Below are 72,089 nucleotides of genomic sequence, written 5' to 3'. Positions count from 1 at the left end.
TAAACCCTAAGGAAGGGTACATTAAATATAGAACTGTTTGCAGGGAAGGACGACGATTACAATATCGTCTCTGCCCCTCGGGTTCGCACATGACATAGGAGTCGTGGCCCGAGTCGACTTCAGCGATTCTGCGCCCGTCTGGTACGGGAGGTAAGCTTTCGAAACACCCGCGAATCTCCTGTCAGCGGGTTTATTGTATGCCTTAAGGTGAATATATGCTGAGGATTTGAATATGGTTGTTTTAATTTCCTAGTAAAGGGCAAGGCCTGGCCAAATTAAGATAAGGACTCGGATTTCATCACCGTTTCCTTCTTGCCCGCCTTAGGAAAACGAAACCATACGCGAACCTAAGCTTAAAATTTTGACTAGAACGAGACCTATAGGGTAACGAGCTTAATAGGAAAGTCGTTCGAAAAATATTGGTTACTCTTTTGAGCATACTTTGAAGTTCATGATGGTTTCTGCGAGTTGAATGTTTGACTGCGCCGCCTTATAATACTGGTGAGACCTTGGGTATCAAAGCTCCTCGCAGCTTCCCTCGTCTCAATTCAACTTACTTAAACTCGGATTGATTCCAGAGAGGTTTGCTCAGATTGTAACGAATTATTTTTCGAAAGATTAGAAGGTTGTCTAGAAACAATCTAAGTGGAGCCATCATGCTTGTTGTTTGCTAGATTTTATAGGTTTGATTTGGTCGAGTCAGCCTTGTTTGTGATTGTGTAGAATTCCCTTGCAATTAAGAATGTCGAACTGGTATGATAGAAGCCAATACAATAATTATCGACCTGAATTTGAATATGGACATCATCCTTTTTATGACCATGTTGGGAATAGTGGTTGAGAACGCCATCCTTTGGAAGGATATGGGTCATACCCTGGTGATCCCAATTATTATCCACACATGTATCAGTCTTACGAGCAAGAAGATTATAGTACTAGTTCTTCGTCTCTAGAGGATACAATCAAACTATTGAAAAGTAGTCCTTTTTATGATCCCTTTGTTCCTATTCCTCCTTTAGAAGAGTCCCTCAGGAAGGTAGCTGATTCGACGCGTAAGTTAGCTGAGATGAATAGTATAATTATAGACGAAAGAACTACAATAATGAGTGAACCTTCTTTAGAAGACCACCTCAAGCGGATAGCTGAGACGAACGAAAGAATTGCTCGAAATTACTTGAATTGCCAATATAGTGTATCCAATAATACCCTTGAGAATGAAGATAGTTATTTACATAATCAAGATAACAAGGTTAGAATTGGTAGCACTACTTGTTTTGATGAGGTTCGATCTTTTTCACGTTATTATGATGAGTATAGTGTTGATGGAGAATCATACTTATGTAGGAATAGTGATCAGGAAATGGATACTCCAATTGAGCTTTACAATGATAATATTATTTCTATTTCAAATCCAAATCCAAATAATTTTAATAATATTCACCTATTCAAAAGGACGAGGATTTGACTAGAGATACCCTCGTTTTAGGCGATGTAGTATTTCCTGTTTACAAAGCCGATAATGATTTAGAGGAGCGAGTTTATTCTGAGAATAATGTTTTAGAGTCTAGCGATTTAGAAACAATAGTCTTAGACAAAGAATATGAACTCGTAGAGCTTTTAAATATGAGTGAGGATGCATCACCTGAGTGTAACCTAACAGAAGCAATTGACCATTTTCAGGATTCCGATGATCTAGAAATTAGGGAAATTGTAGTTAGTCTACCTAGAGACACCCAAAACTCTAAGTTTGGGGGTGATTATCATTCTCCCTGTGTTTTACCTTTAACTCTCAGAAAGTTCCCTCGTGTAGGGATTGACATTTGTGCCTCAACCATCGTACAAGATTATCTCCATACACGTTTTCCCGAACCTAATAATGTCCATAAAGAAGTTCAGTCATTAGAAACCCATCCTCTGGTTGATGTGGTTTGCCCAGGCTATGATACCCTTATTGATTTCCCACCAAATAGTTTTCTTCCAAATGTGGGAACGTTTATATTTCAAATGTGTCGAATATTTAGTTGTGAGACTAAACCTAAATGCTTTAGGAATTAGAATCAACTCATTTTCTTAAGAATGACTACTACCCTCAGTGTGGTCAATTTTGTAAGTCAAACCTGATTTACTTAAAGGATCCTCAATTATTTAGGTTATTATTATGTGCTTCTAAATTTTTATTTGAGTTTTTACAGACTCTAGGACCTAATAATTCGGATCTCATTTTTGAGGAGTTGTAGCCTAAAGAAATATATTTATACCCTTTTATAGAACCTGAACCTAAACCACAATTAGATGTAGTTGTCTTAATCAGGAAACTAGGTAAGGGCATGCTAGTCTTGTTCATTTTCTTGGTTTACTGCAGTTTCCTTTGGTCAGCTCTATTTGGTTTTGAAGACCCACAGTTATTCCGGCTACTGTTATACGGTTCGAGTTGACTAAACCTTTCCTAAGTCTGGCTGAAGACTTTAAACTTAGCACTTCTTGGGAGGTAACCCATGATCTTGCAACATGGTAATATCTTTCTTTAACTCTTTTTCTTCAAGTGGTAACAGTTTCTCCTTGTTCATGCTTTTAATTTTATCTTTAGAACATCGAGGATAATGTTAGATTTAAGTTTGGGGGTGGGGAAGAACTTTTTAGTTGCACTTTTGAAACTTCTAGCGTCACATGGTACCCGGTTAGCTAAGTTTACATATTGTTTCTCACCGAAAAGATAGAAATTGGAATACTAGGGATAACAACCTTTTGAGACATTAGAGAAAAAGACATTGAGATCCTTGAAATTCAGGAGAGAACTTGTTCCTTTTAGAGGGTAACCGTGATGGAAAGGAAAGTAGGTCAGGAAATGCCAGAAAGACAAAGCAACCTCACAATGTAGTCTTAGTTACTGGATTGCGACTCTCTCTCAGTAGAAACTTATCATCATCAACAAGCGGAGCGACATCAAAATATATGAAGAAAGTTGAAGACATTTTAGGTTTAGAAGCAACAATAGAAAAGAATAATTCAAAAATCAAAGTTGAAGTTACAAGAGCAAATGATATAAGTTGTTAGAATCCATGATACCAAGACATCACAAGTTGCAAAGATCCAAGTTTTGAAAGTCCTTCTCTCATGGCCATGTAAATTGTTTTCTTGTAATTTTTGTTTCCAAAAAAAAAAAAATGAAAAAAAAATGAAAAATGAAAAAAATCATCGTTACGTTTTGTTCAATAAGGCCAAAGGGAAGTAGAAATTTATAAGTCAAGCAAGAATTCAAAGAGAAGAGTTAATTGTCAAGGTTCTATGAGGTTCGATAGTTTATCATCAACAGTTGAAGACCGAAGAAGACGTTGTTTTTACTGAGCACTATGAGAGAGTCGAAGAAAGATACATTTGGTTGCTTTGTTAGTCCGCTTTCAATCTGGCACAAGATCTTTCTAGCACTGGTTTAACTCATTGCACGTAATTAGTTCAGCTTTGTAGCAGATGTCCCTCTCATCTTTATCTCTCTCCTAATCTTATCCAGCTATAAAGCAGCGGACGCATCTTACAATGTTTATCTAGCTGTGTAGCGGGTATCTCTTTATCTAGCAGTGTTGCGGATGTGTCTCCCCTTTTCTTCAGTCAGCTTTAGAGCTGACACCTTTAATTTCTCTGGCATTCTAGTTACTTGGAGATAGGTTGAGAATATGTATGTCCTCATAGCTCTTTGGATACTTGTGACCAATTAGAAGTCATGGTTTTGTGGGTACACCTATGGTAAACCCTCCCGAGATTAACTAGGTTTTACTTTTTGTTAGTTTTGCTCGAGGACTAGAAAATAATAAGTTTGGGGGTATTTGATAGACACATTTTTGTGTCTAAATTGTACTCAATGTCTCTATTGTTAGTGCTCGATTTTTGTACTAATTTTGATGCTTTGTGTGTTTGTAGGTCTTTTTGGAGAAATACACTTGTGTGGAAAAAGTTGCTCAAAAAGTGCTATTTGGACTCCCGGAGAAAAGTACTAAAGGCACCCTCAATTTGGATAAGGGGCACCTTAGTTGGGCACCTGCTATTCGCACCCCAGTTGGGTTAGGGGGACACCATCTTCAACATTTCAAAAATTCGTTTTGGCGGGAAAATTTTACTCTCAACTGTGTAACTTTCGATCGATTCTTGAAGGAGTTCTGGGTAGACTAAAGGGCTGAAACTTAATGGGTAGTTGTGATATGTCCTAACAAAGCTAGTATGGGTGTTTGTTTCGATCAAATTTGTCTGGATAACTTGGTTTAATCCAAACAGGGAGTTCGAGGAAAAACATGAGCTTACACGAGTTGTGGTGAATCTAAACGTGTACTGCACGTGTTTGGAAGCCTTAATCAACACTTTGGAACGTGAAGAAGATTTATAAGGAATTTAATCCAGCTGCAGATGCGTAAAAATCAAAATCATTGATAAAAAAAGAAAGAAAATATCTCGAGTAAAAGAAGATTATTTGGGATTAATGGAAGAGATTCAACGCGTGTTTTTTCTTTAAATAGATTCCCTGGGAGTCCTAGAGAGGGTGTCGAGAGTCTGGGGGGATGAGGAGAGCCAGAGAAGAAGAAATTCGAGTTTTCCCAAACTCGGTTTCTGCTGTTGCTGCTGCTGCACCAAGAACACGAAGAACATAAGACCCACGCAGAGCAGTCTTATTTTTCTACAGTTTCAGCGACTGTCGCCCAACAGTCTTATTTGTTACAGTGACAGTCTTATTTTTTACTGTCGCATGACAGACTTATTTGTCGAGGGTCGTAGTTCTCTGGTTTGTAACAAATATAATTATTACAAACCCGGTTTTGAATTATTTCTCCCTTTTCATCATTTGTAAACACCCTTTGAGCAATAATAATGATTTTTGAGCGTGTTTCCAACATGATGAGCGGCTAATTCTCCCACAACCAAGGCAATGAGGAAGCTATTTACGCATGAATAATTGGTAACTATTTTATTTTCTCTAATATTTAATTATAATTCACTCAGTCACTGCTTTTCCAGAGTTTTAAATTGTTTGCGTAATTTTCCTAATCAGTTGTGATTCAATTAGATAGGTTATGCTTTGTTTAGATAATCTATGCTTAAGGGATACAATTGATGTTTGAGAATTTTCTTGATTATTAGTGAGTTAAGATATAAAGGACTTAAAAGATAATTAGAGTTTCAGATTATTTACCATCATTAATTCATGTGTAATAATGGAATCAGTGTCTTGGTTGTTTTCTCATACCTCTCGCCCACTTTGTTAATATTTTTGTATATAATTTTATTAAATCTTTAAATTTAATCTTCACAAGTCCGAGAGTTTGAACCTCATTACTACAACACCATTCAAAAAAATATAATCACCTAACCAATCTCAGACTGCTCAAGGTACAGCTGCGTACGTCTCTGAATCCCAGCAGCACTCTACACACTTGATTCCCTTAGATGATCTCACCCACAACTAAGAGTTGCTACGACCCAAAGTATAAGACTTGATAAACAAATCTTCCTCACACAGAAAAATCTATTGTATAGATAAATCTGTATCCCACAGATAAACCTATGAGTTTTGTTCTGTCTTTTGGTAAATCAAGGTGAACAGGAACCAACTGATATACCGGACTTATATTCCCGAAGAACATCCTAGAAATATCAATCACCTCACAATAATCTTAATTGTATGGTAGAAAAACAAGATATTATGGAATCACAAACGATGAGACGAATATGTTTGTGACTACTTTTTATCTTACCTATCGGAGATTAAATCTCGAGCAAATCTTAGAGAAGATAGTACTCAATCACAACAGAAAACAACAAGATCAGAACACGCAACTACAGAGAAAATAGTTGGGTCTGGCTTCACAATCCCAATAAAGTCTTAAACTCGTTAACCAACAGGGTTTTGTGAAAAACCTAAGGTTAAATGAGAATTGATTCTAGTCGCAACTAGTATCACACTGAAAGTTTGGGGATTAGGTTTCCCAGTTGCTAGAGTTCTCCTTTATATAGTCTTCAAATCAGGGTTTGCAATCAATGTTACATTGGAAAAGCATTCAATATTCACCGTTAGATGAAAACCTGATTAGACTCAAGCTAATATCTTTCAACCGTTAGATCGAACTTAGATTGTTACACACAAATGAAAAGTGACTTTATTTAGATATGAGTAATTGTACCTAAACGTGTGCACCTTTGTTGGCTCAACAATAGTTAACCGAAGTTAGCCATATGAACACTTTCATATCAACCATATTCATCTTAACCATAACTAGTTAAAATGACTCAAATGAAACTAGTTCTAGAGTTGTTCAATTGTTTATATTCTCATAGAAGTATACAAGACACAATTGAAACAAAATCGATTTTGATTCACTCGAATCAAGTCATGAACATTATAGTTGTGGTTTGCAAAAGATTGCATTCCTTATTATATATAAATGTATTAGTTCATGAACAAACTGATTTTAGAACATTATCCACTTAGGTATGCGAACGGGTATGCGTACTTAAGTAGCCGGACTAAGTTTGGGTTTCGCCAGTACGCGAACTGGTAGGCAGACCTTCCAAACTCAGCAGAAAATACCGGACCCGAACCTTACGCCAGTACGCATATCGGTATGCGTACAAGGTTCATGGACTTCACTAAACAAACTAGTACACATACGGGTATGCATACCATGGTTCCCGGACTTGGATTACATATATGCAAGTACGCATACTATTCTTATATCCAATTGTTCTAAACTCTCATTTCAACCACGGAAACATTCTTGGAAGACCACAATAGCTGTCTCACACAAACTATTAGCTTTAAAGCAATTTTTAGGTGATCGAATGATCAATATGAAACATTTCGAGTCCACATCAAATGACTATCTCACACAATTCATGTAAGATGTTACCAGGCGATTTTCACATGATCGTCTTTTGAATTTCGTCAAGAATATAAGATGAACTTGGTTAAAGCGAAAGCTTACCAACACATATTTCAAGAAATATGTAAGCGAGTTAAACTCAGCTCGAAATATCAAATGAATAATTGAAGTCTATATAGCTATACGACTTTTGTCTCAGATAGGAGATAAAGTAGATAGAATTTTGAGTGATAGATGAGTTCAAGTCTCCACATACCTTTTGTTGATGAAGTTCCACAAGCTCCCCTTAGTATTTCTTAGTCTTCAATCGATGAACGTCGTGAAGTCTAACGCTCAATTACACTTTTTATCCTAATCCGAGACTTAGTTATAAGTAGACTAGAAATCAAGACTTATACTTTTGGCAACTAAACTTGAGAACAATCTTGAGATAGCAACGCTTGCGAGTTCGACCGAGCAGTGCTCTAACAATCTCCCCATTTGTTAATTTTAGTGACAAAACTACCAATACATATTGAATACAAAATAAATAAACTTTGTAGCTCTCAATCCAAATGCTTGATTTCCTTGGTTCTTCAACATTACTCGAAATATTCGTCACTTCCAAGTACTCCAGTGATTCTGAATGTGTTCAACTCAGCATGCATCATAGTTTTTGAAGATCTGTAGCTATAACAATGAGAAAACAGTTGCTCTCAATCATTTTTATACAATGTCATAGTATTATTACCCATCATCAAAGTTCAATTGTATCACAACTTTGAAAATAATACTATTGTGATATGTATCACTCCCCCTTAGTCAATACTTCATCTCACATGAAAACCACTCCCCCTTACATAATGATCGTAAACCATATGTATTTGTAGTGTGAACTACACATTAATTCTCCCCCTTTTTGTCAATAAAAATTGGCAAAGGTACGAAAACTAGTGGGATCCTAATGAAATTTCCATATAGATACTTCATGACCAAAAGAGAACAACATATCAACTTTGTTTAGATGCAATCATATAGCCGAAACTAAATGCATTCATCAAGGAGTTTATAAAGATACAAGATAACTCCTACAATATTCCACAGCCGCACTCCCCAAAAAGATTTGACAATTAAGCACAAGTTCAATTAAGAACTCTCCCCCATAAAATGTCATTCCCGAAAGAACAACAAGAGCGACCTTACTTTCACAAGAAAAAAGATTTCTTTGGACATTAACAAAATATATGAAACATGAATTTGTATCCAAAATACTCAATTAAATTAACCACAAGAGAACCCATGATTAATCGAAAATGCTCGACATAAGAAAACTTATGGAGCCGCACAATATTTACAAAGATGTGGATCAGGGAAAGACCAATACTTCGGAATATTCAAAGATTCAATCTATTTTTCATCAATATTTGCATAGAGACATGTAATAGACTTAATCTTTGTAAACAAAATTTCATCATATCTTCCATAATATTAGCATAATGACATAATAGGCTTAACTTTTGTTGTCAAAATTCATTCAATCTTTTATCAATATTTGCATAATGACTTATGAAAGACTTAACTTTTGATCACAAATATGGGACAATCATAGTTCACAGCCGCAAACACACATATCCCATAAAAGTTTCAATATATAAAACCATAAAGATTAATACTACAAAATCATCTTCCAAATAAACTTTAGAATTTAAATAAATAAATCTAAAAACATTGCAAGATGAAAAACGTTGGAAACAACTATGTGAACTCACAATAATTGTTATTCCAAACCCTAGTTATCCTTCTTAAAACACAAGAATAAATTCTTATAAGAAGTTTCCTAGAAAAAACAACAAGCCAAAATCAAAAGATTTCTAAGACAACAAAACCGATCATGAACATAAATCAAAGATCACTTCTGGAACTCCCACGAGTCTTGAGACCTTCGAGCTTGTGATTGACAGCATCCAGTGCTTCTTCAGAGAAGATATCCTCATTGAGAAGATCTTTAACATGTGTCTTCATGAGAACAAGGTCTGAATTAACCTTTTTCAACTCAGTTTTCAACACATCAAGACCCTTCATAGCATCAACGAGTTGCAGTTTTGCTTCCTCAAAGTATTTAAGAAAATCATGAACCACTTCAGCAGAAACCATATCCTTATTCTCAACATCCTGATGAGTATATGTATAGTAGTATGAGGCATTAGGATTTTGATCATCATCTTATACTAAGGTTCTTTTCTTCCTCCCTTTGGACTCGAAACCAATACCTTTATCAAGAAAACCTCTTGCAAAACCTCCAATGCGGGAAGGTGAAGATATTCTTGACAAAACGACAATAACCTAGAGTACGCGTACATGACTCAATAGGTTTGGTATTTAAATGGTTTCATAGGAAGGTGACTTTTAGGGTTTCTAAATATAGTTCGTGACAAGTAAATGGGTACCCGTACAAATACAATCCAAACCCAACGAAAAACAAAACCAAAAACGAAAATTACCTTAAGACTAAAAAAAATTGCTATGTGAAAAATTTTCTTTCACAAATTTTTGGCTCAATAAATTTTATAACTTCGCAGAGAAACAATTTAGAGCACAAGAGCAGCAGGCAACGTAGTTGCAACAAAACCCCCCCTTTTCTTTAAAAAAAAAACGAGATTCTTGAACCACAACCAATACTTAGGCAACGCTATTTGTGGACAATAATTTAGTTATGGTCGATAAAACAATAGCTCAACTAAACAGAAATCATTTTTGCCGAAAGTGAGTATGTCATGCAAGAATACACCATGACGGCAGAATATGAAAATGAGGAAAAGAACGAAAAAGATGGGTGGGTTTTGTGTCGGATTGCCAAACTCCAATGCAACTGAGATGTGGTGGAAATTGAAAAAGTTATGAAAAGGAACCAAAAAAGAATAAAAAATGAATAGATAATCTGAATTTTACTTTACATTCCATAAAAGTGTAAATTTTTCGTGTCGGTTAAAAATCCAAATAATTCGTCTTGCCTACAAGATATTTAAATAAAATGGAGTCAGTTTGCATCGGGTCTTCAAATCTCATCAACATTGGATTTTCAAATCTCAACAGCATCGGATCATCAAATCTCAATGGTCACTATGGTTAGTTTTCTCCAACACCTCTCAATTTTTATTTTTTTTAATTCCTGGTATCTGCATACAATTAATTCTCACTTTAGTTTCCCTAAAAATACTCATGTTAAAAAATTCATGGTTGTTACGGATAGTTGTGGCACGGCCCAAGGATACTCGTACAACGGTAGTGTGAGGTTATAAATGAATGGATATATTTGTTTGAATGGCGGTGCCCGTACCGAGGATATACAGATAGGTGGGGAACGGCCCAAGGATACTCGTGCAACAATAGTGTGAGTTTATAAATAAATGAACATACTTTTTTGAATGGCGGTGCCCGTACTGAGGATATACGGATAGGTGGGGCGCGACCCAAGAATACTTGTGCAAGTGAGGTTGGCGGTCCCGTGTCGAGGATACACGGATAGGCGGGCACGAACCGAGGATACTCGTGCATTCAAGAGAATTTGATAGATTGTGAGTTAGTTGATGAACATATATATATATATATATATATATATATATATATATATATATATATATATATATATATATATAATTAAATCCTTGAAGTTGCACCGTATACTCTTGTTTGTATATATCCTCTTTGATTGGTTGTCATGTTTCATATATTTTGAGAAAGGGAATGCATTCTATTGAACTGTCATCTCACCCCAATTGACATACCTTACAGATTTATGGAAGTTGGAAGTGGAAGATAGAAATGAGTAGCTTAGTGATTGCCTTATTTTCTGTATTGCTTGAAGTGTAAATTGAATTAAAAAAAATGTTTAGTTGAAATTGTTTTGAACGATGTTTAATGTATCCATATGCTTCAAATTCATGTATAAAAGTTTCAATTATGTTTGGTATAAAAGGAAATTAGCAAGACTAATTATATGCATAAGTCTCGTTCCGACCCGTAACGCCTTGAGTTCGGAACTCCATGTGGGTTTGACCCTGGTCCGGAACTCTGGGTGTTACACTTACGGTTGGGAAATGCTACAAACTCAACCGTATAACTGGAAGATATCACCAGTTCTGTCAGATTTACGGTTGAGAAATCATCTAAACCCAACTGCAGGTGAACCGGGTTAGCGAGAAGTGTCAGAGTTAGAGTTACGACGAGGAAATTAAGTCATTTAAAAATCCAAGGGTCCCTTACAGTTTGTAAAGCACCTCTAAACCCAAAGATAAATTCACATGAAGAAATACGAAAGGTTTGAAGACATCGTCTTGTAGAGGACGACGATACGAAGGCAACACAAAAAGAATGAGTATAATCGGACGTCGGATGAAGAAATCATGGCCAAAATGGTGAATGAAGACAAAGGAGGAGATTACGAAGGTTTCCTAACCGTAGGTAAAGTCAGGGGAACTTACGGTGGGGAAATCCAGCCATAGACAATCATGGAAGTTGCGAATTTGGGCTTATGAATCAAGGAAAACGCGATCCCGAAAGGATTCTAAACCCTAGACCTCGTGAGCACTATATAAGAAGACTCTCAATACATTAAGAAAACATCTTCCACAGCTTGGAAACTCATATCTATCTCTCGTACTACATATATTACATCAAAACCTATGGTTTAGCCCTTTAGGGGGAACCTATTCTTCTTGTAATTATGAGTATCTAAACCTTTATTGATTAAGGATGAATTCAATGTTCTAGACGTAATCTTTATTAGTTATATAAGTTTGTTTGAAGTTTTTATCATCATCGTTCGTCTTTACCATATCTATTGTTTATGAGTGATTCTTAGACTGATTTGGGATATATACTAGATTAGTCTATTGATTGTTCTATTACAGTAATTGTCGATTGACTCTCCACACAAGTAGAAATTGCGAGATCTTGCAGAAGGATTTTGTGGAGCAATTGCGAGTGAAGACAACATCAGCAAGTGGACCTTGAGCCGTCCACTGACGGATGGATACAATATATTTACTAGATATCAATATATCACTAAGTAATAAGCGCTTCGTAAATAAATATACCAATATAAAATGCTTATTACTTGTTGATATATTGTTCCTTGACACTTTGATCACAATATGATGATCAAGTCTATTATACTAGAGTTTCACATATATAACTTCGCATGTTATGTTTTCAATCAGAAACAATTTGACAACAAACGATACAGAAATGGAAACAAGTCAAGTCATGTATTACTAACCTCAAGTGGAGTTATGATTTTATCGTCGTTATCGATACGTCTTCGGATCTTCAGGTCTTCAGAGTATTACTTGTATGTCTTAACATTTTTAGACTTCCTAGTCTAACCTAACGAAGTTTACTCTAGTAATCTAATCAAGCGAATTATGAGTTTTGATACTAAAATATGACAACTAATCTTGACATACCAACACTTGGTGGGTTCAACCGAGTAATGCTCTAACAACTTGTAACAAAATTTGATATCAGGAGTAATACTTTTGACACTTTGGAAAGATAATGTTAATTCAAGGAGGAAAACATTGTAAGTTTGTAGTTGCAGGAAATCCTACACTACACCCCTCATATGATTTCATTATTACTCAACTCATTTTTAGATTTACACTCTTAATTTTATTGATCAATCTTTGAATGTTCTTACAAGAAAAGATAAAGGAATAAAGAATGACCTCTGATCTAGACTTTCTCTCTCCTATTTAATATAATCTCTCTCTATTCTTTACAACTTGAACGACTATTTATAGGGAAATATATAGTGGATGAAAGTTAATCTGTCCTTTATTTTCGGGCATGGTCTGCGACATTCTCGCAACCTTACAAATGTTAATTTCGCAAGCTCTCTAATTTTCGCAGGACTATCACATCTTTCTCGTGATCCTAGCTGACGTCGTTTATCGTATCATTTCTGAAATTGTTCTGTGACGTTGTTGTGTTGTGTTGTTGATAATTTCGCTGAGACATTATCGTTGCGAGATTCTGATCCTACATTTTGCCTCTTCTCATATCTTCTCTGCAAAGTAGAGAATGATGTGAGAAATGCCGCAGTTGTTCATCTCTTCATATTCTGCATTTATCACACGTATTCTTTCTTCCATTTGTTTCTTGACACGTCTTCTGTAACCGCTGCTTTTCAACCGCTCACGTCTTTTCGTCTTAATGGAGTTTATTTCTTCGAGTAAAAAAAATATCCTTTATATACTCTTCTTACTCTTCTTTCCACTTTCTTTTTACTTTCTCTTCTATTTTTATTCTCTCATCTCTGCAACTCTGTTATTCTTCTGCAAGTTCTGCTGCTGTAATTTTTCCCCCTTCAATCCTCTTACTTTGTATTCGTTCCTATACTCTATATTCAAATATGGCTCCAAGTGGTCATAGACATGAGAAGAATTTAAAAGATGTCCAAAAAGATCTTGCTGATAAAGGTTTCACACTCTCTACCATTCCTGGTGAAAATGCCAAATCAATTCTTTCTGCCAAAATTTTCTCTGATCAGTACTGTGATGATCAATCAATCATAATTTCGCTAGGCCAGATTCTCGCAAGTCTCCCTATTCCTCTTTATGACCCAGATCTTCCTTTATTCTATGGAATTCTCGCTCACTCGGGATTTTCGCGAGCTATCTTCCAACTGAGTGGGGACTGCATCTGTCTGATGCTAGAGTTTGCTAACCGTGGTGCTGGTAAAGGATCTCGGTACTCCAGAGAACTTAGGGATCCTAAATTCGTAGACCTAGAGATAATTGCTGATAAATACACAGTAGCGAGTTTCTTTGAGAACTATGAACTTATCTCCATGAAGAAAGAGAATACTCGCTGGGGTATTCGCTTAAAAAGGAAAGATAACATTGATGAAGCTAAAATTCTCATGCAAGATATTGACTGGCATTCTGGTAAAAACACAACTCCTCTCCAATCCAAAGATGATAAATGGTGTGTTTTTCCTTTAATGCTAAAAGGACCTTACATTGCTGGGTCAAATGTTCTTCCTGCGAATCTCGCTGCTTATTAACCTTGGGTTTTCTCTTGGCCCGAGAAGGAGAAAGAGGTATGTTTCTTCCCATTTAGCTCATTTATATTTCTTTATTTGTTTTTATTATTTTGTTCGCTAACTCTTGCGACATTCTGCAGATCCAAAAACTGAAAGATAGTTATAACAGGACTGGGAAAGCTAGTACTCTGTTAGCTCTTCGCTCATACACAGATGAGGTAAGAAATTTTCTCTTATGATTTTAAATTGTATATTGTTGCTTCCATTTCTTATTTCTATCTGTGTGTGAAGATTATTGCTGAAATAGAAGAACCTGCTGATGTTGCGAAGACTGGTGATAAAGGTAAAGGTGCTCTTCGCAGAGAAAAATCAACTGCTCCTCCTTCAAAGAAAAGGAAAGTCCGTTCTTCTTCCCTTCAAATATTCCTCCTCAAGAAAATTCCGAAAGTGACAAGGATGATGAGGACAATGATGATCTTGCCGCAAGTGAAGATTTTCCACCTGAATCTTCTATGGCTAAGCTCTCTGGCCTTTTTCTGATTCTCTGCAAGGAATGGGAGATAGCCAATTCGCTAACACCTGCAAGGCTCTCGCTAATTTGCGATGTCCCTTTGATGGATGGTGATAGTTCTCTTCGTGGAGTTTCTAGATCAGTGACTCCCGACTTCTTGCATTCCCTCAATAGTCTGGTATTTTTATCCTTTTATTTCTTCATTGTCATAACTCAAAATTTCTTTCTATATTTATTTTTATATTTTCTCGCAGGCTGGAAAAGCTTCTTTCGCGTTGCCTCGGATCTAGAGGAGAGCGAAAATCTTGAAAAGAAGAATCTTCAATTTCGCACAAAGAATGAAGAATTGGAAGCTGAAGTTAAAGGTCTTCGCGAGAAAAATAGACAATTAGAAATTGATTCTTCTTCGTATAAGAACAAAATCTCTAGTCTTCAGCAAGCTAATAATCAGCTTTACGGTATGTTACTTTTCTCTTTTCCCTTCATTCATTCATCCTGTTGTTTTATCTTATTTAAATGATCCTTTTTGCAGACATTTATGGTCTTTCTGATGAAGCTACCCTTCTTCGTTCATTTCCTAATGCCTTGGATAATGATACCCTTCTTGAGCGTCTTAACAATTCCTTAAATAGCTTCTCAAATGATAGAATTTCATCTCTTTCTCTAAATGAGCTTAGATCTAAATTTCGCCTCTTAGAAATTGACCATAGATCTAGTTTAGGCTTAGCCAACCGATTTAAGCGTCTCCTTCTTGATTCTAAAGAAAAACCAATGAGTTAAGAACCAAAATTAGCGGTCTCATAGATGATAAGGATCGCATCTCTGATCAAGGTGCTAAGGCTTTGGCGAAATTCCAAGAGACTCTTCTTGAAGTTCAACTTGAACGAGATGAAGCTAACCGCAAGAACATCGAACTCTGCGAAAGGGAAAATCAAATTCGTTCTCGTCTTCTTATAAGTAATGAGGATGAATTTGTTTGGGCTGCGAAAATCTTAGATGATGCTAGAAAAGATTTAGGTGTAAATGTTAGTCTCCAAGTTGAGCATACAGCCTTGATTAGAGATATGATTTCTGACAGAGAAGGTTACTAACTGCTCTTCTTTACTAATCTTTTGCTTCTTATGAATTTTCATCAAGTTAATAATTGATTGTCTTTTGCTCGCAGATTCTGAAATAGATATCGTGAAAAGATTGAGGAACTCGAAGCTGAAAAGGAGGAACTCGCAAAGAATCTTTCTTCTCGCAACGACAAGTATTCTAGATTAAAGAATCAAATCAAGATCACTGTTGCGAATTTTAAGAATGATGCATGCATTTTCGCAATCAAACTATCCAAATGGTTTGTGACGATCATAATATCCTCATTCTGATTATCCTTGTCTCTTGGAAGAGATCCCACAGAATACTCCCAGTCTGATTATTCTGATAGCGAAGCTGATGATGAAGAATCTGATGGTGATGAAGTTCTGGTGATGAAGATTCTGACGCAGACGAAGAAGGGAACAAGTCTGATGAAGATAATGAAGGATCAACTAAAGTAGTCTTTCTTTCTTTGATTCTCTGTAATACTTGTACATTTATTCCTTCTTTCTGTATATTTGTGTTTCTTTCATTTTGACCTGCATTCATTAAAACAATTCTTCCTTGCAATACAGTTAATCAATATAATCATTAATTTTTGAATCTTTGAGTAAATCTATCATATGGAGACAAATAACATTTTCTAATTTCATTCATTCCCATACTTGCCTCTGTTATTTGTATCCAAATGAGAGATTTTATAAATTTTTCTTATTTTATGCCTCAATTTCGCAGTTAATTATGTATAATTTCGCTATCTTATGCGAAGTGAATTTTGATTTTTTCAAAATCTCATTCCTGTGTGGTCTTATTTTGCCTTCCTAATTAAAGGTCTTATTATGCCACCTCTTGTCATTGCGACAAAATCGCAGGACGTCCTTGCACTTTCATGCAAAAACCCATTGATCTTGCCTTAACTTTTTCTTTTGTATTATGGCCTCTTCAGGAATGTTGCGACAATATGACAGGTCTAAATATTCTTGCGAAAATAAAGCCCCATGACATTGCCGTCTTGCGACGAAATCGCAGGACGTCTTCGCACTTTCATGCGAAAACCCATTGATCTCGTCTTATCTTTTTTTTGTATTATTGCCTCTTCAGGATTGTTGCACAAATATGACAAGCCTTAATACCCTTGCGAATAAAAAGCCTCATGACATTTGCGTCTTAAGACACTTATCAGCTCCCTAATGGAGGGTGCCGCCCTTATCTCCCCCTGGTTGCCCCTTCAAGGAGGCGTACTTCTACCATACAAGGTTAGCTCCTCCCATCCAGTCTTAACAACAACCAGTTGTTTTCGCAGCCTCTTATCCCTTTTACCTATAGGGCTTATGGTTACGAGACTGCACCCTAAGTGGGGTTTTCTTCAGGCCGAGTGCAGTATAAGCCAAGACTTGTCAAGAATGGCAAAGTACGCTTCAAACGTCCCTGGCACTCTTGACTCAACCGTGTACCTCGGCGCCTTGATCAGATCTGCACTCCTTGGGAGAGTCCTTATTACCTTAGTCGCCCAACCTAAGTCATATGCTTAAGCTGAGAATCCAAGGTGCCTCTCCCGGATGGGCTTTATTGACCCCAAATCTCCATGACTCAGGTTCCGGTGGCGGTGTAGCCTTTCCCTGAGCCATGCAACAGGTACCCCCTTATATGACGTACTTTAGGTCTTACATTTGCCTCTTGCGAAATTGTCGCGAACTAGGGTGTACGCCATAAAGGTTCGCCTCTTCTCTTTTGTCATTTTTCTCTGATTATTTTCTGTAAAATTCATTATCTCTGCGAGAGTCTCGCACAATCATATTGTATTTGGATTTCGCAATCTCAATTTTGTCATTCAATCAAATGTATTTTTGAGAATTTTACTTATTGCGAGAGTGTCGCAACAACTTAATCATTCATACATTTCTGTTTTTATTACCTTTGCCATCCTCTGCTTCTTTATTATTTTCTGCTACTGCTTCCTTGGTAGTGGTATGTTCATCATTTTTATTCTGAGCTAGCATTAGTTTCGCAACACTCTTCTTCTTTTCTTTCGATTGCATCCACCATCAACCTCTCACTCTCTGTGTATCTTTGATTTTGTGTCGCCATTTTCCTTCTTGTTTGCTCTTCCTTCGCAAGATTCTATCTCAGTTTCGTAACACCTCTTTCCTTCAACCCAATCTCCCTTTATGATTCCTACACCACTGGGGTGAGGGAATTTGATGCACTGGTGGAAAGTTGAAGCTACACCTAGAATCCCATGTAGCCAAGGTCGACCAATTAACGCATTGTAGGGTGATTCTACATCAACGACACAGAATAAGATTTCGGAAGATATTCCCTTCAATGGAATTCGCATAGTAACCTCCCCTTTAGGCTTGTTAGCAGTACCATTAAAACCATATATCTTATATGTTGATGGTATAAGATCATCATCTCTTCCTCCCATAGTTTTATAAGTATGATAAAATAAGATGTTCACAGAGCTTCCAGTATCGATTAGAATTCTATTATTGCCCATGAATCTTCAGCTTCATCATCCTCATCTTCTTTCGGTTTTGGATTAATTTCTAATTTTACTACCAATGGATTATCATGCACCTCTTCACCTTCGGGAATTTCTTCTGCGGTAAAAGAAATGATCTGTTTCTGCCATTCCTCTAGTGGCGAGATTTTCGCAATATTCATAATTTCTCTTCCATCATCTCTTGCGAACACTCTACTCAAAACATTGTCATGAAAATCTTCAATTGTCTTATATGAATGTACGATAGAGTGACAGAATAGATTTTTGCTTTTGCACCAACTTCTATGAAGAATGTTTCCTTCTTTTTCATCGTGTTCACTTTGTGATGCTCTGGTGGTGGTGGCAATGGTTGAGATTGTGGTGCCCTACCAAAAAGTGGTTTAGTTTTCCTTGATCTATCATTCTCAAAATAATTCTTTTTACATTTCTGCAATCATTTGTTGTATGTCCATGAAAATGATGATAAGAACAAAACTCATGGCTTCTGTGGTTTGGAGGTGGTTCCGTTCCCATGTTCCATGGTGTTGGTATATTCTCCATCAAAATTATAGCTTCCCATATTTTCTCCACACTTGCATTTAGAGGTGGCATCTTGATTTCTTCCCATACTACCTTGTGACCTCCTTGTCCTCTATTATAGTTTTGTCTTTGACCTCCATAAGTTTCTTGTGGTTGATCGAGTCTTTGAATCTTGTTATTTCCACCACGATTGTAGAAATTTCTTTCTCTTTCATACTCTTGATCTCGGCTTCCCATAGCCACCAGTTTCTGTTGATTGTTACCCGTCACCTTCTCTTGTTGTACTTGCGAAGTATTCGCTACTGTGTTTATTAGCTTGGGTAATAAGCTTGCATTCGCTGTTTGTGAGTTGGTGTTCGCAACTGGATATGATTCCATTTCATTTTGCCTTTCCTCTAGAGCAATGTATTCTTCTTGAAGTTCTCGCAATTCAGTCATTGTGATCGTATTCTTGACTCTGAAAATTTGGACATACAATAGGTTTGTTGCAAACATAGCATTGATAAATGATAATATAAGATATCTCTCATCTACACGGCCAGCCATTTCGCTACACATAGTTCTCCATCTTTTAGTCAGGTGTTTCAAACTTTCGCCAATCCTCTGTTTTAATCCAAACACATCTTCTATACCAGGTCGCGAAGAATTATTACTTATATATGCCCCTAGAATGTAGTCTGCAAATGATTGAAGGATGTTATTGTATTCTTTGGTAGACCTTCAAACCATTTTAACGCCTCTCCTGTTAAGCTGGATGCGAAATATTTGCACAATACGGCATCATGATTTTCCCATTGTAACATGCACCTCACATAGGCTTTAATGTGTTGAATTGCACAAGTTGTTCCATCAAAAATGCTGGTTAATGCGGGCAAATTGCATTTCGGTGGTATTCCTCCTAATTGTACTTCCCTTGTAAATGGAGTTTTCGCAGCTTCTTCTATTGCTTCATCCAATTGTCTTCTGCCTACTTCTCCTCTATTATTTAGCATTCCTCTCATTTCTTCTAATTCTTTCAAGATTTGTTTATTTACACCTGAATTTTGATCCATTGGTCTTTTTAATTTCGCCTCTCTTCTTCTGCGTTCATGTCTTTCTTCTCTCGCGAAATTTTGCATTTCTTCTTCATTATCCTCATCTCGTCTTCTTCTGCGATTTCTTCATCTCTATCTTGAATTCGCATGATGATGTCTCTCATTTTCCCCTCATGATTTTGTTCATTTCTTATCAATTCCATTCGCTGTCTTTCAGCCATCCTCTTTTTCATCTACTCTTCATTGATATTACCGTTATTCCGGTTTTGTGTACGCCTTCTTTCTCGATTGTCGTGATTGTTCTGGCGAATTGTCTCCTGAAGCTCTTGTTCTTCCATTTCCGCTCTCAATCTTTCACGTTCGCAATTAAACGTGCTTGTTCAGCATAATGTCTTTCAATTTCTTCTTCAATCGTCTGTTGATTTCTTTGAGTTTCTCTTTCATGTAAAATTCTTCTTCCTTCCTCTCGATTTCCTTCGCCATCTTGGTCATTTCGTCCCTGACGTTGTCCGTTCTCTTGATTTACCATTTTTCCCATCATCAAAAGTTTCATTTTGTGGAACGTAACGATCATCAGCTCTTTCTCTATTTTCGCGATATTCTTCATTAGGATTTGATATTTCTTCTTGAATATTGTTTCCAGCATTGATTGTGGGTGAGTTTCGCCTCATTTCTCTTCTAGTCGATCTTGAATATGATTTTGTAATACTTCTCGATCTTCTATCTGTAGTCTTATATTTCCATCCTTAATTCGTGATTTTGCCTTGTTAGATTTGCACGTTCTTCTGCCTCAGCTCTTCTTTCTTCATGTATTCTTCGTCTCAACGTTTCTAACGCTCCAATTTCCTCATCTCCATGAATTATTCCTTCATCTGCTTCTTGATTTCTCTCTACCTGTCTATGGTTTCTGTTTTTGCTCTTCTTCTACTTCTTCTGCCGAATTTGATTGCCAAGTGTGTATACTCACCCTATCATAATCTGTATTCCTCCCTTGTACTAGTGTTTGTTGAATTGGTGGTTGAATTTGATTTTCTCTATTACTTCTCATTCTAGTAGATTCTCCCATTTCACTTCTTTCTCTCCAGCAATTCTCTTGCTTCTTCTAACAGTAGTCGGTTGTTCGGATGTATTTCTTCTTCTAGCCATTTCTTCAATGTTAACAATTGCAAGAAATTATGTAAAATTCTTAATCAATCACTCTAAATCTTCACAAATCTCAATATTAATCTTCAATTTTTCTAGAATAATCTTCGATGTGTCCCTGTTTCTAGCGCCGTTATGTAGTTACAGGAAATCCTACACTACACCCCTCATATGATTTCATTATTACTCAACTTATTTTTAGATTTACACTCTTAATTTTATTGATCAATCTTTGAATGTTCTTACAAGAAAAGATAAAGGAATCAAGAATGACCTCTGCTCTAGACTTTCTCTCTCCTATTTACTTGTTTCTTACTCAAAAAGATCTCTCTCTATTCTTTACAACTTGAACGGCTATTTATAGGGAAATACATAGTGGATGACAGCTAATCTGTCCTTTATTTTCGGGTATGGTCTGCGACATTCTACCAACCTTACAAATGTTAATTTCGCAAGCTCTCTAATTTTCGCAGGACTATTACATCTTTCTCGTGATCCTAGCTGACGTCGTTTATCGTATCATTTCTGAAATGAAACGTACCTCTGAGGGCTTTTATTGAAAATAGGGAAAAGAGTAATATTACATGGAAAGTGTTGGTAACCTAGCTACAAGCTGAGAACCAACACCCTTTTGAATAACAATACCTAAACGATGAAAAAGAAAACTGCCAGTGCCACAATTTGCGTCATTGTGAGATAGACAGTTCTTTAACCTCTTTACAAAAGCCACCGCGTCCTCACTTAGTTCACCTAATATAGTGAAAGCGAGAATATGAAAGCCATATCCGTGAGACTCACACTTCTCTAAATATTTGTTGCGTTTACGAAGAATCGCCTTAGAGAGAGCTTGGCCCTGGGTGAAAGAATGAATTTCCCCAGTGAAGGGAGAAACGCATGTGACATCGAAGCATGTATCTCGCCGTTTTCCCCAGTTGTGTACTAATAAGTCAGCAGGCTCAACAGCATTCTATCTGAAAGAAAACCTAAGGCTGCTTCTTTACGTGATGCGACACCGGCTTTGATACATATATCCATAAAAATGTCACGTACAGATCGTGCAGGAATTTGAGTCCAACGTCGCTAGCAAATGTAAGGCATGGTTCCAAATATGTCCATCTCCTTATTACAAGCGCGAAAATGATGACTGCCTTCGGGAAACAGCGGATGCCAAGTCGGTAGCTGAGAACCATCTGAAATGACGAGGTCCAAGGTTTGATTCAAAACCAGCAATGGGTATGGAAAGTAAATAATCTTGGGCGTGTTTGAGCTTGTTGCACTGCATAATACACTGTCACGTACACTAATGATAAGTTGTGGGTATCCGTTTCTTTCACTGCTTCGAAGTATAAAACATCCAGGGGTGCATAGAATGATGGGTTGTACCGTCAAAGCTATGTGAGGAAGAGGTAAGACCACAAACTTGGATGTAGGCTGCTAAGTCTTGCTGATATGTTGAGCTTGAACTGTTAGGGGAGGGATGTCCTTCAATATGACATCCTGTATAGCCCGAGTTTTGAAACTGTGAAGCCAAGTAGCAGTAATTGCTGGTGTCATGCATCGTATATACGCCTAGACCTCCGTCTTTGATTGTAGGGTAGAGATGCGGGTATTGCAATGGACCAATTCCTGCCCCATCTGCGTAATAAGTTGTCGCAAAATGAAAGAGGTAATCGTCAAAGTGAGTCATAGCTTGCTGCAATGCTAAGGGATTTGTTTGTGCGCATAGTGAAGATAATCTGGAGACCCCAGTACAATTGCGCTAATAATAATAGTTCCTTGCGATCCTTGAGCTTCTTGACGACTGACATGAGTTGAGTTTTTAGTCACTCTCTGCATCACCTTTCCTTGCAGAATTGCAAATCTAGACTGACAGGACTACCTAGGAGTTTGACACCAGTTGAGGGTCGACTATGTTGGCAGGAAAAACGCCTGGAATTAAACTCCGTTGGTCTGGTGTAGGCCAAAATAACTCGGTTTTGGTGATGTTGAGGTGAAGACCCTGCGGACACCTTCAGATTGAATTATAGCCAAGGCCTTGGAGACTTCCGCGTATCACCAATGATTGCCGTCGTCTAGGTCATGCATTTAAGCTAACTTGCACTTGGAGGCGATGCTCAATACAACAGATGGAGAGTAAGTGCAAAGAGCAACGGACCAATGGGGTCACCTTGTTGCACTCCTGTAGCCGAGGATAAGATTGAACTCATTATAGTATAGCGAGCCGGTTTAGCATAAAAAATTAAAACCCATTGAGCAATTGGCAGGACAATGGGATCTGACCTCTTGGATTAGTGTTGTACGATCACCATGTTGAATGCGTCAGAAGTCGATGAGTAAATGGAAGTTATTGTTCATTGTACCTTTTAACTACATGAGTCTGTTGACGGAATGGAGTATACTTTTCCACCACATGGCACTCCACTCTAAACTGGTAGTCACCCAATAAGTAGACATTTTTTCCAATTTTCACAGCTGCAACTTTGGAACTAGCCTGCGCCAGTATAGTACCCACTGCATGGGTCTAAGCCCACCACCAGGTTTTCTGCAATGGTTGTAGGGGAGCACTAGCAATGTATTCACCTAGAATGGCAGGGCATTTCCTGCAAGCAGATATTTACACCTGTGATTGATGTGACAAGCTCATCTGCAACTGCACTTGCTGGCTCCACTCATGGATCAAGTAGATGGTGCCCTGAGACCATCCCTGCCACAGGAGGTTCCTTTGGGGAAGTTTTTATAGCACCAAGGACTGCACCTTGTGGTCTACAGCAATGGGATCAACAGAGCTTGGTTCATGTGGGTATCGTAGGAGGGTGAGCATGTGGGTGTTTTCCTGCAGTTCCGTGAGTGTATCTGTAGTGCATGGTGCAATACCATTGATGAGAGAACTCGAATAGCCGATGTATAATGCCCAAAACTCAACTTCTTCCTGCAAGCCTGCAAGTTGGCACTCTCTTGAGTCTTCTTGCTTCTTGGTTTTCTCAATGGTTCACGCCTTGGTACTTCCAACAGTTTGGTGATGAGAGTAACACATCCATTATGTTATCTCCAGGTGAGTATTGCACGATTGATAGAGGCAACTTGCAAGAGTTTCCTGTTGCCAGAACGCTCTTCAGGTGTGTTCTTAGGAGTGTAGAGGTTGAGAGTGCAAATAGGAAGGAGCAGTAACTTTATCCATGATGATAAGTTAGTGGGACTCAATATGACAGCATCCAAGCATGATTTAAGAGTTCTTGAGAAGTTTAGTCGACAAGGTGAGGGAATACTATTGATAGTGGTATATTTCCTTTGAAGGACTTCATTGAGAAGTTCTACGGATAGGGATGGGGTATTCTCAGCCACAGTGTCTGTTGTGTCTGCGGCAGTCGCAGAAGGCTTGGTAATATCATAGATAAGGAAATCAGCATATTGCCCATTGAATGGTCCTGAGACAATTGTTCCATGATGGCTTGAATGACGACAGGGTTTTTTCCAGACATGCATACGCATGCATAAACTGCAGAGCCACATCTGTAATGACCCTAGAACTCGTTCCCATGCTGTAAAAACATTCAAGTTGTTGCTGATTCTCTCCTTGCAGGTTTGTTTAGCCTCTGCTGTACGAAAATGTCTGTCATTAAGGTGTCTGGTGAACGAACTGCGAACGAACCCTCTACCATTAACCCCGTCTCTGCAATCGTCAAACCCTTTAAAAGGACAATGAAAGTGATCACCGTATGACTCTGTATCTTCACCAGGATCATGGGATGGAGTAAAATCCGTTGCTGGGCTAAAGTATTGAGAATCTGATATAGAAGACGACGTCGTAGATGATGATACCTCATGTTGTGATGAGGAAGATGATCTAGAACGAGTACGACGCATGGCATCTGTAAAGGAAAAATAACCGCTGTAACTACCTCGGATGGTGAGAGACTGTAGTTAAGAATGGCATCAATCGAAAAGAGATAACAAGGGGATTTGAAAGATGAAGAGTGATCAGAATTCTATGGAGGAAATTCGATGCAATTGCCGGAACAAATTTGCAGACTTTCTGTCGCCTGTAAATCGCCCGGAGTTTCTCTCTCATACCCTTGTTATTGTTATTATTATTATTATTATTATTATTATTTCTGAAATTGTTCTGCGACGCTGTTGTGTTGTGTTGTTGATAATTTCGCTGAGACATTATCGTTGCGAGATTCTGATCCTACAAAGTTTTTATTGTGTTTGATATATATTAGTAAATTTTCACAAATTTATATGTTTATTGCGTGCTTAACACATAAAAAATAATTTTATAATTATGAATCCTTAGATTAAATACATCTAGTTTAGCAACGATCCTTTAAAACGAGACACTATAACATGCAATTTATTATGTGCATTTCCTTGCGTACTTTGATTTTATGCAATAGGGGTGGTAATAGGGAGTTTTTTTAATTACAAGGCATGCCCATATATATACCATTTTGTTAAAAGCTTATGCAACAATTTATGTATTTAAAGACCTACGTGGTTTGTTTCTAAGTTTGTGTCTATCTGAATATTTTAGAGGCGGGTTCTATATTTTAATGAAGAAATTAATGTTCTGGATAAACAAGTTACTAAGTTAGCAATTTCAATTTTTTCCGTTGACGACTATCTCTAGAAGATGGATTATCAAGTTATGTGGCAATATCTGACTTTTTGTGCTTCATCTTCTACATAACTTTTGAATTATCTTTTTGTTGTCATAAACTAATTCTAAAGTTTTAATTTTTAAATTTATGTACCTCTTTAATCTCCGCCGCTAATTGAAGTCCTATTTTTTGCAGTAAGATACTCATGGACTTCGTTGTCTTGTTCCTTTATTGACATCCCAAAAACCATACGCCTGAATTTTGCACGCTACAATTTTTATATTTACACCATAACCAACTTTCACCAGACACTCTTCTTGATTTTCAGTATACTTACCATTCGCTAAACTTAGGTAGATCTCAGGTGTATTATGAGGAGGCTTTAGACTACGACCTGAGCATACAAGTGACTATTGTGACGCATAAACATTAAGCGATAAAGAGGAAAAATCCAAACACATTAAAGAGCTTTCTGAAGAGAGAGGGCGACTGAAAATCCTTTTTAAATAGGAGAAATACCCATGGTAAGGTTAAAGCATAATTCCTACCAGACTACATCTGGGATAATTGGTGTTGGGAGAGTTTTGGGAAGACGTGGCACAATCTTAATTGTGGAGGAGAATGACTATACCATTGAGATTGGTAGCTTGCTAGGTTAATTTGTCCCAGATAGATCTATTGACTCGGATTTGGACCATAAAATTTGTTCTATACTGCAGGACGGTGTAGCGTCGGGCGATTCGAAGAAAAGATGTTGAATATCACAGCTATGGCTTTTAGAGAGATTTTTCATGGTAGATCAATTGATTTATGAAATTAAATTACACATATAAGGATCTAGGATATTGAGAATCACTGTTAATCATATATGAAGTTAATTATCATATGTAGAGAAAATTCATCTAGCAATAAGATAGATTTAGAGCTAAGGATGACTTGAGAATTGTTGTTGATCGTAAAAGAAATTTAATACAGAATAACATTGCTCATTTTCATTTTATTACATGAAAGTAACGTTAATCTGACTAACAAGACATATAAGTAGAGTTTCGAAGAGAATTTACTCCCATAAGTAAAATTATAAGGCAGTAAATAACTCTAGCTTTGGTGTTGAAACTTAATCTTGAAAAAAGTGAATTGATAAGTGTAGGGGTTGATGACATCATTCACTCCCTATCTTTGGATTTGGGCTGTAAAGTGGAAAAGTTACCTATCAAACTTGGATTTTCCATTGGGAGCAACTTCAAGATGTACAACAATTTGGTATAAGGTGGTGGAAATCAAGTTGACAATATGGAAGAAGAAACTACTGCGTGTCAAAGGCAGGTAGGCTGACTATTATGAAAAGTTGCTTATTCAGTTTACCGGTATATTTTTTGTCTCTCATTCATGTAACTGTAAGTGCGGATCTGAAGTTGACTAGTCTAATGAGAAACTTCTTATGGGATTTTTCTAACCAGAAAAGGAAATGTGTTGGGTATCTTGGCTCAAAATTTGTAGCCAAAAAATCTTGGTGGATGAGGTTTAAAGAACCTTAGATGTATAAGTAAAGATTTGAAGGCTAAACGGGTCTAGGGGTATGCAAAAGAGAAAAAAACATTGTGGAGAAGGGTGGTTGAAGAGAAGTTTAAGAATAAAGTTGTCGATTTGCTCCCAACTGATGATGCAAGGTTATGGGAGGGATATGTAGAAGAAGATTATTAATTCATTTTTTTTATTTTTTTTTGCAGGAGAAAATCTAATGTAAACTTAACAATGGGAAGTTGATAAGATTTTGGCAGGACAATTGGACTACTGGAGGGAGTTTACGGATTAGATATCCAAATATTTAGAAAGCTTGCACTAAAAAATATGCTACAATTGCGGATTATGATTATAAATGATAATCTAATTTGTTAGATTAAAAGAAGGTTGAGTTTTACAGAACAATTAGAGTGGGACTTGTCATGTGAAGAGTTGGGTCCGGTTCATGGACTGATAGAATATAAAGGCACTATGAATTTTGATGGTTACAATACAGTGAAAAAGTGTTATGAGATACAACTTCAGGAGGAGGATAGTCGGCAGTTTCAGAAATGGGTTAAAGGACAAAATGCCCCAGAATCGACCCCCTAGGTTTGAAATGCCCCGGACGTTAGGCAAGAAATCAAAATGCCCCAAAATCGTATCAAAATTCCCCATTCTGTTATGTTTTCCGTTTCAGAGTGTTAAGTGGTCAAATGCGTAAGCATGTGGCCCGCACGTGGAAATCGATTGACATTTATACCCTTCTGTCCACCAAGATGAAAATCTAGGATCGTATTTTCGTCATTTACTGAGATTGCGACACGTGTCGATTACAAAAATGAACGGCGAGAGATTTTGGGTTTTACATTTACCGATTTTTTTTTAAATGACCACGGTGTCCTATTAGCTAGGATCGCGACACGTGGAACATCCTAGCTAATCAACGACTAGATTTTCCGACCGTTGTGAGATTCCAACCGTTGTAAAACCCAACGGTCATTTTTTTTTGTCTCCCCTGACTTATAAATTGTGAAGATGATCCAACCAAAAATCAGTAAAAAAATTTTTTTACTGCATAATGGCTGCTACATCAAGCCAGGAATGTGAGATGTGCAACGAAAGAAATCATCAATCAATTGATTGTCATTAGATCTACACAAGGTGAATAGCTCATGCTTTTACACCATCACAGTAATAATTTCCATTTTAGCTCAAATAGCTCATGCTTATACAGTAATAATAGCTCTGCAATTTTAATTTTGTTCCCTAATAAAATTACAAATGGGGCTTTTACAGTAATCCCCAAATTCAATTATCCCCTAAAAATTGAAAACCCCCAAATTATAATCCCCAAATTCGTCAAACCCTAATTTTCCTCTACTACAGAAACCCTAAATCATAAAACCCCAAAAAAATTCGTAAATCGAGAAACCCATCCTACAGAACCCAAACCCTAAATCGTAAAACCAAAAAAAATTGAAGGAAGTTACCCAATTCGTCTTCCTGTCTCTCAATCTCTCACCGTCTTCCTGTCTCTCACCGTCTTCCTGTGTACATCGTCTTCCTGAAACTCATCGCCGTCCTGTCTATCAATCTCTCTCTGAAACGTTGAAAACCCTTGCTCGTAATTAAAATACAAAACAAAAGTTAGGTTAACTTTTACCTGTTCTTCACCTGTCCACGAACACCTTGCCTTGCATCCAATCCGTCTAATCGAGCAAGATCTTCTCTTCTTCTTCCACCCTCTCAATCTCTCATGGGTTCTCTCCTCACTCGCCTGTCTCTCTCAGCCTCTCTCTCTATGTCTGGTCTGTGTGGTTTAGGTTCGACAGGAGGAAGATAAGATCTGGTGCACACATACGAACCACATGGGTGGAACATGTGTAGATTAAGGTGCACGTGTCGGGACCTTGGATGCCACGTGTCATCGATTTTGGGGCATACGTGTCAAAGAGACTTACACGCTTCGTTGGGATAAAGGGCAAAACAGACATTTCACCTAACAGTTGACTAGTCAAAGGAAATCAAAATGCCCCATTTTGACCAAAATAGAGAAAACTAACGGAATGGGGCATTTTGATTTCTTGCCTAACGTCCGGGGCATTTTCAAACCTAGGGGGTCGATTTTGGGGCATTTTGTCCTTTAACCCTTCAGAAATATCTATGGATGAAGGGAATACCACCCAAGGAAGCTTTATGCATGTTAGGGCCCATTTTCTTGGTCTTTGCTCACTTTGAGTATGCTAAAGCACATGGGAATTGAGGTCCAAAGTGATTTATGTAGTTTCTGCAAGGAAGTGGAAGAAACTGACGATCATATTTTTGTAAGTTGTCGGTAGGCCTATAAGGTGTGGTCTTATTTTCTTAAATCTTTTAAAGTGAATTTGGTGGCTTCAACTTATTTAGAAGAACAATTTCAAGCTTGGAGACTAAATAATCTCAAAGGGAGAAGCAGAGAGATTTGGTGGAAGATATATTATGTTGTTGTGTGGCATTTATGGAAGGAACGTAATAGTAGAACTTTTAGTATAAGGGCTAAAGAAATGGAGGAAACTACTATGTTGATTAAGCAAACTTTAGTACTCCGGTTCATTGATAAAGGCGTTGTTAAAAAAATGCAATTAGTTAAGTCTTCTCTAATTGAGATACAATTCTAAACTCAGAAATGATGGATTGACCGAGTCCTCAAACATGTAATGGGTCCCACTTTCACCCACTAATAATCCCAATATTAAGAGCGCTTCTCGAAGTCATTTAATTACTAATCGGGACCGCGGGATTTAACAGCGGTGAGTGTATCATCTCCCTTCTGGACCTGTGATGATTCGTTCCTAGGTTGTAAGGGAAATTCCTATGGGAATGGCCAAACCCATTCTTTTGTTGAGCCAGGTGGATGTCCAAACTAGGTTTTCCACTATGGTAAAGCATTGGGTGTTAGATCAATAAGCGTGCGATCCAGGTAAAAACGCTGGCGTCAGTAGATCCAACTCTGGCGTTGGAAGGACAAACGCTGGCGTCGGAAGAACCAACACGGCGTCTCAAGACAAAACGCTGGCATTTTTGGTACAAACGCCAACGAGTAGTTTTTTAAAATTTGAAATTCACTTTTTACCTCTATAAATTACCACCATCTTCAAACAATTCACTCACACCAAAATTCACTTGAATTTTCTCTTTTAAAATGGCTGAAAAAGCGATCACACTTTTTTGCGATGCAAAACTTGAAGCTGCTGTTTCTAAGATATGTGGGAGTTTTAAAAAGATTGAAAAATGTAAAAGGGAAATGCAAGTTTTAGAAGTTGCTCCAAGAAAATGTTCCGCTAAAAGGCAAAGAAGAGCTCCAGTTTTGAAAGTTAACAACAAAAAATTCAAAAACAAAGGTGAAACTGTCAAAGAGCGCGTTGAATGGAAAATACGTCAACTGAAGATAAACAGGAGGCCAAAACGTGTACTTGATTTTTATTGAAGTTTTTATTATTGTCTAAGTTTATATCTTGTAAAAGAATTGGCAGTAATATCAACGAATGAAAATGTTTATATTTTAAAATAGATTTCCACTTCAGATTAAGTGAAATTTATTACAATTTAAACTTGCAAATAACATCAAACTACATTTTAATAAACCACAACAAAATCATAAAATCCAGCGACATTCTCTCTGTAAAGTTCATAGCATTCAAAATGCCTAAACTCTCTTCCGCTTTCTTCGGTAAACTTGGTCTGAGCTGTGGTTTTATGTAAAACAAATAAATAACAAGTTCAGATATTTTTATGATGCAGCTGAGTCTATAAGGACAAAGGTAAGATACTCACAAGTTCCTCGTTGGATAATCCAGAATTGCTACGATGAACCATCCACAATACTTTCGTATAATGTTTGACTTCCTTAGCGATGAATGCAATTCTTAGTTCTAGGCTCTTACTATTTCTTATGGCTTCGTTCTGCGATGCTACAAAATGTCCCCATACTCTTTCCCAGAAATTGTCATTGTTCATTGGTCTCATCATACGATGTAACCAACATCGAACAAGAGTAACATCTTCTTCCATTGTAAATACCGGCACGGCATTCGAGTGCAGTAACGATGTGCTTGAGATGGACCATCTTTTAGAATTCTGAAACACGCTTCGTAGCGAAAAGGTTTACCATGAGCTTCCTCCCAATTATCAAGAGTTATTTGGATCACTTCAACTTAAGTTACACCGCTGAACTTTTCTCAATCAATTTCCATTACCAGAACAAGAAATGGCTGGACTGCAAGCCTAATAGATTGAAAACGAGCACGCAATCGACGAGCATCTCGGTTTCCTGGGTTTCCCGTCAGTGAGACGAACATTAAAAAAACGTTATCCCAAAAAGAACGGTCATGAGAAATAACAACACCAGTGATTACCCTATGAAAAAAATATGCTATGCATATGGTTATATCCTCTTCTTTTGTAAACTTGGGACCACGATTTCTAACGGACATTTCTGCAAAGGGGGAGAGAGATTTATCAAAAAAGAAGAAGATGTGATTTTGGAGATGGGATGAATGAAATTTATAGGTCGAGAAAGAGAAGGGAGCCGTTGGAAATTTTTCCGTTGGCGTTTGAAGTAAAAGCGTTGGCGGCTTTCCTTTAAGCGCCTATTTGAATTACATAGAAGTTGGCGCTTGTAGTAAAACCGCGCGACTTTACTAAAGTCGCCCATTTGAATTACCAACGCCTATTTTCTATTATAAATACATCACTAGGTTTTATTCTAAACCAAACCAACCGATTTCTTTCTCAACATCCACCATGTTTTCTAAAGGCAAAGCGAAGCAAATATTATGTGTCGAAGCAAAAGAGGTTTGTCCATTATGTTTCATGGATAACCACAGTCTTATACAATGTCCTTGGATGTATTCAAAGTGTCCGTAGGAAGTTTGTTCACGTATCAGAATGGTGATTGAATCACAACCGGACAAGCTCAGGTATTTGCAATGTCAAGATCCCAATTGTTCAGAGGAACCACATATGCTAGATGATGCTATGAAGATTAAAGAAGAAGAAGAAGAAAAGATTGCAACACTCTGCAAAAACTTCAAACTTAAAGCCAAATTGAAGAAGGAGCTATTACACTGCAAGCATTGTGGATATGGAGATCACGAATACAAAAACTGTCCACAGAGAATCAGTGCATGCTCAAAGCCAGGTTGCAAGAATTTTATGCATTTGCGGACTTCTTCTAAAGAAGACACATATGGAAGCCATTTATGAGAATGTCCCATGTGTTTTTTAGTGGAGTGGGTTGATTGAAGTTGTTTGACAAATAGATTCACTATGGTATTGTTATTACGATTATCTTCACATTTGCACGTCAGAAATTTAAATCTTTCCTGGATTAAAAATTGCACCATCAATATTAATATCATAAATAAAAACGTACTGCATTGAACAACCACCGCATCATACATGAAAATAAAAGAAATACATTAGATTAAAACAACTACTACATAGGCGTCAATTCTCGGCGGGTGGTGGAATTGAGGATTGTATCTATTGAGCATCCTAAGAATGTTGGAACAAGCATGGAAGTCGAAAGGACGACCGCGGTGAGTTACTGGCCACATCGCTAGAGTTATGGGTTCCACTTCATGTTCGGTTTCACCGTTGAGCTTATTTTTGTGATTCTCCATTAGTAAAGCCATGAATTCCAATACATTCATACTAATTACACTAAAACGACGCTGCAATCCATGAGAATCACGCCCATGGATGTTCCCAGTTTCAGCGGTGAACATTATGTAAACCTTCTCCCAGAAAGTTTCGGTCGAATCGGCTATATTACGCATGACAACATTTTGTGTGTGAAAAACAAAGGCTCTGCAAATAGCTAAATCCTCTTGTTTAGTGAATCTAACAGCATGAACTCTGGGAGGCATTTTTGTAGATGATTTGAGAGTGAAGAATGTGTAGAATGTGTGAATTTGGAGTTGAAATGAGGAGTATTTATAAAATTCAAAAATGTAGCCGTTGGATCACAAGATTTTTCAGCCGTTCAGATTGAGTTGTTGGGTCAGACGCTGGCGTTTCTAGTATGCACGCTGGCGCTTGAAGTCAAGCCGCGCGTTAGTGGTAAAAGCGCCGACGTTTTTCCTTCAAACGCCAGCATTCGTAGTAAGCTCGCCCGTCCTTACCACAGACGCACGCTGGTTTGTCCATCTGGATGTTCAAATCATCAAATATATTGAGTTGAACATCCATTTTTCATGTTTGTTTATTCCATAGTGGAGCAAAATGAACAAACTCCAACTTTGTTCATTCCATAGGAATTGCTCTAACTCTTTGACAGTCTCTGACTCTTTGTACGTATTTTATTTTCAACTTTCTTTTTTCGAAAATGAAAAAGCCGGTAGTCAAAAGTAAAGTACACGTGGATGGAAAAGATCTAATCCACACCGTCCATTTTATCCATATAGTGGAGAACGATGACTAGTCTCTTCCAAAACGAAAAATCAAAAACTCCCTCCTCCTCCGCCATTCTCTTCTTCTTTCCCCTTTGTCTTTGATAAAAAAATAAATAAATCAAATCTAAAGATGATCATACATCATTTTTCATCTTCTTATCGTACACACTGTGTGTTTAGTTGTATTGTTGTAGTAGTAAAAGTTGATGATGATACAATTAAGGAGGACTGTAATCCTATCAGATACTTCGATGATGATCATCATCACTCATCCGACCCAGTCTCCTACTTTCTTTCTTATAAATACAAAGTGTCTAACTCCATTGTATCTGTTCTTCTTCTTGCTCGACTGGTTTTCTCTCTCCTGGGATCATCTGCAACCTCTCAAGAAGAGAGGTGAGATATGATTTCTAGGGTTTAGTTTTTTATCTTATTTTCATGCTTTTTATTTATCTGTTTAATTAGTTTTTGTTGATTTAATCTCTTAGTTTGAACAGTTGTTCAAGATTTTTTAGGGATTATAGCGTTCAATTTTGGTTCAATACGAGAACAGTCGTGTTTTTTTTAGGGATTTTGTAATGTATTTTGTAAATTAGTTGATTCGATCTTCTTTATGCTCTAATTAGGTTTAATTTGTTAATGATCTTAGTTGATGATCATCCTATCTTTGATCAATTCATCTTTTTAGGGTTTTTTTTTGGGTTTTTGGGTAATGTGATCATAGTTATTTGTTTTTGATTCGTAATGTAGTGATTTTCTCTGATTTAATCTTCTGTTAAACCTATTTAAGTTTCCAACTTATTGATTCTTCATTCTTTGTTTTGTTTTCTAAAACCTAACTTAGAAAGAATGCTTTTCCTCTTCATAAATAGGTTGTGGAACCTATTATTGGTTTCTAAAACAAATGAATACTCAAACGGCATTTATGTTTTTCAGAATCCTTTACATTTTCGGAAACTTTTCACTTTTGTTTCACTAATTGGTTTTATTGAAAACCTTTTAGATAAATCATGGCATGTGTAATGACCAGAGCCAAAGCCATTACTAGTTTTGAGAATTATCAGATTCTTAAAACCAGTAGAAAACCACATTATCCTCCCACTCAAATTAGCTTCCACAAACAGCCAGTAGGATTAGGAAATACCAGGCTTACATTGAAGAAGAAGAAGACGAGGCACTTGTATCCTGTTGTTGTTTCAAAGCTGAATTTCCCTCTACAACATGGTATGTATATTTATGTAATCTGTTTGTATAGTGGTTTGCATTAAATTCATAATTTGGTATTTGGCATTCTCTTTTGTTTGTATAGGTGGAAAGAAAAATCTGCTGGTATTGCTTTGGAGATTGCTAAAGCTTTGATACTCTGGGTAAAGTTGCTTGCCCTTTTGTATTATATCCGTTTCATTATCTTTGGTTTGGATTGCTTTTTGATGTGCACTGTTCTCTTATGTTTTTTTTCAGATAGCGGGAAGGTTGTACAAGAAATGTGTATTCATCGCAAGTCCTCCATTTGCCAAAGATGATATGATACAACTCAAAGTTAACGGGGACCTGATATGCGGAGCTGTGGAGGTGAGATTCAATCCTCACCAACTGAAGTAGTACTTATACTCGGATAGTAGCATATAACTCTCATTCTTTTATATTTCGTTTTCCAGAAAATTGGCTATACAAAGACATATATCAGAGGGGTTGATGGTCATATGTATAGTGTACCAAATGCTGAAGTTGATTCCAAGAATATTAAACACCTCACCCTGGTCACTAAAGTTTCTAATGTCAAAGCTGATGCTGAAAAAGTTACCAAGAAAGAAGGCGACGCAATACTGAATGGGCAAGGTGATGCCAGAAACGCTCCCAAGAAAGATGTAGACACAGAATTAAAATTGTGGGGAGTCACCTTAAGCGTGCAGATAAGTTTTGAAAGTTACGAGAAGATGAATAAAAAGATAAAGGCAATCCGTGACTTCATTACCAGCAATGATCATGTTAAAGCACACAAGCATATCACGGTCTTCATTGAGGCTTTTTTACCCGATAAAAAAGCATTCAAGGTATGGTCATTTTAAATTTTGTATGATTATTGGTTACCTAGAGGAACTGTGTCTGTGTAGTCTTCTGCACAGCCTGTCGCAACCCAGAATAAAGGAGGAGTGTTTGTGACTGCTTACAAGTCCTCATTTTTCCTTGCTAGCCTGCCCCAACTTGTTTGGGACTTAAAGGCTTAGAAAAAGAAGGAAGATTGGTTACCTAGAGGAAAAATGACACTTAATGTATTCTACTGCAGGTTTCAATGGGTTTCTTCGTGGATGCGCATAAGAATATAAACGATTACTCAGACATTCAGGTTGGTGTTCTACTAAAATTTGGATATAGCTATTCATTTATGGGTTTAAAACGTTTTTCTTTTCTAACCAAGTTTTTTATTTCTTTTTGTTTTGACTGAACAGGGGTATTTCCAGATGAAGCTGGAAGAATTGGTAACACTGACAGTCAATGAGATAAGCTGAATGACATACTGGCAAAAATAGCTAAAATTGAGACACTCCTTTATAGATAGTTTTGGGAATTGTCAATGACAAACTGTACATGGACTCAGTTTTTAGTGTCGTTTCGTATATTTTGTTAATAGATATAAAGAGGGAAGTGAAGGCATATGCAGCAGACGAATAGGTTTTGCTGATTTGTTTTGAATCATTTTTCAACTCTCAATTACATTGTAAAATTTTCTCCACTTAATAAATCCAGTACTTTTGATAACTATTTGTGTCTTATATTTATCTGTTGCACATGCATGCGAAGCCTCTGAATCAAACCCCATGTTTCTTTCTACACAAAGTCTAGCATTTGTTTGTGTATTGGCCATGGCCAGCAGTGTTATTCACCCCTGCTGGGAGAACTCTGAAAATTCAATTGAAGGAAAGTCTTTGTACGTCAATGCTAGACTTGAATTGAAATGGTGTCTCAGTCACTCAGATTTTATGAACTAAGCATATATGATGCATCTGGCGTAAAGACAACATGTTGAAGCCTACCGGCGTAACAGTAAGATGCTACTTTTCTTGTTTCTTCAACTGTAGACTGTAGTTGTTTATTTACAAGTCATGTTTCAAGCAAGTAAAGTTTGTCAGTTTTGAGCTTGAGTTAATTATGAATGTGCGATCTCTCATTTCTTTTTTTGATTCCCGATAATGCTTTGACTCTTCTCACTGCATATGATTAATATGTTTACTCAATTACGTAGCATCTAATATAAATTTCATTGTCATGTTCTAAGTCGGTTACCTACAATTGTGTCTTTGCAGGCAAAAGCCTGTGTCGTCAGAACAGGTGAACGATTCCGGGGTGAGAAAGTTTGCAGAAAAGTGCGTTGCCTCTGATGAAGAGAATGAAAGTGTAGGTTTTCATTACGACCAAATCCCAGTCATTCAGGTGAAAAATCAAAATGATCTTGCATTCTTTGATTCTAATTCTTAGGATTTTCTTGCTTACTGGTTGCTTGTTGTCCAGTGTGTTTACTTTCATCCAGTTACTGACACAAACAAAATGTGGATCTCAACATTAATAGCTCGAGTTCATATAGTGTATATGAGGGCATTCATGGGTCAAATAGAGGCTGCAGACTTGGATTGGTCGAGTGTTTGGTTGGGTACTGAATTGAGGTTTAGAAGCTGACTACTCTCAATTGATGAGTATCCTTCCAAAAGGAGCAAGGTCTGATTCTGTTTTTCCTTTCATGTATTTACTTTTGAGCTGGTAGTTCAAATAGAATCTGAATGAACTTGTGTTCTCATCATGAAAGACTGAATTAGATCTTAAGCAGAGTTGATAAAAAGACTTGACAATTTAGCAAATTGAAAGGAAATGTTATTCAGTGAACCAGTTCTTTGATCTCAATCTATTGTTAGTTTTATAGGTTACACTTATCTTTTGTTTGGATGCATCTGAGAAATTTCTATATATTAATAGGCGTTTCTAAGCAAGAGTTTCTCCGACCTTAGAGCTGGATGGTTAAAGGTTTGGAATGTGGGCAATCATAATTACGAAAATTCAGTCTACTGATAACTCCATGTGCACACTCTTTGTTAGAGCGGACAACGATGTTACTACCGTGCAATAAACTAAGGCTAAAGTTGTGTTCAAATGCATTTCTGTTTTTTCGTTGAAGGTTGATGCAGCTATTATACGTATAATGAGGACAAGGAAAGTGCTAAGCCACGCTTCTGAGAACCTTTTGGTCTTTGATACTGAAATTGAAGCAACTAGGTAAATCATCCAATGAACAAAAACTAATTCTGATTGTTGAAATTCAGAGGAGTTGGTTCTGATGAACAAAGTTCATGAAGTAGTCAATTTGTGAGGGTGAAGCATTCCATCTCCATGCAGGACTTGAAGAATGCAAAACCAATAGTTGATTGGATAGCATTGCAGAACCACAATATGATTTCAACCTTATTATTGATGAGTGGTAATAGAATTGGACTTTAATCATGATGCAGGTAATAGTTTCCCTGATATAATCAACATTGAAATGATTTCAGAAGGATATCGTCTGGTTTTTAATATGTTCTATGCACAACAGTTATTTACAGTGGATAGTTTCTGCGTTTATTTTGAATTATGACGAATCATGCTGATGATATAATCTGTTGTGGTGTAATGTGCATACATGCAGAAAACACAAGAACTGTCTCAAAGAACCTAAATTACAAAGGAAAGTGGGATAATGCAGCCCCCAGGGACACTGTGGATGTCTTGATCCAGAAGTGATTCAGGTATTATTATTCTTGATGCACCACCTTGATCTCGTTATGCTTTTCTCTCTTCCTACTCTATCATTATAGGTAATTTTCTTGTGAGCAAGGAACCGCACTTTGTCCAATTTTGCCAGACTTCGGGCTTACGAAGAGAGTGTCAACCACTATCAAACAAGGACTTAATCAAGATTTTAAGTGAAAAATCTGAGTAACTTTTCCCCTTTAATGCATTAATTCCTTATTTTTTTATTGCTGTTCTTTCAATCCTTGATGAGCCTAACTGGGCACTTCGGTACTGTCTGATCTGTAGGAGGCCAGGGGCATTCTGCCTTCTTCCTGTATGATTTTTTTTTCCAAAGAAGCTTGAAAAACATAAATTACTAAATTAGAGTAATAGATGACGTTCTTGAAAGTTTGCATTAGTGGATTTCAGAGAGAAATTTAGTTTGCATCTTTGCTACTATCAAGGGTTTCTAAATTATTGCACCGTGCCGCTGAATATAGATCAATCTGAAATAAACAAATTTCATCCACCTTTGTAACCTAAAATCCTTGAACAAATGCTAGTGTCAAAGATTCTTGAAAAACAAGTCATTTATTTCTCTTTGCTCTTTTCTGATGATTTCGTTGTGAATGTATTTGTGCTTCACTATCAGCATGAAAAGTTTATTCAAATAATTACTTTGTTTTACTTTTCAGGTAACATACCGAAGTATCCAAAACACTGTACTAACCTTGAGCCCTTTGTTTCCTGTGTTTAAATTTAATGGTAAACAAAGTCCCTCATAAAACTTGAGCTTTGAGGACAATGTGCTTCAGAATTCATGGCTTGACCAGATAGTGATTTTATTCTTTTTATTCTTCGCATGTCTTCACTGCCACAAATTTGTTGATGTTAATATTTTTGTGTGATTCTGTTGCAGGGGGATAATGTGGCACTTTTGTCTGCTTTTGCTGAAATGGACTTGGGTTGCTGGGGACCTTCCTGAGCAGGCTATGGGTGTAAAAAATGTAGTCTTCCGTGCTTCTACACCAGCAAGGCTATCCCTTGTAAGTACTCATAGCTCATAAATCTCTTTCTTACCAGCAATAAGTAGGATATGTACTTACCCTTTTCTTTTTCTCCTTTTCAAAGAACCATAAAATCTATACGAGACCAAAGAGCAAAAGGTATGAAGGCCGTCCAGGAAAAATCAAATTCAACTAGAAGGAAGTATCACACTTAAATCCTGTATGGCCACGTCCATTGCTCTCTATTATTAGTCACATTTTTCATAACAATCCGTTTTTATTATAGTTGTACTATCAACTAGCTTAACTTTGAATCGAACATCTCATGATAGCTGTTCCAGACTTCCAGCAACTAGTTGTGATTTCATTTCTTCATAGCGGGTGGCATTTGAATTTTACATTCCATGCTTTTCCAGGGACACTGGTATTTATGCGGGTTCTAAATCTTTCTCGGGGTCTCCAGTACCATTTGCCTTGGCAATAAAAACATCTTTTCCCTATTTAATTTGGCAATACAAAAATATCTCTTCCCTATTTTATTTGTTTATAAATACCTTATGCTTTACAGGTCTTTCATCAATAATGGATGCTCGCAATGTGTATATGATGTTGCCTTTTGCGGAATCTGTTCTTCAAGGGTTAGTCGAGTTTCAAATTACTTATGCTGCATTTTTTCACCTGAGTCTTTTATTAAATTTCAGCAATTGTTTTATGTCCTGTTGGTTCACCGTTCACTATTCACTTTGCTATTCATTCTCACCTCCGATTTTTAACATCCTATTTATGGACTGCAAAATTATTAATACAGGGCAGCAACATATGCAGAGTGGATCTATGACACACCTGTTCTCTCTGATGTCGAAGCCAAACCGAGGCAGCTCCTCATTAAGCTAAGGCATGGTGGTAATATACTTGGTACTGATGAGTAAAACTCTGGGTATTTAGTCGCTAAAACCATAGCTGGGAATTGCAAAACCTGATTAGGCATGTGCCTCCAAAGATGGGAAAGCTGTTAACTTATTATAGATACTGCTGCTGGCATGCTTGGGAAGTAAGATCCTCCTGTTCAGCTGGGGTGCATTCACTCATTGATAGCGGGTATTGTAGAATTTCATATTCATAGACAATTTCATGAATCCTCTGCAATCTTTAAATATTCTATAGCAAGTTAGCGTTCTTAGTGTTTTATCTGCAGAAAGCTTAAGCTCGGAGAAATTGTTGCAATAATTTGGCCAGTGTTCGGAGCAAATGGAAAAGACAACATAAAGGTTTGCAGTGGAACTCCTTTACTCTTTACTTCAGTTTCAAAAATGGTGCAAGAATATATTTTCCTCAAGTTCCCGTTTTCTTGTGTTTTCGGTGTTAGGTTCATCATGTGCTCAACCACACCTCTGGTCTGCACAATGCATTAGCTAACATTATGTCAGAAAATCCTCCATTACTGTGCGGAAGGGACGGATGTTTTTATCCTTTGATTCGGCTTTGCGGTGGGTTTATCGAGGTATTTATTAAATTGTACATTATTAACTTTATCAAGCATTAGGGGTGCGGAAGCATAGATCACGGGGTTTAGATGTAGTTCTGATCTGTTTAACAAAAGGCGTGGGTCTTAAATCATCATCACAGCACACAATTAAAGATCAAAACGATCTCATGGCATCTTAAACACATTCTGTTGTTTATCTCCATCTACTGGCACTGAGAAGATGCTACAGAAACAAAACAACAACCCAGTTCTTTGCTCTGACTGACCTCTTTCCTTTTGATCCACCCTTCTCTCCTTTTCTTTGTACTTTTTTTTTTTCTAAATGTGGACATTTCCCTGCATCTAATTACGGGATTACAAATATACAGCATGCATCTTGGATAAAATTACATGATGTTTTGGAAGAAAAGCTCATACATCCACTCAACATTGAAGGTGAGCTGTATATTGGTGTTCCTCCAGGCAAGCTCTTCAAATTCAGATCCTCCTCAATAGTTATAGTTGACTTGATATTGATAAATGTTGTAGACATTCATACTTAGGGTTTTTAATCAAATATCATTACTTTTTATCCCCAAAAGATTTGCATAACATATCGACATCATGCAAGGTATTTCCAGGTGTGGAATCCCGACTAGCAACACTGACGCTTGATATGGAAGATCTCAAATGCCTGTCAAATATCGGCAATAGACCTGACTTACCGTCAAGTTTCCAGCCAGAGCACCCGTCTCAGCTAGTGACAGTTCTTCCAACTAGAGTGTTACCCCCTTATTCTGCAACTCTTGCGGGTGGTGGCGTGGTATTCACTAGGTAGTCATCCGCATATACCAAATTCCCTACAGCAAAAGGTGAAAAAGGAAGTGACCCGAATTAGAGACATATTGTTTTTAAAAGCCTGACTTAGAGAACAGATCAAACCCAGTTGCACTAATGACAGTACTGGTAGCAGTTGTCAAAGCAGTGAGACTTCCGAAGATAATCTTGAAACTACGATTAAAGTGGACAGAATGTTCAGTAACCCAAAAGTTCTCGATGCATTCTCAGGTGTGGTAGAGATTACAGGAATGTGGTTGTACCCAATAGGAAGTTCGATTGCGGCTTAGAAGGTTCAATTCAACAGATGGATCCATCATCAGTTTTGGTGGATTTACAGTTCAGAATAAGGTTGTTCAGATGGATCGCTGGAGTTCTCGCGCAATGTTAGGGGTATTAATTAACAGTAGCAACAGGTGATATCTTTTTACATCATCACCGGAAGGTCGATTGAGTCAGTTATTTGTAAAATACTACCTCTGTCCCTAATTAGATGACCTATACCATAAATAAGTGGAGTAATGGATTAGTATTATTATAAGATATATGTAAAATTTGATAGCCATATTTATATTCATTAGGTAGGTGTTTTAAAATGTTTTCCAATGATATAAAATTTACGAAAATCCGTTGTATAGTTTGAGATAGGGCTGTCAACGGCACTTAACGTAACGAATAATGGCTCTGCCGCTACTGTTGCCATTAAAATTAGCGGTTAACCGATATCCGTTAAGTGCCGACGGAATTATGAAATTCAAAACCATTGCCGTTACGTCGGACTTATCGGTTAACGGTTAATTTTCCGGTACCAACCGGTATGTCACAGGACAACACAAAACAGGTTTAAAACACATTCCAATTACACGTAATAACTTCTAAATCCATGCCACACAAAAAAAAAAACATACAGATGTTCATGTTCTAAACCAAATTACATGTTCAGATGTTCTAGCAAAAGAAAAAAGTGTTTTTGCAAAAGAAAAGACAAAGGATTAAAGGAACTGCCAACTGCATCTGCTGATCTGCAAATGCTTCCTCCATCTCCAGATTCTCCACTGCCAACTGCATTTGCAAATGCATTCCTCCTTACTCCTTAGTCCCCAACTTCTGCATTTTGAAAGGAAAATCAAAAGTGTTGGACAGTGAAGCAACTTAAGCTGGCAGTGTCAATACAATAAGGCAATGACAATAAATATAAAATCAAGTAAAAGATTAAGGTGTAAGGAAACTTACCAGTAACACAACTATCACTGTCACTGAGAGTAAGATCTGGCAACCAATCACCCAAACAAAGCAAAGCTTCAACAAGATCTGGAGCTAATGAACTCTTGTGAGATGTGAGAACTCTGCCACCAATACTAAACATAGATTCTGATGCTAGACTTGTCACTGGAACTGCCAATACATCTCTTGCAATCCTTGAGAGAATTGGGTACTTAAGAGCATGATTCTTCCACCAACTTAAGATATCAAACCTCATCTCTTCAGTGGTTGTGCCTTTAGGAAGAACTTGTTCTGCTAAGTATGTCTCCAATTCTGACTTCTCAACCTCAAACATATTGTTTTCCATAATGAAATCATCATAACCAAATTCATATGATGTTGTTATACCTGCAGAGCTCTCAATTGCAGTTGAATGCATTCCAATATCAAAGTAATCTGGAGCTGTAGTGTTACTGTTAGTTTCATAAGCACAAAAAAGAGCATTGAGTTCAAGCTCAAATTTGTTACAGTGACTTTTATAGTGTTCCACACCATATACTCTCTTCATAACAAACTCCACCCATTTAGCTTTGTACCTAGGATCTAAAACAACCCCAATGCCCATCAAAGTGTTACTTTCTTTCCAGTAGGCATTAAATTTCATCCTCATATTCTTGGCCATGTCTCTGATATACTCATGCTCACTTGATTCCCAGGTCTTAATGCATCTATTAACTTCTTGCACCCCATTATAATACAAATTTGCTGTGGGATACTTAATCCCAGCAAATTTGGTTGAAATGATATCAAACAACTCCAAACATTCACATACATGTATTCCTTGTTGACACTCCTTAGCAGTTGGTAGTATCTTGAAGTCATTATCCAAATCAGCTAGCCTAAAAAAAGCTTGTCTCAGAAAGATTGCATCCTTTAGCATCTTAAAGGTGGAGTTCCACCTGGTATCCACATCTAAACCCACAGACCTTGAAGTAGGAAGCTTAACTTTGGAAATAGCACATTCAAATCTCTCTTTTCTAGCCTGACTTGCTTTGACATATTTTACACACTCTCTAACTGCATCTATAAATGGAGCAACCACTCTCATTCCACACCCCACAATCAAGTGCAATACATGATTACTACACCTCATTTGGAACGTATCCCCATTAAGAACCAAACAGTCTTTGGTATCAAGCCATTTCTTCAGATGGTCCATCATAACATTGTTGGAGCTAGCATTGTCAGCAGCTACAGCAAAAAACTTAGTGTCTATGTTCCAATCTAGACATACTGATTTCACTACAGATGCTAGAACATCTCCAGAATGTGGTGATGGCACTAAAGTATATGCTATTGTTTTCTTAATCAGTTTCCACTCATCATCTATGTAATGCATTGTCACACAGCAATAACCATCCTTTGTATGCTTACATGACCACATATCTGTCGTTAAACTACATTTAGATGTAATTGTCTCAAATTGTTCTTGTAATTGCAGTTTGAACTCAGTTCTTAGTTTCATGATATCTTGCCTAACTGTATTCCTAGAGTAAAGCTTAGCAGCAGGATTTAAAGACCTCACAAAACTCGACAAAATATGGATGCTCAACTATAGTGATTGAATAATCATGTTTAGCAATCATTTTGGCAACTAGTATCCTAGTAGCATCAGCATCATACTTCCAATTAGCAAGCTTAGTTTGTGCATTACCTGTTTTGATTGTAGCAATCTTTCTTTGTCCTTTCTTGTTTGCAGGCTTTTCTTTGCAGGTTTTAGCATGGTAATGCAATTTGCTGGTTCCTTGGCTACTGGGTGCAGTCATTCTCCTATGACAATTTTTGCATTCAGCTACAAGTATCCCAATCTCCTTACCTTTTACCATCTTCTTTTCAATTAACCTTCCAAAATCATTCCATGCATCAGACCTTACTGCACGAAGTTTCTTCTTTTCTTCAGCTATAATTGGATCTTCATCTACTTCTATTTCTGCTACTGCTTCTTCTGTTGCAACAACAACAGGTGTTGAATGAATTCCTGATTGTTGAACTTGGTTTGATGCAAAAGGTAATTGAGATGCAACTGAAATTGATTGAGAGGAATTGCTTCTGCTTGATGAACCAACGCAATTGGATGCTCCTCTTTCGCTTTGGGACATGATTAATTTCACGAATTGAAAACCCTAATTTCAGAAACCCTAAATTGAAAATTTAGTTTTTAGGATTGAAATTAAACTCGAAAGAAAAAGAAGAAGATAACCCTATTTTTCTAATCAGTAATCACAGATGATTTGTATAGAGAAGATGATGATTTTGCTCGAATTGAAAGGAAGGAGATGAGGGTGAGGGGTGAGTTTTTCTTCTCTCGTTTGTGTTACTGAAGAAGAAGAACAGAAGAAGTGATTCTGTCGAAGTATAATAACCTAGGTATAGGAATTTACACGTGCTAGTCACACGTTAGCGGTTATCGGAACTAAGGCTAACGGAAATAGCCCAACCGGTACCGTTACGGTAGGATAAAACTATCCGCTACATTATCGGTTACGGTTAACCGGTATAACGGAACTAAACCTAACGGAAACCGGGTAATTGGATTCGGCTAACGGATAACGGTTATCCATTGACAAGCCTAGTTTGAGAGATAAATCATTTCTAAATTTACTAGTAAATTTTAACTAAGTCATCTAATTAGGGACGGAGGGTAATATGCCTTTAACGATGCTTATGCACTGGTAATGTTATTGTCGGTACATTCATACGATCGAAGCTGTCAGTGTAATTAATATCTTCCATTGCATCGGTTATTCATAATGGACTCGGATTGGCAATTTGGCCCTTTGTGCTCCTACGGTAGTTTCTTTGTACTTCTGCGGTGCCTCTCTTTTTTATATGTACCTAATACATTGGAAAAATTAGGGCAGCAGCATTATGGCTTCTTCTTCTTGTGTTCGTCTTGTTGCAATCCATCATCCTTTTCATCATCAACACCATAAACCCAAACCCATGTCATTACCAATGTCATCTCTGACCAGGGATTCTTGCTTGTTCGCTAAACCCCTACTAATCACCGGCGAGAAACACAAACTCCAATTTCTTTCACCTAAAACCCTACGTAACCCTTACTTTTCCACATCAAAGGTAACAGCATTACGTGAAAATACCAGTAGTTCAGAAAACACTCCAGAAAATAAAATTCCAGCTGCAGAGATATGTCTTATAGTATCTGTATACATCATCCCATTCTTAAACCGACTAAATCTACTTTACAAATTCCCGGTTTTGAATTATGCAATGAGTCCTATCATGCCATTGTTAGGATTCTATCAATCAGTACCCACTCTTGGTTTGATTGTGTTTCTTGCTTTATTTACTGGTTTTATAAGATACAGGAATTTCACTAAGTTGAACTACACTTTACAAGCAATGGTTATGGATTGCGCTGTTGTTATTGCATCGTTAGTTCGCCCGTTTTTTGTGAATCCTGGTACTGTATCTGGAGGAGCGTCAGGGTTCAAGTTTCAATTGTTGAATGTGAGTATCATGATGCTATGTTCATTTTTTCTTTTTTCTTTTTCGTCCAAGGTTTTCTGCTCAGCACCAAGTGAACTCAATCCCTTCTACTTCCTCTTACATTTTGATTTTGCAGGTTCTTGAATTAGTAGCTTTCCAGACATGCATACATTCATGTTTAGAACACATGGGGGCTGCCCTGTGGGTTGGAGAAAAGGTAAAGGTCAATGTAAGTTCAGATGTACCGGCTCCTTCTATTGCCACAATAACCCGCGTCATGGAGGTGGTGATTAAGACCGGAGAAGATGATGGTCGACGGGTGGGAAAATCCTTGGTGCTGAAACTTCTAAATGGAAACCACAGTTTTCTCAGTGATATGAGTTCCGCTGAAACATGCAACAAAAATATATTATCCTTATGTCAAGGTTGTTAAAATTCATTGCTATATCTATTTAGAAAAGCTGAAATACACTACTTAATTTATCAGCGTGTAGATGAGGATGTCGATGAACAGATATCTGTAGAAGTCGATAACCTTTTATGGTTGCTTGGCATTCTGGTAAATAGGCAAGCGGCTGAGAAGTTTGCATTGATGTGGGCTAACCAACAAAAGCTGGCAAACCTGCACAAGAAATTCCGTACGCCCTCTCGACATCACGTTAGCTGCATAACAACACAATTGCTTGATGGTATAGGAAACGGGAAAATCCTTTTGGCGGCAGAGATCCGAAAACTGTTGTTAGAGACATGGATTCAGCCTCTGGTGGATGACTACCCTCGCTTAAGAAAACTTCAATCATTTGATCCAAAAGAGGTGGAAGAAAATATTGAGAAGGCAATATTAGAACTCACACCAGAAGCTCAACAGACAGGTCCGGCCCTGATGTCAACAGACTTACGGGAGCAACAACGGCCATCTTATGTACAGGAGTGTTTTAATATTTTGAGAATTATCTTGGAAATACTAGTAAATATGGGGCGACAAACAATTATCTTTATTTTAACGTTACCTAGAACGCTGATCTTATTAGTATGATCTCTTGGGCTGGTTATACTAGTAAAAATGGAAGAAGAAGAAAAAAAAGATGGGAAAGTTATTATAGATACTGCTGCTGGCATGTTTGGGAAGTATATCCTCGTCCTCGTCAGCCTGATAGCATGTTTCCAGTTTTCTCAGTAACAAAAGGGATCACAGAAGGATGGGAGCATTCACTCGATGATAGCGGTGTTATATTTCATATATTCATAGAGAAGCTCTTGAATCCTCTGAAACCTTTCTATATTGTATACTAGTTAGTGATATCATTGTGGGTGTGTGGTTGAAAATTGAACTAGGATAAAGTGACTGAGAAGGTTTCTACAACATTAGCCCTTTTTAGGGCTTGGGCTTTCATTTGGGCCGTCAACTGGTGATGGGTGTTCCGTGTTCATTTCTATGCGGGGATTTGAACGATTTTTTTGGGATCATGATTTTTTTTCGGGGATCATGATTTACTTAGGCAACGTTCCCTACACTTATAAGGGTGTCCTAAAATTAGGAGATGATTAACTTATTTTTTTCTCTTGTTTAAATCATGACTAACCTAACCCTGTGACTAGCACAGTTGAGTCTCATCCGTCTCTCCATAGGAGAGACCCGGGATCAATTCCCGTTGTACGCACAAAAAGGTGCAGTTGTAATATAGTTGGGGTTTAGGTGGGTCTGGATGGCAGTGGGGCCATCCGGGCTGGCTGGGCTTAACCAGGGGTAAGGCCCATCTTCACTTATAAAAAAAGAAAAACGAAATTATGACTAACCTATTAATATCCTCATAAACCTACTAACTTAATTAAAACTCAAATTCATAAACAGAAAAACACAATTTTATCTACTAATCTAATTGCATTTTAAAGTCTTCTCTTGTCCTCATGTTTTCTCTTACATTTTCATAATCGTTTTAAATCCGGATTTTAGAAAATTGTATATTAGAGGTACTTTTCGACTAACTCATGTCTTATTTATACATTTATGATTGATAAATTTAGTGAATAGTAATCATAAAAATTGAAGTTGCAGAGAGAACTTCGGCTAGGAGTTTTGTGAAAAAACTTTATCGAACTATCCGAACTTGTGGAGATGAAGAACATGAAGAACAGTTTGGTTGTTTCGCAATAAAAAAGTTCATAACCGAACTTTTAATTTCCTAACCGAATTTTCATATAAAAGTTCGGTTACGTAGCAACTTTTTTCCTCCTAACCGAACTTTTCTCTGAAATCCCATATATCGATTTCGGTTACGTCGCAATTTTTTTATTTCCTAAACGAACTTTTAATTTCCTAACTGAACTTTTACCTGAACTCCTATATATTGAGTTCGGTTACGTCGCATTTTTTTATTTACTAAACGAACTTTTAATTTCCTAACCGAACTTTTCTTTGAAATCCTATATATTAAGTTCGGTTACGTCGCAATTTTTTTCTCCTAACTAAATTCCCTATATATTTAGTTCGGTTACATCGCAATTTTTTTCTCCTAACCGAACTTTTCTCTGAAACCGAAAAATTCCATTAAAACTAAGTTCGTCTACCTGCGCTTTCATGAACATTAACCGAACTACATTAGGAGATAAGTTCGACTACCTGTTCTTCAGATCTTATAGCTGAACTTGTTTGACTTAACCCAATTCAAGCTATAAAATTTCTCATTTTCAGAAAATTTTGGCCAATTCAAGCAACAAAATACTAAATTTGAAGTATGCTTGGGTGGTGTAGATGGTGAAATTTGGATAAGGGTCAAAAAGTGCCATTTCAGGACCATGGACAAAATTCAACTCTCAAGGGAGGGACTAAGCCCGTCCTCAAGGCACTCATAGCCACAATTTATAATATACATTCCCGCGAGACACTGCTGGTCGTGATACTGTGACTCCTAGCTCACATACTCGGCGAGATACAGCTGGTCACGTAGGTTCTGTAGAGCGTAAAACGTCCCCGACAGACTTATGAACCAGAACAACCACAATTCCAGTGTGTCTTCGAGAGACTAACTGATTGTGATGCCATGATTCTTAGTATACATCCTCGACGAGATACTGCTGGTCATGTAGGCTCTGTAGATGCGTAAAAACGTCCCCGACAGACTTATGACTCAGAGCGTAGATATGCATGTCTCATGTAAGCACGACTCATCCTATTTGAAATCAAGGACTGATTTCTGGTACATCATCGAGAGATACACTGATTATGTCTATTCTAGGCTCTGACTCGACTTAACCAGGTTTCCGAATAATTCCTAGGACACCCCGGCGAGATACACTGGTTATTCTGCCTCTAGGCCCTTTCGACATATTCCTAGAATATTCTTCTGAGATACACTGGTCATGTCGGCCCCATAAATACGTACACAATTGTTTTCTAGCACATCTCTGCAAGATACGATGGTCAAATACAAGCGAGCCAAAGTCTCGCGGTAACATTAATCGGGCGTACAAAGCCTTCTCTCTCTCTTCAGTACGAGTCCCAAATGACCACAGAGAGATTTAGATATGTTAAGAAAATCCTCGTAGATTTTAGTTCGTCATCAAAATCTCAGAGAGATTCACATCTCTCTGCAAATCTCGGAAAGATTCAAATATCTCCTCAAAATCTCAGAGAGATTCACATCTCTCTGCAAGATCTCAAAGAGATTCACATCTCTTCTCAAAATACCAGAGATTTACATCTCTCCGCAAAACCTCAGAGAGATTCAAATATCTCCTTAAAATCTCTCGGAAAAATCTCAGACAAGGATGATATTCCCCGCACGAGCCTCATGTAGGAATCGAATCTCCTTTTCAGACTCTCCACATAAATTCTGAGGCATCTCATGCCTTTTCACGTGACTCATCCTAGTCATTCTTACAGATCGGAGAATATCTCTCTATCTTGGCCAACTCGGCTAAAGAAAATTTTTCTCTCTCAACACATCTTTACAAAGGCTGACTCAGCTTCACACAAACGGGGGGAGAACAATTAGGGTTTTGGTCTGGTGGTTTACGACACGTGTGAGAAATACCCGGATTATTTCTCACCCCATAAGATAGTAAAGTCGGTGGAATAATGAGATAAAGTCAACCTAGTTTATCTTTATCTATTCCTGAAGAGGCGGAAGAATTTCTCCGCACGGCACGGAAAGCAATCCTTATCTTCACCGACTTGAGATTAGAGAATTCAGCAATAAATAGGTCATTTATTTCTCCAAGCTACGATGATCTTTCTCATAACCTCTCAGAGAAATTTTTCTTAAAACCCTAGAATTCTCTGATCTCTCTCTTCGTCTGCTTCCCTCTCTATGACCATCCCTAAACCTCTTCCATGTGACTGAAGCAGCCTTTGAACGGCCATTGTGCATGGTTTAGGCAGAAATTTATTCGTATTCAACCTCCCGTAACTCACTTTCAGAAACCCTATAATCCCACTTCTAACCTCTCTCAGATTTTAGGTAACTACATTTTGGCGACGACAGTGGGAGGTTGTTCAATCAGTTACAGATATCAATCAGGATCTCTTAAGAAGGAAGACGATTCCACCAATCCAAACACAAAAACGTCTCATTGATTCAGTCTCTGTAAATCCATTACAGACTTAGCCGAGAGAGTTATCCCTACCATCACTTTCTCTCTCTTTCGAGTTTGACCTTAGTGTATAGGTTAGTGCGTCCTGGATCACATGGATCTCTTTATGCATAATAAAACTCCCTAGTAATCTATTTTCATACAAATCTAGTGCTAATCCTTGAAAACGTTGGATAAGGACCAAAGAGAATTCCCGGAGACTCAACAGAATCTTGCAAAATCTCAGATCGACATCCAGACTTATCTGAGAACGCCTTTAGAGTTACCAGTAGGGATAGATCCAACAAATATAGATCGAGTACACGTTTCCTACAGAATGAGTACTAAAACTGCTGAGAATAGCATTGACGGGATCTTGCCTGCAATCGACCTCACCAGAGAAGATAAAGCTCATTACGAACGCGATAGAGCAAAGGAGCAACCATCCATCTGACCTTATCACTATCACGGACCTCAAGGAACATATGGCGCTCTAAACTTGGATATTCTGACGTATATTTGCTCCAAAATTCGTTTAGGTCAAGGGACTTCAACCTGATCACAAGGGACTCGGGAAGTTTACTTCACTTTACTATTTGACTTATATCTCTTTCATTATGTATCGATTGACCTAGTTCTTTTTCCGTCGGATTTGTCTTTTCTTCGTATACAAGATAAACTTAGCTAAAACTCGGAAAGGCTCCAAAAAATTCGTGACCTAGTCAAAAGCGTTGCAGAGCCACATAGGGTCATAAACAATCAACAAAGATACATCTTGTCGCCCTTCTTGCTTCAGAGAATCATGTTAAGAATGCGACAAAGTATGAAGAAAAACTAGATCCCAAGACGATCCTCAACCGAAACTCAGCCTTATCCGAAGACGCAAATCTTCCAGTCAATATGGTACCTCAATACTCGTTTTGTCAGAAAGAAAAGGAATTATACCTAGGAGTTACGGCCAAGCCTCGATGAGCCTCCAGTTCAGCTTAACCAAAACTATCACATTTCATTTTCTGACGGAACCTCAGTTCACCCAAGACGGAGAAGGATAATATCTTTGCAACCAAATTTATCAAGGGAAAAGAAATCTGAAACGATACTCATGAGGCCAACAATTCAGATAGAACTTCATTACTAGACATATAGCCGCAACCAACTTCTATCACTGAAGTAAACAAGGTAAGGATCCGAGACCGTATCTCCAAGCCACACAATACTTGTAGTTCCATCAATAAAAGCCTCATCTCTCAAAAAGATATGCTCGGCGGGCTATCCCATGAGTCAGAGTCAGACATGATGAGAAAAGGACAAGATATGAAGATCACTTACAACTTCCTTGGGTTAAAACACGATTATACCGAGTGAAGGAATGCCTAGAAGATTTCCAAAGAACTACCCCATTAACAAAGTCACCTCAAATCGATTGTTCAACCACATCCATAGTTCTGCTAGTCCTAGAAGGAGTACAATGTTCTTAATTTTGGTTTACCATCTCCCAGAAGAAAGACAGATCTCGATAGATGATTCGGCTACATAAGTTCGCATGAATCCTTGTAAAGAAACCTAGTAGGGCCGAACAAAAACTTCATCTTATGCAGGAAGACACATGCGGCCACTACCTCGATATGATTCTCCACGGACGTCTCCAACCCACAGAGTATCGCTTTCCCACATTGAAGACTCAATCTCATACGCTACAAGGGTCTTATTTCATGTTCCAAGCATCTCGAGTCAATGAGAATCCCCTGTCCTATATCAAACTGGGACTAATGAAGAACCATGCGTCATACACCTACAAGACCAACAAGAGGTGGCCCAGACATCCATTTTCCAGATAAAGATTTAGAAACAAGCAACACAAGAGTCTCTAAAGATTGGGACACATCAAAACCATTCAACTCCTCAAACCCACATCACAACATGTTATGATTTGGGGACTATGAGAGTAGAGTTCGAACTTCAAATTCGTGAAATGGAATAATCTGTGACTCGAGAAATCTCGCATCTCTCTTCAGTCTCGTCGAATTCTCCTTTGTCAGCATCTTTTATGTATTCAACAACTGCAACTATGTCTCGGATCCTGACTGAGGATGTGATGGTTCAAATCTAGATAGTTTTGTCCCTATAATATATTTTAGGGTTTTATACGCGTGCAACATGATTATATCAAGTAGAAGAAGCATTCAAATTATCCCTCAAAAATGAACGCATGCAAGAGACAAACTAGGGTTCGCAATCGGTTTGAATATGAGTATACATTTTCCACTATACTCGGACGCGACTCATACTTTAGTCACATAACTCGACGAACTGGCAAAAATGGGTATAGAATTCAACAACGTGTCATTAGTAAAAGTATCCGTCCATGTCTCTCCTACCATTGTTAAAAAGGAATGATGTTTCGAAATACGGTCCAAGAGATGTCATCAAAACACATGAAGGAATTGCTGCTAAATATTTGGATTCCTTGGTTTAACTTCACGTGGAATTATCACCACAAAAACAAGCTCCAAATCCTAATTTTACTTTAATAAATGAAAGTCAGGTCTTTAATGCTCGATAGTTGGGGTCAACCACTAAAATCGGATGTCAAACGAAGTTTCTACAGCTTCTGGAGTGAAGGCCGCGCAAATTAAAGGAGGAACACCTATTACGAATTTAAGTTAGGGTTTTCAACTACTCGCATACCCGACGAAGAAACCTAGGATTTGCACCAAGTCCGAACTCATGAGGGTCCCCTTCCTTTAAAAAATGCCTACGGGAAAGGTTAAGAGAGAGAAAATATCAACCCTGAAGGAAATCATCCAGCAAAGGCCCCTAAAGAAAATCTCTTGCTTCATTCAACTGCTTCACTTCGGCCTCTGCATCTCGATCCGCCTGCTTAGCATGTTCCATCTCTTCATCTACCATACGCTCCTCAGATTATGAACCTCTCTGAACTCAATTCATCCAAACGGACCCTGACAGAATCGAGCCACTCTCTCGATTGCCTCACATTGAAACGAAGATTCTCATCACGTACGGTCGTTAGGTTTTCCAGATTCACAAGGTCATCAAAAGCAAGTGTTAGAGTACTGCTCAGTCGAACTCGCATGCATTGCTATCTCAAGCATGTTTGTCGATGTTAGTGATCAAAACTATAAGTCTTGATTTCTAGTCTACTTATAGCTAAGTCTCGGACTAGGATAGAAAGTGTAGTTGAGCCCAAGACTCCATGGCGATCATCATACAAAGACGAAGAACTGCTCAAGGAACTTGTGGAACTTCATCGACTAAAAGGTATGTGGAGACTTGAGCTTATCTATCACTCAAAAGTCTATCTACTCTATCTCATATCTTGAGAAAAAGTCGTACTGCTATATAGACTTTGATTATACACATTTGTTATTTCGAGCCGAGTTTATCTCGCGTATCTATTTCTCAAAATATGTGTTGGTAAGCTTTCGCTTTGGCCAAGTTCATCTTTACTAATGACGAAAGTCATATTAAGTTTCAATTACTTGAAAATGGCTTTGACGAAAAATGGTTTGTGAATAACAATCATATAACGTCCTCTAAGAATGTTTCAATGATTGAAATGAGAGTTTAGAATATATAACCTTGGAAGGATATAAACATTGTGTAGTTACACATATGTGTATAAGTCCTTATTCCTTGAACAAAAGTATGCGTACTTTGCTGCTCAGAAAAACCGGAACTAAAGTCCGGGTACCAGTACGCGCACCATCGGAAGTTCATGTCCCGTGAAAATCTGCTGAATTTTGTGAACTGAAAACAAACTCATTCCGGGTACTTAAGTCCGCGTACCAGTCCGCGTACTTAGGTTGGTTATTTTCTAAAAACGATTATTCGTGAACTTAAACTTATATAAACTAAGGAATGTATAATTGCAACCCATGGCTATAAAGTTCATGGATTGATTCGAGTGAATCAAATCGTTTTTGCTTCGATTGTGTCTTGTATACTTCTATAAGATCTAAGCAATTGAACAACTCTCTAACTAGTTCATTTGAGTCATTTGAACTAGTTGTGGTAAAGAAGAATATGGTTGATATGGAAGTGCTCATATGGCTAACCATTTGGTTAACTATTGTTGAACCAACTAAGTGTACATGTTTGGGTACGGTTACACAAACCTAAATAAGCGTGCATTTCATTTGTATGTAACAAGCTAAGTTCGATCTAACAGTTGAAATATATTAGCTTGAATCTAATCAAGTTTTCATCTAACGGTGAATATTGAATGATTTGTTACTAAGATAACATTGATTGCAAACCCTAATTTGAAAGTCTATATAAAGGAGAACTCTAGCAACTGGGAAAACTAATCCCCACACCTCCTGTGTGATACTAGTTGTATAAGCTAGAGTCGATTCTCCTTTAACCTTAGGTTTCTTCTCGAGACCCTGTAGGTTAACGACTTGAAGACTTCATTGGCATTGTGAAGCCAGACCCAACTATTTTCTCTGTAGTTGCGTGATCTGATCTTGTTGTTTCTATCGTATTTGAGTACAATCGTAAGATTGGCTTGAGATTGATTTATCCGATAGGAAAGATATAAAAGAAATCACAAACACCTTCGTCTCATCGTTTGTGATTCCGCAATATCTTCTTTTGCTAGTCGATTAAGATTATCGTGAGGTGATTGATAATTCTGGTTTGTTCATCGAGAATATAAGTTTGGGTTATCAATTAATTCATGTTCACCTTGATTTATCAAAATACGGAACAAAAACTCATAGGTATTTCTGTGAGAGGCAGATTTATCTATTACCGTAGACTTTTCTGTCTGATATAGTTTTGTTTATTAAAGTCTTCTACTTTGGGTCGTAGCAACTCTTAGTTGTGGGTGAGATCAGCTAAGGGAATCAAGTGCGTAGTATCCTGCTGGGATCAGACTTAAGGAGCGAAATTGTACCTTGGATCAGTGTGAGATTGATTGGGGTTCAACTACAGTCTAGACCAAAGTTAGTTTGTAGTAGGCTAGTGTCTGTAGCGGATTAATATACAGTGTGTGTTCAATCTGGACTAGGTCCCGGGGTTTTTCTGCATTTGCGTTTTCCTCGTTCACAAAACTTCTGGTATCTGTGTTATTTCTTTTCCACATTATATTTTGTTATATAATTGTAATATCACAGGTTGCGCGTTTGAATCGATCAATTGGGAAATCCAGCTTTTGGTTGTTGATTTAAATTGATTGATCGTTGAACATTGGTCTTTGGTACCGTTCAAATATTTTCTCTTGTATTCAATTAGACTCACAGATTTCTATTTGCTTGAGTAAGTATTGAATCGAGAAAGAGAGATATAACTCTTTGATATACTTTTATTAAGATTGAGTCTGACTGTCTAGTTGATTCTCTTAAAAGTATATTGGAGTTGGTCCATATAGATTGCTAAGAGAAATATTGGGTGTGGTTGTTGTACCCCCGCTTTTTGAATTGGTATCAGAGCAGGAAAACACGTGACAAGTCTGTGTTTGTAGCGATCTGACTCTATGGACAGAATTCTATCTCCATAAATGTACAACCAGTCTTCGATGGCTCAAACTACTTATGGTGGAAAATTTTTATGCGTGTTTTTCTTCAAGCTCGTGATTTTCAAACATCGGTACGTGTTGTTAATGGCTATGATCCTCCGGTTAATATAGAAGGCGGTGTATTTATACCTAAGGATATTGGTAGATATAGTCCATAAGAAATCCTTGCTGCAAAGCAAAATTCTGACGGCTTAAATGCTATCATAGATCTTCAGCATCATGTGACTACGTGCACAAAGTCTAAAGAAGATTGAGATATCTTAGAAACCGTATTTGAAGGAAATACCAGTGTGAAAGAAGCTAGGCTTCAAAACCTAAATTCTAATTGAGAAATCCTTCGTATGGCAGATGAAGAAACATTTGATGAGTTTAATCACAAAGTGTCTGAAATTGTTAATGCATCTTTTGCATTGGGTAAGACCATTCCTAAAAAGGACATTGTGATGAAAATTCTCAGATCGCTGCCATCTACATACGACTCTAAGAAGCATGCCATCGTTGAAGGAAATGATCTTGCAACGCTGTCTAGAAATACTATGATTGGGAAGCTAAAGATCTTTGATAATAAGCATACGTCCAAGTCTAGCAAGGATGTTGCTTTCAAAGCACTAAAGAACACTAAATTACTTGATAAAAGTAAAAGTGTTTACATCTCTGAAGATGATCTTTTTGAGGCTGATTCATTAGATGAAGATCTTGACAAGTCAGTCTCATTGATCACAAGACAGTTTATGAATCTTCTTTTGAAGAGAAGGAAACGGTTCTCCGGAGATAAATCCAAGTCATCAGAAAAACCACATAACCGTGTTCCTCCTAAAAATAGAGATAATGATGAAACTGATGACAAGGATATTCCTCAGTACTTTAAGTGTAAAGGTTTTGGTCATTTTGCAAATGAGTGTCCAAATCGAAAGAAATACACTATGAATAATGTTTCAGGTTCAACTATGTGTCTAGCAGCTTGCACATCTCATATGCCTGGATTATATCCAAGGTTGGCGTGCTCATATTGTTCACTCAAAGGTCATGAATTATCAAAGTGTTACAAGTACAAACACAAATTGAGACATGTCAACAAACTTCAACGAAGAGCTAATCGATTAGCAAGCAAACTTAAACTTGCTCAAAAGACCGCTGAGGTTTGTAAGATTTTATCTTCGTCTAAGAAGTCAGTTTCCAAGGATAAAATAAGACCATTAGAGAAGAAAGTATGGTCCAATCGTTTTGATATACAGAGGTCTATGGATTCTTCTCAAAAGGAACATGGTGGACAGATTGTTGTTCACCGCAACACAACTTGATTGTGTTGATATGTGTATCTTGTCTCATGTGCCTGATCAAAAGAGACAAGGCCGTGTACCTCTCAAGCTTTAGGGAAAAGTTTGCTTTCTTCTTTTCTTAGTTTTGTTACAAAACTGGAATTTGGTAGGCTTTTAAAAGGTCCTAAAAATTATCCCCGACAGCGGCGCCAAAAACTTGGCAGGCCCGGAGGAGTGTGTAAAAATGAAGCGTAATAAACGCGGGCCTACAGTAATACCGCAAGTGCACGGTCGTCAGTTGTAGCTCGTGCAAGTACGGGTCGATCCACAGAGATCGGGAGTGTTTTGTTGTTTCTAGCTAATTGGGTTCCTAAATTGCTGTTGGGCTTTGAATACCCTTTGAAATGGGTTGAACTGAGCTTGGGCTCAGTTGGTCTTTGAAGTGTAAATGGGCTTGTGATTGAAGTTGGCTTTGGCCTTATTCCTAAGAATGAACTGGGCTTAGTCTTTTGAGTTAGGCTTTTGGGTTAAGCCCACAGTTGAATGGTTTGGGCTTTGGTTTGCGCTAGGCCTGTGGTCTTTCAACAATTTACAATGGGCTTTTGTTTTGGTCTTCTGGTGAGCTCAAGTTGTGCTCTGGGCTTTTGGGCTCAATGGGATTGAGCTAACAGTGGACTGTGGGCTGGGCTTTGGAGAGGAAGCAGCAGCAGCAGTGCAAAGAAAGCAGCAGCAACAGCAAGAGAAAGGAAGGCAATGCAGCAGCAGCACAAGTGCTGCACAGCAGCTGCAGGGCAAAAGCAACAGCAACAGCAGTGGTAGCAGACAGCTGACAAGAGAAGTGGAGTGGCAGCAACAGCTGCAGAACAAGGCAATATAGCAAAGGGAAAGACCAAGGCAGGGAATGCAGTAAAGAAAATAGCAAACAAAATAAACATGGAAGCAACATAGGGCAACACAGGGCAAAAACAAAGAACAAAGCAAGTGAACCAAGGCCTAAGGCCAAGGGCAAGGATGATAGTGAAACTGAAATGGAGCAAAACTAAGGCATTCTTCCAGAGTGGGAAGAGAACTAGCTTGCTCATTGTCACTAGTGAGCACTAGTTTCTCCCCACTACTCAATCAACACAATGCACCTAAGCATACAAAAGGAATGGCAAGATAATCAGCTTGCTATGAGCACTGATTTCTTCCATTGCACAATCAGTTCAATGCTTCAAAGGTAACTAGCTTAGCATTCCATCAAACTAACAGCAGTGAACTAACTTAACACTAAACTAAACATGGCACTAACAGTGACAAAACAATGAGGATTAACACATATTAACAGGACAAATGTAACAGGAATTAATTGGAAATTAAAACATGAAATTAAAACAAGCATGTTAACAGGAAAATAACAAGATATGAAAAGTATAACATTAACAGAACATGAGCAGTGCATGAAACAACACAAAATTGAAGAGAAAAAACAACATTAACAGAACAAAGTAACAGTTAACAATGGATAACAGTTAACAGAACAAACATCAACAGGATATGAAAACAAGAAATTAAAACATACACATTTAACATATGCAGTGAAATTGAACAGAACACATTAAAGAGAAAAACATTAACATTAACAGGACATGAAAGTCCTGGATGCCGGCTAATCCAAGCATACTCTCTCACACACACCCACAGTCCCAATTTATACCCAATTACATAATTAGGGTTTCACCCCTTTTCACCCAAAAAAATCCAAAATAAAACAGTACAATTAGGTTTACTGTTTTTCTAATGTCATGGGTCTAATTGAGCCCATTCCCCTACTCTAATCCTCTCCTGGTACGGTCCCAACATGAATTAGGGTTTCTAGAAAAACCCCCAAATTACAGAGAAATTAGGGCTTGAAATTAAACTCACCTAACATGTGATTTGACGAGTCTTCTTTCGACCCATTCTTCTCCTCAGTCTCCTGCTCCATTCCATGCTTCAATTACGTCTTATAGCCTCACCTAGTTTATTGATTTATCACCTAGGGTTTCAGTGGTGAAAAATCAATAAGTTAGATGGCTATAGAGGTAGGGGAGGTAGCTACGGCGTGTAGGTGGTGTTTGGTGGTGATTTGGTGGAGGTTAGGTGGTAGAGATGATGGTGACAGAGGTGGAGAAGGTGGTGGTGTACGGTGGAAGGGGAAGGCTCTGCAAACAGGGTATGGTGGTGAAGGAGAGCTCGACTGTTTTGGGAAGAAGGGTGCGTTTGGGTAGCTGGTATAGGGTTTGGTGCTCCAGTGTGTGGCGGCTTCATCGATTTTTGATGTTCAGCGAGACTAATCCGTGAGATGTGGAGCTGGTAGTAGATCGGACGGTGATGTGGAGGCAAGCGAGGAGCGACCGTCGGATGAAGGGATACAACGAAACGAACGGTGCTAGATTAGGTTAGGTGCTGTAGTGTAAGGCGGAGATATCAAACTTTGATGAACAGCAAGGGAGCAACCGTTGGATTCAACTACCATCTAATCTGAAGGCTTGGAATTTCAGCGCTGTGGTGCTTGGCAGAGACTTCAGATTTTGATGCTCATGAAGGAGCGACCGTCGGATGCTTCTGAGAACTGATCTGATGGCTGAGAACGGAGGCGTTTTTGTGTGTAGAAAATGAGGTTGTGCGCACCATTCTTCGCGGCTTCCTTGCGTGATTTTTCCCGGCTTTTCACTACTTTTCTGCTCTTTTTGCTCCGCAAGTCATCCAGACTTTATTTATTACCTAAAAATGCAAAATTAATTAATAAAAATATTTATTCTTGAAAACAATGAAAATACAGAATATGGGATAAAATGTAGAATTAATGCACAAAAGATGAGTTAAATGCCAACAAAAAAGGGATAAAAATATACAATATTTGGCACTCATCAAATACCCCCAAACCTGAATTTTACTTGTCCTCAAGTAAAAAAAAACTAAGGAAATCCTAACTATACCACTGTCGCTGGTCTCTCGAATGCATTTAGCGTATGCACTAAGCCTTTTAAACCACTAAGTGTCCCTAGTGGACGAGTTGAAGTCTCGTGAAGGTTTGCTTAGAACGTACCTACAAAGTTCTAGGTCAAAATATAAGCTCATATTCCATCAAATGTGACATGTGCAAAACAGTTTAAGCTCACAGCAAAATGGAGATGTCAATCTAGCTATCGAAGGCACAATCCTAGCACTGATAACAAAAAAAGACATGTGATAAGAGTGTAAAGTGTATCTACACATGTGTAAAGAAAGATCTGAAGTTATGACTACTAATCACCAAGAGATAGTTTCTCAGGCTAAGAACTGAGGTCGAAATCTAGCTAGCTGTCCGGACTTTACGAGAATTGTGAATGAGTTGGAGGTATTTCACAATTACTCGCGTTGTACATCAATGGCATACACCCTCCTTGCTTATTACAATGAAACAACAAAATGACTATTTACATGACTCTTATTTACATTGACTACTCTCTTTTATTTTTGGAACAAGAGATGATGGAATTGATAAATACTTGATTTTTTTGTATTTTTCTGTTTTTTTTTTTTTTTTTTTTTTTTTTTTTTTTTTTTGGAAACACTTTTGATACATGTACAAAAGGAAACAAAAGATTACATGACACTTTGCAAGAGGTAGCCCTTTTTGATGCACCCAGTTAAATTCGATGGTTGTCTTTCTTAATGTAACCTCCACCTTCTATCCCAACCAACCAAAGAACAAGCTAGTCAAGTTTCGTTCAGTATTCTAAAGTGATTGGCAATCGTAACTTCCTATCAAACACCTTGAAGATCGAGGCCATACATGTATTGGTAGATCGTGCGCGTGCAAATTTCTTATCACTATGTGAATTGTGCTAGAATCAGGGTGCCTAAATATCTAGACTAAGACTCCTAATAATTACATATTTGCACAAGAGTCAACATTTCAAGGTAAATGAGCTCCATTTTTTTTATGTTTTTTCATTTTTTTTTAATTTTTTTGAATTTTTTCGATTTTTTCAAAAGAAGAAGGAGTTCGTTTTCAATTATGGCAAATTATCATGGTATCTACTCTATACCCCCAAACCTAAACTAAACATTGTCCTCAATGTTTCAAAATATGGAAAGAATTAAAATGCAACATATGGAAAGGGACATGCTGAGTAGAGTAAAAGGAGAGAGAATACCCGATTTCGGCGAAAGCAGAATTAAAACTCCGTTATTCAAGGCAAAAATCCAACATATTTCAGCCGAGATCATATTGGATTAGCAAAATATATACAAAAGGAACAAAAGGGTTTTTAAGAAATTTTATCTACTGGATTATATACAAAAAAATTCACCATACACCAAAAGTCTAAAGAGTTGAGGATCAACCCAAAAGAAAAAGTGTATAGACATAGAAAGTTTCAAAACACTAAAATTGGACTTAAATGGGAGTGAGAGAAAATTTTGGTTTTTTTTTTTTTTTTTTTTTTAAAAAAAAAGGAAAATAAAATTTGGTTTTTGAATGGGGAGCACGCCCACTGTTGTTCCTCTAATGGAATGGAAGGAAGGCTGCAGCCCACGAAACACTAAGTTTTAATTTTGAAAGTTTAATTTGGCCCAGTTGGTTAAGGCCCGACGTTTGTTTTAAAACTTTGGTTTCGAGGTCCACTCTTGAGTGGAAGCAAGCCCACAATCGGTTACAAGCTCAGCTGGGTTTAAACCCAGAGTCCAAAATACAAGTCCAATGAAAGAATTTAAACAAGCCCACAAATTAAACAAACAATCCCACAAATAAATTATTACAAACCCAACAGAAAATAAGAGAAGCCCAAAAATTGGCTTTAATATTACAAGCCCACAATTAAAAAATTGGAAGCCCACAATTCGGGTTCTCTTAAATGGGTTACCTTTTAAGCACAGCCCAGCTGCTCTGATATTGTTGCAAAAACCCAGTTGGGCTTTGGTTCTTTTCCTTGGTGGCGTCCCAGCAGAGGAAAAACAGGTTCAGAACAGCAGGTCCAACAGCAAATGAAGTGAAGCAGATGCAGATGCAAATGAAGTGAAGCAGATGCAGATGCAAACGCTATGCAGTGAAATGCAAAAATAGCTAATAAAAACACACGAAAAACACAGCACCAATCCCCGGCAGCGGCGCCAAAAACTTGGCAGGCCCGGAGGAGTGTGTAAAAATGAAGCGTAATAAACGCGGGCCTACAGTAATACCGCAAGTGCACGGTCGTCAGTTGTAGCTCGTGCAAGTACGGGTCGATCCACAGAGATCGGGAGTGTTTTGTTGTTTCTAGCTAATTGGGTTCCTAAATTGCTGTTGGGCTTTGAATACCCTTTGAAATGGGTTGAACTGAGCTTGGGCTCAGTTGGTCTTTGAAGTGTAAATGGGCTTGTGATTGAAGTTGGCTTTGGCCTTATTCCTAAGAATGAACTGGGCTTAGTCTTTTGAGTTAGGCTTTTGGGTTAAGCCCACAGTTGAATGGTTTGGGCTTTGGTTTGCGCTAGGCCTGTGGTCTTTCAACAATTTACAATGGGCTTTTGTTTTGGTCTTCTGGTGAGCTCAAGTTGTGCTCTGGGCTTTTGGGCTCAATGGGATTGAGCTAACAGTGGACTGTGGGCTGGGCTTTGGAGAGGAAGCAGCAGCAGCAGTGCAAAGAAAGCAGCAGCAACAGCAAGAGAAAGGAAGGCAATGCAGCAGCAGCACAAGTGCTGCACAGCAGCTGCAGGGCAAAAGCAACAGCAACAGCAGTGGTAGCAGACAGCTGACAAGAGAAGTGGAGTGGCAGCAACAGCTGCAGAACAAGGCAATATAGCAAAGGGAAAGACCAAGGCAGGGAATGCAGTAAAGAAAATAGCAAACAAAATAAACATGGAAGCAACATAGGGCAACACAGGGCAAAAACAAAGAACAAAGCAAGTGAACCAAGGCCTAAGGCCAAGGGCAAGGATGATAGTGAAACTGAAATGGAGCAAAACTAAGGCATTCTTCCAGAGTGGGAAGAGAACTAGCTTGCTCATTGTCACTAGTGAGCACTAGTTTCTCCCCACTACTCAATCAACACAATGCACCTAAGCATACAAAAGGAATGGCAAGATAATCAGCTTGCTATGAGCACTGATTTCTTCCATTGCACAATCAGTTCAATGCTTCAAAGGTAACTAGCTTAGCATTCCATCAAACTAACAGCAGTGAACTAACTTAACACTAAACTAAACATGGCACTAACAGTGACAAAACAATGAGGATTAACACATATTAACAGGACAAATGTAACAGGAATTAATTGGAAATTAAAACATGAAATTAAAACAAGCATGTTAACAGGAAAATAACAAGATATGAAAAGTATAACATTAACAGAACATGAGCAGTGCATGAAACAACACAAAATTGAAGAGAAAAAACAACATTAACAGAACAAAGTAACAGTTAACAATGGATAACAGTTAACAGAACAAACATCAACAGGATATGAAAACAAGAAATTAAAACATACACATTTAACATATGCAGTGAAATTGAACAGAACACATTAAAGAGAAAAACATTAACATTAACAGGACATGAAAGTCCTGGATGCCGGCTAATCCAAGCATACTCTCTCACACACACCCACAGTCCCAATTTATACCCAATTACATAATTAGGGTTTACACCCTTTTCACCCAAAAAAATCCAAAATAAAACAGTACAATTAGGTTTACTGTTTTTCTAATGTCATGGGTCTAATTGAGCCCATTCCCCTACTCTAATCCTCTCCTGGTACGGTCCCAACATGAATTAGGGTTTCTAGAAAAACCCCCAAATTACAGAGAAATTAGGGCTTGAAATTAAACTCACCTAACATGTGATTTGACGAGTCTTCTTTCGACCCATTCTTCTCCTCAGTCTCCTGCTCCATTCCCATGCTTCAATTACGTCTTATAGCCTCACCTAGTTTATTGATTTATCACCTAGGGTTTCAGTGGTGAAAAATCAATAAGTTAGATGGCTATAGAGGTAGGGGAGGTAGCTACGGCGTGTAGGTGGTGTTTGGTGGTGATTTGGTGGAGGTTAGGTGGTAGAGATGATGGTGACAGAGGTGGAGAAGGTGGTGGTGTACGGTGGAAGGGGAAGGCTCTGCAAACAGGGTATGGTGGTGAAGGAGAGCTCGACTGTTTTGGGAAGAAGGGTGCGTTTGGGTAGCTGGTATAGGGTTTGGTGCTCCAGTGTGTGGCGGCTTCATCGATTTTTGATGTTCAGCGAGACTAATCCGTGAGATGTGGAGCTGGTAGTAGATCGGACGGTGATGTGGAGGCAAGCGAGGAGCGACCGTCGGATGAAGGGATACAACGAAACGAACGGTGCTAGATTAGGTTAGGTGCTGTAGTGTAAGGCGGAGATATCAAACTTTGATGAACAGCAAGGGAGCAACCGTTGGATTCAACTACCATCTAATCTGAAGGCTTGGAATTTCAGCGCTGTGGTGCTTGGCAGAGACTTCAGATTTTGATGCTCTATGAAGGAGCGACCGTCGGATGCTTCTGAGAACTGATCTGATGGCTGAGAACGGAGGCGTTTTTGTGTGTAGAAAATGAGGTTGTGCGCACCATTCTTCGCGGCTTCCTTGCGTGATTTTTCCCGGCTTTTCACTACTTTTCTGCTCTTTTTGCTCCGCAAGTCATCCAGACTTTATTTATTACCTAAAAATGCAAAATTAATTAATAAAAATATTTATTCTTGAAAACAATGAAAATACAGAATATGGGATAAAATGTAGAATTAATGCACAAAAGATGAGTTAAATGCCAACAAAAAAGGGATAAAAATATACAATATTTGGCACTCATCAGAATTCCCTGTCTATCAATAAAGGAGGGTTATTCTCGACAATTCTACTCTTTCTAGGGTTCAGAATTGTGCATGCACGAACCTGTTAAAGGTTGCGTAACCCTACATTCCTTTTTCCTTCTCTGGAACTCTTTCCAAGACTACTTGTTGAGTTCAAATTGTGATTTCCTCTCACAAACCCATATTCTTATGGATACTCCAAGCATCATGTCTTCTGATGGAAAAGATGTTAATATAATTGTTAAGCCATCAATCATGAATGAAAAAAATAAATCTCCATTGCCTCCAACTTTGAAAAGAAAAACAAGGAATGTGAGGAAGCCAAGAGATGTTCCTTCAAATTCTCAGAAGTTTTTTAATGTTCTTGAAGAGTTAAAGGAGACAAGGAAGGAGATTCAGCAAATAAAGGCTTTTGTTTTGATATCTCTTGAAATTCAGAAGGCCCTGGTTCGACATCTTCAGCCTAGAAGATTTGTTGGATTTGACTCCTTTCTTCACGAACCATATGTACCCATGGATGTTGACGACAAGGAGTTTGGGGACGATAAAGAATTCTTCAAAGGTCTTAGCATCTAGTAAATCTTCTGATGAGAATTTCTTTTTCTTGTTTGTTTAGAAGAATAACTAGAGTTTGGAATAGCCGTTATTGTGATTTCACGTAACTATGTCCAACGTTTTCATCTTCATTGTTTTAGGTTTATTTTTTAAAATTCTAAAATTGTTTGGAAGATGATTTTTGCAGTATTAATCTTTATGGTTTTATATATTGCAATATGTTATGGGATATATGTGTTTGCGTCCGTTAACTATGATTGTGCCATACTTTGTCAAAAGTTAAGTCTTTCATATGTCGATATGCATATATTGACAAAAGAATGAATGAACTTTTGACATTGCAAAAGTTAAAAGCCTTTTATGTCATATTTTGATGGAAGAAAGGATAAAACTTTTGTTTACGAGGATTTTGTCTATTGTATGTCATTGTGCAAATAGTGATGAAAATTGGACGAATCCTTGTCTATTCCGCAGTATAGATCTTCCATGATCCATATTTCTTATGTATATATTGTGCGGCTACGTAAGTTCTCTTATGTTGAGCATTTCCGATTAAATTAATCATGGGTTTTCTTGTGGTTAATTTAATTGAGTATTTTTGGATTCAAATTCGTATTTGTATGTGATTTGTTATGTCCAAAGAAATACTTCTTTTCTTGTGAAAGTAAGGTCGCTCTTGTTGTTCTTTCGGGAACGACATTTTATGGGGGAGAGTTCTAATTGAACTTGTGCTTAATTTCCAAATCTTTGTGGGGAGTGCGGCTGTGGAATATTATAGGAGTTATCTTGTATCTTTATAAACTCCTTGATGAAAGCATTTAGCTTCGGCTATATGATTGCATCTAAAAAGTTGATATGTGCTTTCTTTTGGTCATGAAATGTCTCTATGGAAATTTCATTAGGATCCCACTAGTTTTCGTACCTTTGCCAATTTTATTGACAAAAGGGGGGAGAATTAATGTGTAGTTCACACTACAAATACGTAATGGTTTTCAGATCATTATATAAGGGGGAGCGGTTTCCATGTGAGATGGAGTATTGACTAAGGGGGGGTGATGCATATCACCATAGTATTGTTGTCGAAGTTGTGATACACTGATAATACTATGACATTGTTAACATTGTTTTCTCATTGTTATAGCTACGGATTTTCAACAACGATGATAATAAACTTACAACCTTTGGAATCATTGGAGTACTTGGAAGTGACAAAGATTTCGACTAATGTTGAAGAACCAAGGAGATCAGTCATATGGAAGAGAAGCTACAAAATTTATTATTTATTTTGTATTCCATATATTGATAGTTTTGTCACTAAAATTGACAAAGGGGGAGATTGTTAGAGCACTGCTCGGTCGAACTCGCATGTGTTGCTATCTCAAGCATGTTTGTCAATGTTAGTGATCAAAACTATAAGTCTTGATTTCTAGTCTACTTATAGCTAAGTCTCGGACTAGGATAGAAAGTTTAGTTGAGCCCAAGACTCCATGGAGATCATCATACAAAGACAAAGCACTACTCAATGAACTTGTGGAACTTCATCGACTAAAAGGTATGTGGAGACTTGCACTCATCTATCACTCAAAAGTATATCTACTCTATCTACTCTATCTCCTAGATATACCTTTGGTTGTTGATTGAAATTGATTCATCCTTGAACATTGGTCCTTGGTACCGTTCAAGTGTTTTCTCGTGTATTCAATTAGACTCGCAGATTTCTATTTGCTTGAGTAAGTATTGAATCGAGAAAGAGAGATATAACTCTTTGATATGGTTTTATTAAGATTGAGTCTGACTGTCTAGTTGATTCTCTTAAAAGTATATTGGAGTTAGTCCATACAGATTGATAAGCGAAATATTGGGTGTGGTTGTTGTACTCCCGCTTTTTCAGCAAGACCGTTCGGAGTTATTCTCCTCATGTCACCAAAATCGCCAACAAGTGTCTCATGTGAAGTTAAAGAAGACATGGGTCCTATGAATTCACCCCAGGCCGTTGTCTCTCTGTACCAGGAATCTCTTAAAAGTCCTATGAAATTGTTGAAGCCCGTTCATCCCCACTCTACCAAGGTCGAACTCGTTCTTAGCATCAAGAGTACGCTACAAACGACATAGGAATTATAAGAAGTAAACTAAGAGAGAAACAAAACATGATTAGGGTTTGCTCTATATGAGGACCGTCCTTCCCGCCTAAAACCTTCCTCATATAATCCCTTAAAGTTTTGTCTCATCCAATCCCTTCAAGACTTGTCATCTCTTAATACCTTCAAGCCTAACCTCATGCCTAGAGTCCTATTATTATCAATAGATCTATCTCACATATCATGGGATACTCACATATTTGTTTGGGTCCACACTTTCACAAAGGATCAAGGAAAAATACGTTTTTCTTTACAGTAAAGGGTACAAACGTAAAATCAAAGGATGGGGCATGCCTCTGACCTAGGGAGGCAAAAATCACGGCTAATTTTAATCTAAGGAAGGGTAATGAAGTCATAATACTCCAAGAGTCATGTCTGAGGCGTCGGGACATGCTAAGAGTTAAATGTTTGCAAGGAGCGTGAAGACTTTAAAACTGATGATAATCAGTAAGGAATTTCGGGTTACTTCCTGAAGAAAATATGTTCTCCTATATATTCCCAACAACATATTAAAAAAAAGCCTCAAGCGGACAAACGAGCTAGGAGATGTGGCCCCGACACCAAAGTAAGTGCAATCTGAAAAAACTCCTGAAATTTTATACGAGATTCATAAAGTCAAAAGTATACATGGATTTTATTGGCCAAACAAACTCGGAATCGACTCATTCTTTTTGCATTAGAAAGCCTATCCTATTTTCTTTCAAATTTGGGGTCGGGGACTCAAATCGGAGTCCGTATGAATATTTTGCATCTGTTCTCCCTAAGTGTCTCAAATCTGAAGTTTTATGACAAACACTTAAACGAAGAGAATCCTTGACAAATACGATTACTTCTGTTCATTCGATGGTTGAGGAAGTATGCATCAGAGATGATTAAAGAGAGATAAAGTTCAATACTTACCGAGGATGCCTCAATGAAGAAAGAACGATGGGTATCTACATCAGCAAACGCAAGATCATTAACTATTAGCTTCTACATTATGAATTTCAAGATTAATATTGTTTTGAAAGACGAACAAAGATATAATCTAAGCTATAAGAATATGTTCAACACATTCATTCCATGATTATAATTCATGGTACAAGGATTAAATTCAAACATTAAGTATACTAAAACGGTTTCCTGCAATACCAGTTATACTTCGAATAAAAATAAGAATTCCGCTCAAACAATGAATTTCAGTGCAAGTAGAATTTGTGGGAGGAGGTGTACCGGTTTCTATACATTACCACATGTAAAAATACTTGTCTTGTCAATTTGATTTCAAAAAGGAAGCCTTGAAGCAAAAGGAAAAGGAATTAGAGCAAAAAGTGGAAATTAAGGCAATTTGGGTAAAATAAGGAAAACTAGGCTTTTCCTTGTTCAAATAATCCTCCAAACCGTGGCCAAGACCTTCCCCACTCGTGTAAACACTTTCAAATACCAATGGGACGTCATCCATTCCCCGGGAATTTTTCACAAGAGAAATTTGAAAGAGAATTAGGGTTTTGACAAAATAGCCCTAGTTTTAATAGTTCGACAAAGAAAGAGATTTCTCCAAAAAGAAAGGAGACAATCCCCTCACACGAGCAAGGATGATTCTATAGATTATTGGGACGTCACATATTCTCTCGGAATTATTTGGAAGAGAAAATTAAAAGAGAATTAGGGTTTTGACGAAATAACCATAATTCTGAAAAGATGGATGAAAATTGGATTTTTCTTCTTAAACCAGGGAGCCGGGCCTCTCCCCATTTACTTGGAAGGTCTCCTGCACCTCCATTAACCCATTTTTGCTCATTACTTTTCAACCAAAGAGATCCCAAAGGGATTTTCACCTAAATTCCCTTGGTAGAGTTTAGATTGTTTTTTCAAAGAAGGCTGCCCTAAAGTAACCAGCGACCACCAAGTGCTCACACACTCATTTAAATGGATTTATGCACATACATATTAAGTTCTTTAATTGATCAAAGAAGAACGGAATTGAAACAGAAAGCAGAAAGACGAAATTTCAGAGGAAGTTAAAGGGAATTTAGCTTAAACAGGGAAGTTCGAGTTCATAATTTCCAAAAGCAGGACCACACAGGTGCCTCTAGCTCTCAATTTGTGATCATGCCTAGGAAATATCATGGTCTCTATCATGCCAAATTAAATCAAGCTCAGATTATTTTTTGACGAAAATACCCTTAAGTTTCAAAAATGGATATTTTCTCTAAAAAAGAGGTGTTTGATTAGTAAAACGAATTAAACATGCTTTCATCACAAAAGGTGCCGACTTCACAAGATAGGTGCACACCTTCCAAGACTCATCAAGCCTCTCCAGAGTGTCTGAAGGAGTCAAACGCGAACAAAAGAGAAATTAGGGTTTAGGTACAGTACAAGCCTGGATTCATAATTTACATGGGATAGGGACTCCGTAACTTCAAAACTAAGTGCCTATCTTTTCTCACATCTCTTCAACAACATCAAGGCCATTCAGGAAGACACTCAAAAACCCTCTCTTCCCCGCATACTCGCATATACAAACTCGGAAGCTCAAGGATGCACAAAGAGAGGAAATTAGGGTTTTGGCCAAGTAAACCCTAATTTGCAAACCCATTCGACCAAGATGTAAATTTCATATTTGCAAGGCTCAACTATTCTTCCAATGGTGCCGCCAAACGCAAAATCCCAGGAAGTTACCAAGTTGAGAGTCGATTCCAAGATCAGAGTCATAACAGTCGAAGGATAAACATCAATTCGGGGACTTTGCAAGTCTAAAAGAACGAGCGGATCGTAATTTGCTATGAAAGGTTTATTACCATCTATATACTCATCATAGAACAATCAAGGTTTTAATATGAGTAGGGGAATTAATGTAGATGGTGAAATTTGGATAAGGGGCAAAAGTATCATTTCAAGACCATGGACAAAATTCAACTCTCACGGGAGAGACTAAGCCCTTGGTCCTCAAGGCACTCATAGCCACGATTTTTAGTACACTTCCTCGCGAGACAAAACTGGTTGTGATACCGTGACTCCTAGTGCACATCCTCGACGAGATACTGCTGGTCATGTAGGTTCTGTAGAGCGTAAAACGTCCCTGACAGACTTATGAACCAGAACAACCACAATTCCAGCATGTCTTCGCGAGACGCAGCTGATTGTGATGCCATATGATTCCTAGTATACATCCTCGACGAGATACTGCTGGTCATGTAGGCTCTGTAAATGCGTAAAAACGTCCCTGAAAGATTTATGACCCAGAGCGGAGATATGCATGTCTCGTGTAAGCACGACTCATCTTATTTGAGATCAAGGACTGATTCCTAGTACATCTTCGCGAGATACACTGATCATGTCTATTCTTGGATATGACTCGACTTACTGAGGTTTCCGATAATTCCTAAGACATCCTTGCGAGATACACTGGTTATTCTGCCTTTAGGCCCTTTCGACATTTTCCTAGAACATCATTGAAAAAGCGGGAATCTAACAACACCACCCAATATTTCGCTTAGCAATCTGTATGGACAAACTCCAATATACTTTTTATGAGAATCAACTAGACAGTTAGACTCAATCAATAAAAAGATATATCAAAGAGTTTATATCTCAATCTCTCGATTTGATCTTTACTCAAGCAAATGGAAATCTGCGAGTATTTATTAAAGAGAGATAACTTGGACGGTACCAAAGACCAATGTCCAAGGATTAGTCAATATCAATCAACAACCAAAGGTCGGATTTCTAATTGATTAAACTTTAACGCACAACCTGTATTATTTCAATTATAAAGATAAACAATATAATGCGGAAAATGAAATAACACAGACACCAGAAATTTTGTTAACGAGGAAACCGCAAATGCGGAAAAACCCCGGGACCTAGTCCAGATTGAATACACACTATATTAAGCCTCTACAGACACTAGCCTACTACAAGCTAACTTCGGACTGGACTATAGTTGAACCCCAATCAGTCTCCCACTAATTCAAGGTACAGTTGTACTCCTACGCCTCTGATCCCAGCAGGATACTGCGCACTTGATTCCCTTAGCTGATCTCACACACAACTAAGAGTTGCTGCAACCCAAAATCGCAGACTTGATAATAAACAAATCTGTCTCACACAGAAAATTCTATCAAAGGATAAATCTGTCTCCGACAGAAAAACCCTAGGTTTTGTTCCGTCTTAAGATATAAAATCAAGTTGAACAGGAACCAATTGATAATCCGGTCTTATATTCCCGAAGAACAA

At 37.8% G+C, this 72,089-nt stretch overlaps 2 protein-coding genes across 2 annotated transcripts; both read left to right on the top strand.

Moving 5' to 3' along the window:
- Window positions 1-33,276: 33,276 nt before the first annotated feature.
- On the top strand, window positions 33,277-35,978 carry LOC113317531. The gene is made up of 7 exons (XM_026565666.1): window positions 33,277-33,617; window positions 34,225-34,445; window positions 34,531-34,588; window positions 34,683-34,793; window positions 34,880-35,275; window positions 35,509-35,568; window positions 35,672-35,978. Exons 4-7 carry the CDS (start codon window positions 34,746-34,748, stop codon window positions 35,729-35,731), a joined length of 564 nt encoding a protein of 187 aa, XP_026421451.1. The 5' UTR covers window positions 33,277-33,617; window positions 34,225-34,445; window positions 34,531-34,588; window positions 34,683-34,745; the 3' UTR covers window positions 35,732-35,978.
- Window positions 35,979-37,307: 1,329 nt separating this feature from the next.
- Window positions 37,308-41,745, top strand: LOC113314958. Its single transcript, XM_026563280.1, has 10 exons — window positions 37,308-37,487; window positions 37,568-37,720; window positions 37,897-37,996; window positions 38,902-39,028; window positions 39,406-39,627; window positions 39,798-40,087; window positions 40,185-40,257; window positions 40,356-40,490; window positions 40,844-40,910; window positions 41,096-41,745. The coding sequence occupies exons 6-10, from the start codon at window positions 39,990-39,992 to the stop codon at window positions 41,290-41,292; spliced, it is 570 nt and encodes a 189-aa protein (XP_026419065.1). The 5' UTR covers window positions 37,308-37,487; window positions 37,568-37,720; window positions 37,897-37,996; window positions 38,902-39,028; window positions 39,406-39,627; window positions 39,798-39,989; the 3' UTR covers window positions 41,293-41,745.
- Window positions 41,746-72,089: the final 30,344 nt, after the last annotated feature.

This window comes from Papaver somniferum, chromosome 10 (assembly GCF_003573695.1).
Source record: "Papaver somniferum cultivar HN1 chromosome 10, ASM357369v1, whole genome shotgun sequence".
Classification (NCBI taxonomy): domain Eukaryota; kingdom Viridiplantae; phylum Streptophyta; class Magnoliopsida; order Ranunculales; family Papaveraceae; genus Papaver; species Papaver somniferum.
This window is presented reverse-complemented; position numbering and strand designations above follow the sequence as displayed.

Coding starts and splice junctions, on each gene's coding strand:
- LOC113317531 (XM_026565666.1), top strand. CDS start 34,746: ATGATACAACTCAAAGTTAACGGGGACCTGATATGCGGAGCTGTGGAG. Junction 34,794..34,879: donor TGATATGCGGAGCTGTGGAG/GTGAGATTCAAT, acceptor TTCGTTTTCCAG/AAAATTGGCTATACAAAGAC. Junction 35,276..35,508: donor CCGATAAAAAAGCATTCAAG/GTATGGTCATTT, acceptor ATTCTACTGCAG/GTTTCAATGGGTTTCTTCGT.
- LOC113314958 (XM_026563280.1), top strand. CDS start 39,990: ATGGGAAAGCTGTTAACTTATTATAGATACTGCTGCTGGCATGCTTGG. Junction 40,088..40,184: donor CATTCACTCATTGATAGCGG/GTATTGTAGAAT, acceptor TTTTATCTGCAG/AAAGCTTAAGCTCGGAGAAA. Junction 40,911..41,095: donor ACATCCACTCAACATTGAAG/GTGAGCTGTATA, acceptor AGGTATTTCCAG/GTGTGGAATCCCGACTAGCA.